The 60,948-nt window shown below is 35.6% G+C and overlaps 3 protein-coding genes and 1 long non-coding RNA gene across 9 annotated transcripts; 1 reads left to right on the forward strand and 3 right to left on the reverse strand.

Moving 5' to 3' along the window:
* Positions 1-3,468: 3,468 nt before the first annotated feature.
* LOC105046445 (uncharacterized) lies at positions 3,469-6,838 on the reverse strand. Its single transcript, XM_010925034.4, has 2 exons — positions 6,293-6,838; positions 3,469-3,710 (listed from the first exon to the last, which is right to left on the reverse strand). The coding sequence occupies exons 1-2, from the start codon at positions 6,806-6,808 to the stop codon at positions 3,666-3,668; spliced, it is 561 nt and encodes a 186-aa protein (XP_010923336.1). The 5' UTR covers positions 6,809-6,838; the 3' UTR covers positions 3,469-3,665.
* A 16,627-nt stretch (positions 6,839-23,465) lies between these two features.
* On the forward strand, positions 23,466-26,842 carry LOC109506029 (uncharacterized). Its single transcript, XR_002164982.3, has 2 exons — positions 23,466-26,456; positions 26,569-26,842. It is a non-coding gene; the product is annotated as an uncharacterized lncRNA (long non-coding RNA).
* Positions 26,843-28,040: 1,198 nt separating this feature from the next.
* On the reverse strand, positions 28,041-43,482 carry LOC105046442 (exocyst complex component EXO84B). 3 transcript variants are annotated; one of them, XM_010925029.2, is made up of 7 exons: positions 43,350-43,482; positions 37,734-37,831; positions 35,489-36,530; positions 32,187-32,702; positions 30,736-30,924; positions 30,524-30,657; positions 28,041-28,443 (listed from the first exon to the last, which is right to left on the reverse strand). In XM_010925029.2, exons 2-7 carry the CDS (start codon positions 37,772-37,774, stop codon positions 28,281-28,283), a joined length of 2,085 nt encoding a protein of 694 aa, XP_010923331.1. In that variant the 5' UTR covers positions 37,775-37,831; positions 43,350-43,482; the 3' UTR covers positions 28,041-28,280. The 3 variants fall into 3 exon arrangements, with proteins under 3 accessions (XP_010923331.1, XP_010923330.1, XP_029120793.1); XM_010925028.4 differs by lacking the exon at positions 43,350-43,482 and adding an exon at positions 39,211-40,105; XM_029264960.2 differs by lacking the exons at positions 28,041-28,443; positions 30,524-30,657; positions 30,736-30,924; positions 43,350-43,482 and adding exons at positions 30,931-31,965; positions 39,211-40,122.
* Positions 43,151-56,905, reverse strand: LOC105046443 (carbon catabolite repressor protein 4 homolog 1). Of its 4 annotated transcripts, none has more exons than XM_073259899.1 (12): positions 56,226-56,905; positions 49,731-50,487; positions 49,130-49,216; positions 48,955-49,038; positions 48,795-48,881; positions 48,611-48,697; positions 46,681-46,734; positions 46,492-46,583; positions 46,283-46,397; positions 46,060-46,210; positions 45,804-45,957; positions 43,151-43,349 (listed from the first exon to the last, which is right to left on the reverse strand). In XM_073259899.1, the coding sequence occupies exons 1-11, from the start codon at positions 56,372-56,374 to the stop codon at positions 45,812-45,814; spliced, it is 1,809 nt and encodes a 602-aa protein (XP_073116000.1). In that variant the 5' UTR covers positions 56,375-56,905; the 3' UTR covers positions 43,151-43,349; positions 45,804-45,811. The 4 variants fall into 4 exon arrangements, with proteins under 4 accessions (XP_073116000.1, XP_010923332.1, XP_010923334.1 ...); XM_010925030.4 differs by having other exon boundaries at positions 56,217-56,904; XM_010925032.4 differs by lacking the exon at positions 43,151-43,349 and adding an exon at positions 43,358-43,494 and having other exon boundaries at positions 56,217-56,904.
* Between the last annotated feature and the right edge of the window lie 4,043 nt (positions 56,906-60,948).

Below are 60,948 nucleotides of genomic sequence, written 5' to 3' on the forward strand. Positions count from 1 at the left end.
GGTGGACTCGCCAGCTATCTCTGGAGGCTCTGGGATCTTCTTTTCTTGGTTGGGACCTCAGGGAAAGGAGAAACAACCACTATTCAGATGGATACATTGGTGGTGACATTGGTGCCCCAGCGGCGGTGAGGCATTCTAAGCGGGGGCTGATCCTGTGATGGAGGGTGACCTGGTGCATATGGACCCCTCGACGGAAGGCTTGGTCATAGATCATGGTGAGGCAGTGGTCTGGCTGAGGCAGGCTATCCAAGGGGAGGAGAGGAGTCTGTCAGCGATGGATTCGATGGCAGCAGAGGAGTCAAGTTATTTGCAAGCTACTCAAGCTTGACTCGAGTTCAAGCTCAACTCAACTCGATTATTATCAACCTCGAGTAGCTAGATACTCAGTTTGAAAGCTCGTAAGCCTATTTGAGTTTATATATATTTTTAATAATATATATATATATATATATATATATATATATATATATATATATATATATAGGCTAAAGTTGGATTTCGAGTTTGAACTCAAGCTCAAGTATGTCTCGGTTGATATTCGAGTCGATTCGATATCAAATTGTCTATTTTTCATCAAATCGAGCTCGAGCTTGGAATATTAATGCACAATCGATCTTGAGCCAAATTTTTATTTTGAGTATTTTGAATCGAGTCGAGTTTAAGCTTCCAAGTTACTTGACTCGATTCGACTTGATTGCATCCCAAATATTACCATCAAAATTGATCTTGAGGGAACAAAAGGATGATAGCTCCTAAAAAATATATAAAAGGAGTCACAGATAACCCTGTTGTCAAAGATCCCTTTGTGTTGGCCAGCTAAAAGAATTCGTGAGTCTGGATAGAAGCTTATAGAAAGATTAATCTAGCATTCTATGTTAAACCTCAAAAAAATGCTATTATTCCATACCAACCAGATATTATAGACTATATAACAACTTAGAATAACTTCTGCCTTTTAATATTTAGTAAAAAAAATTCTCTTTAACAATTTGTAGAAATTTATTAAGCATATGAGACGGCGGAATAGATAGATGTTGCAATAAAACTTATCTCCATACCTGAGATGCAACTCGACGGTGAAGTATAATATAAGATAAAGATTTTTCCACCTCTGGGCAAATGTCACAATAATTTGATATATGAAAACTATGTTAGGATAATATAGTGCTACATGGCAAACAATGCCATGCTAAATTTCACATAAGTAATACAACTCTAGTATAAATCTCTAATCTCCAGATCCAAGCAAAATTCGAGACTTGTTGGGGTTTAGATAAAAAATACAGTAAAAATAAGAATTTTTCACCATCAGTCCAACCCAACATATCTCTAATCTCACCAGGGGGTATAGGCATAGACAAAACTCTATCTACTAACTCAAAAAAAGCTTGTTCAAGAACATGTTACTTCTACTTTCTTATATATAATAAAATCTTTAACCATAATATGTTTAACTGATGAAACATCAACCAAAGTCGATCATTGAGCTATAGGCAAAGAAAACAATCATGAATCTTAAAGCATATTTTAGATGCATCATTCCTTATACATCATTTAATGTTAGAATAAATAACTGGAGTATAGGAAAATAACTTTTTATAGAAAGTGAATTCCAGCAAAAATAACGTGTATGTGACTTGTACGAGTGACCTAGCATAGCCCTTCAAAGCTTTATACATAAATTAATTAATAAAATCCTGATAGATTTAATAGCGTTGATCATTTTTTATAGTTAAGCCGATAACCAATTAATTTTTGGGCGTAAATCGAAAGCTATCGAGTATTCGCTCGCTATGGACCTTATCCTCCACCCGAATCCTAGGGGTGACTCGCTTACAGGCAAGATGAAAAAATATTTTTTCACATATATATCTCTTTTTCATAGAGCCCCACATTCATGGTAGGCCTGCCATGACAAGACGTTGGATCCTCTCTAGCTCGTGATTCTTCCATTTTTAAGAGATTCAAAGATAGTTTCCTCACCAATATTTGTGTCCTTCGTGGTCGTGTATGCGAATTGCACATCCTTGAGATTGTATTTGGCCGGCCAACAAAGTGACTTAAATTTTTGCTAGAATTTATTTGGATGGTTGGATCCAAATTTCATAAGATTCATGGATTAGATCAATACAAGTTGGAGTGAGACGGCTCAAATTTCATAATATATATATATATATATATATATATATATATATATATATATATATATATATATATATATAAAGATATATATTGAATCAATGCTAAATACATATCAAAGAAATTTAAGGGATGTTGGGTTTGTAATCGAAATCGAAATGGTTTGAAATCGGAATGAAAATGATCAAATTCTTCGAAGTGTTTGGTTCGTGACTGAAATCGAAATTGGAATGAAAATTTGAATCCATAGAGGAGAGTAGGGATTAAATTTTATATAGATTGAACCATTTTCATTCCACTCTTAAATCGAAATGAAACTCCTCTCAATTAAACGGTTGAAATGAAAATCATCCATTCTGATTCCAAATCTTCATTTTTTCAAACCAAACACCCCCTCATAGCATATATATCATCTGAATATATAGTGTATATTAGTGAATATGATATTTTAAAAATTATATATTATTTTATTTTAAAATATATATTAAATTATTATATTACTAATTTACTTAACACGTATCACTCGATTATGTATTATATATTTATAAATTTTATATTTTAAAAATTATATATTAATTTATATAAAAATATGTATTGATTTGTTCGATGATTAATTCGTTTGATGTGTTTCATTTAACTATAAATATATATAGATCAAAATCATGTTCTAAAACCGAGAATGAAAGAGAATAATACTATGCATATTTTTTTTTATCGGAACTCTTTAACCTTTGGACCTCTAGTTCGAGAGGGATATGACAAGCTGATGTTCACCAATGTGACCGGTCGTAAAGGTGCCCGGTTTTGCTAGTTCTGAGTTCAGCATATACCAACTGCTTGGCATAAGAATGAAAGTGATATCTGAACAATTATTCCTCTTTCACGGTCATCTTACCTACGTAGACCATTGAACACAAGAAAGCAGTACAAACCTTCCCTTCACCCAAGGACAAATACATCCATTGCCATCAGATTTCATGCAAAAAAGGGCCTGACACAATCCTAATATACATGACCAGAACATGTCAGAAATTAAAGAGATCCAATCACGAAAAGCTTTACCAACGCTTCAAAGCAGTAGATACATAGGTTCATCCAGGGAAAGTTAAATAGTCCAGTTCTCAGTCATCTTAAGTTCTTAACCATTGGATATGGAAATTTGGCAATCCACAGAACGGCCTACCGTGATCACAGCATATAACTGATTAACACAGGCCAAAGGAAAACAAAAAAAAAAAAAAGAGAATGAAATCAGGTTACTCCAAAATAGTTGGATTTAAGTCACATGAATGGTAAGCTTTGAGGTTGAAGGAAGAGCAAACCAGCAAATGCAACTATCCAAACGAGATTGGCTTATAATTGAAGTTTCTTACTATGTATATCTGATCCACAATAAGGTTTCCATGACTGTAAATCTTGACATATAGCAGTACAGTACAAGTTCCTTCAGCGAACCCAATACTTGAGAAGGCTATCCATACGATGCCCCAGACCACCAACTACCAATGACTGATCTCAAGATTTATCTATTCTGTGACCAGCATACTTGTATCTCTCGTAGGATCTGGGAGCTGCATAATTAAATTTCACAAACAGAGTCAGACATGAGCATGTTGCATGATAACTAGGAGAGATAAAAAGTTAACACTTATTATAAATTTACAACCATTCACTTAATTTAACAGTCAGCAAACAAATTCCGGTAACTGCTTATATAGCATCTGCCAGTATCATACACTATCCCTTGATGAAAAAAGTTTTAAGTAATGGTCTGAGTATATCTTCATGGTTTGAGATCATGATGTATGGGTCTGAGGAAACTGCTAGAAGTCTTCTCAATCATCTTTAGTTTGTAAAACTGGATAAAACTTTTCAGAGAAATAAAACAGGCAAAACAGAGGGTGTATCATTGGACAAGGACTTTGACATTCAAATATACAGGAAAGGCCACTACAATCTTCATATTCATCTGCGCATTCTAAAATCTCATCTGCGCCCTAATTATTTTTATGCTATTTAAAAGAACAAATACTATGAACTCTCTGGTCTTAATGCACAGTTACAACTCCAAATCATCTATCACATTATTCAGGAAGCATATTCAGACAGTGTCCATACAAATGGTTTTGCAACATATTGTTTTAAATTTCAATTATTATGCTACGATATAGAGCAATACAAGGTCGAAATATATTGGTGCATAACATTTGAATATAAGCGGGTCTCTTTTTTTTTTTTTGTATGAACAGGGTCGCAATTCGATCTCAAATTCAATATAATATGTTTACTCTTCATATATGAAAGAAAGATGTCAAGACCACGTTTTTGCCACATCGTATACTCTAACATATTCTGGTAACTCCATCTCATGTAAGTTCTCTCTTTAACCTTATCTTAACTCCTAGATTCACCATTTCTAAACCAATTTCATTTTTTGAATTTGCCAAATATATGCAGTTTATGTTAAACAGATCAAAAATTTTTCTCTCTGCTAACAGTTTTCATATTGTGCAATGTGCTCAATCCTTATGTTTACATTTTTGAAACTAAGCAACGAACCCTCACAATACAAGTACGATGTCACAAACTACGTTCTCAATGCTTCACAAGTTTTACTTCATCACAATGTTTTCAAGGTTTCTTAGCCACAGGATCTTTAGGGGAAATGTCCATCATGCTTCCATATATGTAGCATATTGAAGTCTCCCCCAACAATATGTTCTGGCTGCAGTAATTGAGATGCCAGAAATAATGATAAACACGACAAGAGTACAGTGCTCATAGCTAGACTAGTCCCAATAAGACTGTATTAATTATTCCTTCATGCATCATCAATTTGCAATGTTTTCTATGAAACCAAGATGTGCAAATTTTGGAAAAAGGAAAGATGTGAACATGCAGTTCTTTTTGGCGGAAATAAGGAGGCAAGCCCCCTCTACCGAAGTTCAAGTATCAAGTTAACCAAAACGAGTAAGCCATGTGGGAAATACTAATTCAAACTTGCCGGTGATCAATGTACTGCAGTGTTAGTCAAAAACAAGTAATTTAGTACATAATTTAATCTTTGGGTGAGGATTTTTTTTTTTTTTTTACTTGGTTTGTGAGGAAAAAGGCAGCTGATAATTACTTCTGCAAGTCCTGATTAATTTAAGAAGAATTAGATACGCTCACATTTTGTGCTCATGATCATCCAGGTGACAACCTTCAATCTAAGAAGTACTAAAAAAGACTGACACAAGTGAAAACGAGATCATCAAAATAATTTCAGAGACATTTTTTACCTTAAGCCTTTCACAGATTTTCCCTTCCCCATTACAGTCTCAAGCCAGTAACAACCGACCTCCAAAACTTTCCTTGTCGTTGCATCCAAACCCTAAAACTAACACCACACCTCACCCTTACAACATTAATGACCCTTGCGTAACAGTTTCCTTATCCCAATACTACATTCAGTTCAATACCAGATCTGTTATAGACATCAGCAGAAAAGAAAAGTACCTCCAACCACCTTCTTTCACCAGTAAAACTCTATTTTCTTCATCCTCCATTGGTCCTAGAAATTAAAACCCACGAATATCCTTTCCCATGCCCTTATTTAGTCTTCTTTGTTCAGATCTATCCTATAAGAATTTCTTGACAGCAATTACCACTCCTTTTAAACCTTTATTTTTTCTTGGACCGTTCCGCAACACCCCCCCGGCAAAACAAAAATTAACCAATTCCTTCAACAGCATATGCTAAGCACATGCCTATCACGGTAAGGAACTAATCAAAACGTAGAAATGCACCGCCATGAAAATAAAAATAAGCATAATTCCTTCGAACAATTACACTGAAAGTTTTAATTTCCTAAAAAAGAATAAAAAATAAAGAATACCTACAAGTTTTCCTCCCTTGTCGAGGGTTTGTCTTACACTCCTTAATCTATCTAGAAAACCAAATCTAGACAGCCAGTGCACACATTAAACAAAATCCATCATTCCTTATCAGAATGAAAGCAAGAAAGCATCAATACTATATACAGAATCCCATTTTTGGGTTCCAAAACCTAAAAATCATCAGCAAGAACCAGCATTATCAAGTAACATCACCTACCAGCAAATTTTCTTTTCCGTTCTACAACACGAGCCACATGGAGGAGAAAAATTTATACCTGAAGTAAACTATCGGCGGCCCTCCTGGCGCGGTCGGCCAGCACGTTAGCCTCGCAAGAATGGACCGTCTCAAACTGGCCGACGGTGAGCTTCTTGGTGATCCAACCGACATCGAAATAGATGTAGTCGGAGGGTGGGAGGTCGACCTTGATGGATTCGACATCGAACCAAATGAAGAAGCGGCGCACCTGGATTCCCTGGAGATCCTCGATGCTGCCATATTTGACGACGCCGGTGATCCGGGGATCGTAGTAAACCAGGTATTCGAATTCCACGTAGCAGGACCCCTCCAGCTCCACCACGAAGCTGCCGTCGTCGGCCAGCTGGAAGGATTTCACCGTGTCCGGAAGGAGCCCCGCTGGGAGGCCGTACTGCGGCAGCAGTTCGTACACCGTCGTCCCGTTCGACGGCGACGCCGGCGCAGCCTCCAGGGCGGCGGCGCAGCCGCAGGAGATGAGGAGGAGGAGGAGGGAGAAGAGGAGGAGACTAGGATTAGGGTTAGAGAAGGACGCCATGGAAGAAGGGGAGGATCGGAGGGGTCAACACTTTGGACCGCGGATATATAGAGGAAACGTTGTATCGTTTCCAATGTTCCTCCGGATCACATTTGTATAAAGATATGATACCCTTGGCTGGACATGATTGGATGAACGATGTGACTACATTCCGTCTTATTCGAGGCCGCGGTTGATGCTGATAGCATGCCGAGGGTACATCGTAGATGTAGAATTTGAGAGGAAATGGGAGGAACAGATATTTCCTCTTTCCTGAATTTTCTATGATTGGATCTGGTATGACGTTATAACAGAAAACAGTATCGTGGGTGGACAGGTGTCAGGTTTGGTGTGCACAAAGTTAGAGCAGGTAATTACGGGATTTTAACGCGAAGGCCGATGGGGCAGAAAGTGTGATTAGCTAATTTTTGTTCTGTTCACCGGATGGTTATTTTAGACTTTTGGTAGTTATGGAAGAGGTTAAAAAAAATGGTAATTTAGGTGGTGGGTAGGGAAAGAGTTCGGATCCGGTGAGGTCACCAGGTATATTGACCCGTCATCGTATCGGGAGATTAACTCTTTAAAATAATTAGGTCCGGCCTAATGAAAGCTGCAGCAAATAATAATAATAATTTTTTAACCCTTCAGTATCGGTTGAAATAAATGGCAAGTGTAGCTTATATCATGCATGTGTGAGACAAGATGGATAATTGTATAAAATGCATATCTGCACAAGAAAGTCAATAGCTATTGGCATTATCGGGTTGTAGTCATTTGGTTTTTGACAGAGAGAAAAGAATAATTATACCTATCAAGAAATTATATATTTGAATAGCAGAATTTAGAAAGAATAAAATATCTTTTGCTGAATGCCATTTTCAATGAACACAGGTCACCAATTGAAGCTTTTTGCTCAATGTAGTATAATAGCATGATCTGACATTAATTAACATCAAACGCAAGTAGGAGAAAAATTAATATTATGGACATGTTTCCGTACATACTTTGGTTCTTCCCTCGTGTAATTTCCACCATTACATGTGTTTCTCTCTTTTTTTATGTAGACCGTAAACAGCAGCACAATTAGCCTATAACCAGAACATACTTTGATCTTGCGTCAATAGATGACAGAATACTGTATGAGGCATGAGAAATGAGTAAACAAGTGTCAATATTCTAAATAATTTAAACAAACAGGGTCTCCCAATCATGTCAAATAAATATAAAAAGGAGATATATTTATGTACAAAATCAAATTGATTCTCTATTGAAAAAACAATGATGTGTGTAGCTAATTGTATAGCTTCTTATGTGGCTAAGCATATGGATGGTATGATTTGCATTTTGCAATTGAGATTATACGTCATCTCCATGACTTGATTTTATCTAATGCTTGATTATATATATTCAATAGCTTCTTAACATAATCAACTTAAATATATATATATATATATATATATATATATATATATATATATATATATATATATATATATAATTTTTTTTTGATTTTATCAATATGAAAATTAAGCAGTGAAACTATAGCACATGCTATAGCAAGGCTAAATACAAAAGACAAATGAAAGAGTCGAACCATTTGGGCATATACTCTCCATCGTTGCAAGATCGATCGGAATTATACCAGAAAATGAGCATCAATAAAAACACCATCGGGAGTGATAAGAATTAGACCGTTATCCATATTTTGCATAGAGTATACAATTGCAGTTGCCAAAAGCTAAAAGTAAAGAAGGAGAAGAAAAAAAAAAAAAAGGCCATAAGATAGATAGGTACCTAAAACTTCCATGGGATGTAACAAATAAGTGAGATAATAATTAGATAGATATAGTTTGCTTTGATCATTATTGGTTCTTATTATTATAAATTGTTGAATACACTAATAATTCCCGTTGGCATTTTTTGCAATGCATTATGATTCCTTGGGTCAAACACTATCATAATTTTTTGGTTTCATCACTTTTTGGTTTCATCATGGCTTAAATTCAAATTCTACCGCACGTGGGAGGCCTATCTCGTGAGAAAATTGTGTATTCCATCACCTTTAGGCCCTTTTTGTCAAAAAAAAGAGAAAAAGAAAAAAATCCTGTCATGTCAAAGATGCATGCAACCACAAGTCTATAATCCAATTCATGTCTTGATAAAGAAAGTCAAGCATAAGAAATAACTGCGGTGGATAAAATATGAGAGCACAATGCACTACACAAACACAAGCCAATCAGGTTATCATCAGGACATTTGTATGATGTTCTACAAATGCAGTTCAATTTCTAGAAGCATGGTAAGAAAATTTATGTATCTGCAAGAAATTTTTTTCCAATATGAGTCCATGGATAAAAATATAAGTAGAACTATTGAACTAGCAAGATGATCTTTAGTCGCAGATATTCTTTTTCCAGTGGGGCTCTAACACTCGATGATTGCTTTTCATTTGATATAAGGTTTTCGTTTTAGTCAAGACCTTATTTTGTATCGGCATCAAGAATCTTAATATTATATCTATATAAATCTTGATCTTATTATCATCATCATTACAAATCGATAAAATCCAAGATATCGAACCACAATATATCACATCAACCAATATTTTTTGATCTTTTTATAACTTTCTGAATTATAATATTTTAACTAATAAATCTTGAAAACAATGCTCAAATATTGTTTGTGATCTCATAGTTACAATATTCGGATTTAGCATACTAGGCAAACTCACTTGGAAATTTTGGCTCAGATCTCGAAATATCTTAATTGTCTCGGAACTCCGAAATCTTGGTTTTTTTCCCGCTTGGCCACTCACTAAGATTAGTGCTATATCGGAGTCTAAATCCTTAGTTTGGTAATTTGTTCTCACCCAGTTGGCAAATTAATTCGTTGTGGGTCCGTAGATCTCATGTCGGGATCTGGCTCCTGTGGGGCTTTAAAAATTTCATGATGTTTTGGACCAGAGTTTAAGCAAGCAAAATTCACGATTAAATGGATGACTCCACTTATATATCTCCATCCATGGGATCGTAAATTAGATCATATATCAGTATATGTATATCCATATTGATTTTATCCGATGAATAAAAATATTATTTAAATATAAAAATTTATATTTATATTTATTTTAAAAATATATGGATACAATTCGGATATTGGAAGTACGGAGACAATTACAGATATAAATTAGATAATTAAATTTTATGACTATAGAATCAAAAATATTATTATATAGATCATAAATCAAATTAATAATATATTTATATGACTATATTTTTTAAAAAAAAATTAATAGGTGTTATATAAAATAATATAGAGTTATAGGTAGATTTTCATATTTAGATATGGATTGAATGATTATCTATCCATATTCATATCCATTTTTCTTTGACGAATATAAATATGGATACAAATATTAGTTGGATCTTCAAATTTGTATCCATATCTGAATTAATTCAGATATAAATATAGATCTGGATGGATATTATCTGTATCATTTTTACCCTAGATCGTAGCTCCGTGTTCTCTCTCGTGTGCATGGCAAGTCCCGTTTTGTATAACCACAATTTATGGACTGGATTTGTAGTGGAAATTTCATCAGCCGTAACCCCGTAGGTGGCCCAACCCAGCTCATAATTTGGATATATGGGCTTGGGTAATCCCCTGATTGGGCTGCACTCATCATAAATGGTTGGCTTGCTCAAGGTTGGGCCGAGATTGGTTGGCAACGTGAGAAACTGATATCCCTGCTCGATCCAAGATGCACATAAGATATGCCCACTACTTGCTTCATAAATCATAACTGCTTCATGGAATTGTTTTCCGCAAAACAATGAATCTACCTAAAAATATTTGTATATCAAAATCCAACAATGAGCCACTTAAATTGGAAATTTACACCGTCCCATCTTGTTCTTCAATATTTTAAATATTTAGATGATATTTTTAATACTCAAGTAAAGATTACACTACTCTTTATAAAACACAGACGTTTTAGCAAAATATTGTATACATTGTTTGCGCTGATATTGTATACATGGGAGATCTTGGCATGCCAGATCCAAACAATGAGGACAATGGTTCCAGCGACTGGCCCAGACCAATGGTTTAGTCTTGCTATATAGACAAATTACTTTCAAATCTTTAAGACACGTCCGAGTCTGAATGAGAATGGATTAGGGGATCAGAATGACCATATTTTGATGAGTTTAGTTCATGAATGAAATCAAATTCGAAATTTGAATGGAATTTGAATACTAATAGAGGATAAGGATTAAAATGAAAATGAGACTCATCCTGGAATAGGAGTCCCGTGTTGTGACTCATATTTCGGAGTTTAACTTCTTTCAATCAAACATGCTCTCAATTTTTTCTCCTCCTGTCCTGTCTCTTTCGCCTCCCCCTTCTGACAAATGCAAGTAGGTGTTTCTTGCGCCCACGCTACAACTTTTCTACATTTAGACTTGGTTTGGAGCAGAACAGAAGAAAAGTCTATTCGCCTCATGCTTGAATAAACAAAGGACACCACCTACTTGTCCTTCCAAGTGATCTCAGCCTCTTTATGCATTGACCACAAGCTAGAGTTTCCCTTCTGATCCTCATTTTTCCCTCTGAAATATATTGGTTGGAAGGCAATCTTCACCAACCTTAGAATATATTGGTTAAAACCTATTTTAGGGATGCAGAAATTAGAAATTTGATTTGGGCCTATTTTTAATGAGCAATACTATATATGTGATAACCCGGCCCAATTGGGCCCAAAACCAGCTCAAAGCCCACCCGAAAGAAAAAAAAAAAAAAAAAAGAAAAAACAGAGCAGGAAGACTCCCGATCGGAGTCTTCCTCTTCTCCGATCAAAAATCGGAGTCCTAGGGCCATTAAAAGACCCTAGGACGAACCCTATAAGAAACCCCTCTCTCTCCTCTTTGGGTAGACCCTTCAGTCATCGACGATCGTCAGAGTTTTTCTCCGATTTTCTCGTTTGAAGCCGCGGCCCCTCGACCTGTGCTCGCCGCGATTTCTCGCCGGAAACCTCACCGAAGTCGAAGGTAAGCCCCGGCCCTCCTTCCTCTCTTCCTTCCCCTCCTTCCCATGGCTTCGTGCACCCTCGCCGACCGTCGGGTTCGTCGGAAAATCCACAAAGAGCCAAGATCATGTTTTGCTCTGTTCGGCCGAGCCATCTCCCTCCCTTTTCCGGCCACCAGCACCGCCGTCCATGGCGTCGCACCCCTAGGTTTGGACCCCCACCCCTCTACCTATCTTCCCCGAAGGTCATGGCCGCCGGTGATCGGCCAATGACCGGAGAAAATTCAAGGAAAGGGGCGGTCCCCTGTTTTTCCTTTTTTTTTTCTAACTTCCCACTGGCCGAACCTCGCCGCCGGCCATCTCCGGCTCCATCGCTGTCGGTCGCCGCTGCCGGACCACCGATCGTGCCACCACAGCCCGCCGGACCACGGGCAACGTCCCTCTAGTCCTCCCCTGTTCCGGCCAAAGAAGGCCATGGGGGGAAAAAGAAAAAGAAAAGAAAAGGAAAAAAAAAAAGAAAAAGAAAAGAAAAGGAAAAGAAAAAGAAAAAGGAAAAAGAAAAAGAAAAGAAAAGAAAATACAAAATTAAAAAAAATTAAAAAAAATAATAAGAAAAGAGAAAAATTTTCTCTCTCCCCTCTTTCTCCCTCTTTCTCTCTCTTCTCTCTCTATTTTCTCTCTCTAAAAAGAAAAGAAAAAGAAAAAGAAAAAGAAATATATATATAATAATAATAATAATAATAATAATAAATACATGTGAGAGAAAGTTTTTCTCATCTCTCTCTTAAATCTTTCTCTCTCTAAAATTTGACTTTCTCTCTCTACCTTCCCTCTTCATTTTCTCTCTCTAGATTTTCTTCTTATTTTCTCTCTCTAGATCTTTCTCTCTCATTATGGATTTCGTCTCCCTAGGGTCATTCTCTCTCTCTGATTACATCACAGACCCTAAGATAAACTTGAGATGAAAATATGATGATCTGGGACTGCTTCGAAATTCGTGCAGTAGATCGGATCCCGATCCGATTCTTTTTCGAAATTGATAATATCGATAAATCCATATTAAGTCACCTGATATAACCTCTGACGATCTCAATCATGATTGCCACTTTTAAAGGATACGAAGATTCTCTCTCCACTTTCTCTCTCTACTTTCTCTCTCATGACCGACTTTTTCTCTCTAAAAAAGGTCTATGAATCCTGTATCGAGTCATGCCTTTATCTTTTAGAAGCTCATATTGACTCTAACAAGATGATCTGAAGTTGCTTTGATATCCGTGCTGTATGTCAATCTCATCTGATCGTATCAAAGATCTTTCAAATTTATTATTAAAGAACCCTATTGATTGATCTTGACTTTAATTCGATCTGTGTTTCGCGATTTCTTGATCAAGTCACTTGAATCTGACCCTCAGATCAAAGATCCTAAATTGTCCTGGTATCTGGATAGTCCGACACATTCGGTCAACGGTCCTCTTTACTTATAATTTAATCTTATTATATTTATGGAATAGAATTTGATAATGATTTGATATTTTAAATAAGATTAGCTGATTCTTCTAACGAAGTCCAAAGATCTAAGATGAACGAGGTAAGTAGATCCTATGCTCCTTATTTATTTTTAAATGATCATGTTTTTATGCAAAGAATTGCTATTGATGAAATCATAATTTTTCATAAAATAAGGATCGGCATATGTGATATGAAAAAGCATGTTTTATTATGAGCATTGATTTCATGAATATGTCTTATGAAAATAGCATGATTATGAAACATGAATTTCATTGTTTTTCCATCTATGTATATGTATGCTTTAAGAAAAAGATATAATGATTTCAAAGGCTCTCAGATGGCTATGAATGAATCCCTACGGGAAGGTCGACATCCGGAGCTAGCATCCACATGAAACATGGCCCTGCCAGCAGGTATAAAGTTGGCACAAGAATTAAGAACTCTGTCGATTAAGAAACATGGCCCTGTCACGGATATAATAGTGACCTTAGCACGAATATCTGTGAGCAATGTTTTGAAACATGACATGAATACATGATGAAAATGATTTACGATTCATAATTATGAAATATACATGATTTATGCATGCATGATGAGCTTATAATTTGTTTTATTATATGCTCTATGAAATATTTATTTTTGCAATAATTGTTATTTGCTAAATGATGCATTATCATAGAAAACTTATGCTTGATCCGGTAAGGAAGCGAAAGTCTACTTACTGAGCTAGCGTAGCTCATATTCTTTTTGTTTTCTTTTTGTTTGAACAGAGAAATAAGATTAGGTTCGGCAAAAGGAATCCAAGCTTGAAGATCGGCATAGCAAGCTGAAAAAAATTTGACAGCAGAAGTTTAATTTATTTTATAATCATGGATCTGTAGTTATTTAAGAATGTTGAGATTCGGGTTAGTACTTGCTTTTGGATGTAGATGCTCTGAACCATTATTGGTTCGATTATTTGATGAATAATAGAATTGAATCTTTTTATTTGACAGATATTAGGTGATTATGATAGGATTGGCTTCGTGTTATCGTGGGCTCCATCCCTCGGTAGCATGGCCGTGTTATGTCCCGGATTTGGGGCGTGACATTTTATGGTATCAGAGCTTAGGTTATAATCTTTGAGGATTATGATATAAATAATATAAATGATTAGGATATGATAGATTAATATCAGAGCTTAGGTTTAAGATCATTGAGATTATAAAGTGATATCAAAACTTTATGTATGATCAATAGGATGTGATCGAGTGGAGTATAATGGATAACATCAGAGCTTAAGATTATGATCATTAAGCACGTGATAGAATGATATAAAGTTTAGGTTATGATCACTAGAGAATATGACTTAAGTGGTATTTGAGCTTAATGTTATCATTATTCGGGATTGTGACTTTAGTGATATTTGAATTTGAGGCTAAGATCATGAGGAACCTGATAGATATAAAAGAAAGGATTCAATAATTTGATTTCGAATCAAAAGGTATTATGATGAAATTTATGCATAAGTGGCATATGATGTCTATAATAGAATTGATGAGTTATATCTTAGATTTCAATTAGCAAGGTTGATCTGAGTACGAGAAGTGTTGACCCTAGAATGAAGTGGGAGGTATTGATATATTATGTTAGGTATATTTGATGACATTAGAATGCTAAACCTATATGGATAAAGGACATGATAACTTTGCTGATTTTGATGTTAATTTTTTTTGCAAAGAAAAGTTGGTTTGGAAGTTATCTAAATGATTGTAAGGTAACTCGAAGGTTAACTCAAATTAATTCTAGACATATTGGATTCTTGAGGAGTGATGAAGCTTATGTAATAAGTTCAAACATAGAAGGTGGATGAAGATTTAATTTTGATGTGCTATGTCTAAGAGATAGTAATGACAAGGAAATCTTAAATTTTACCCTAAATTGTATATGAAATCTGAAAGTTGAATCTATCTTTGGTTGATCTAATATACAAAGATATTTTTATTTTAGATAAACTTAGATAATTTGGTAAGTTGAGATCAGAATGCGCAGCAAAAGCGTGATGGTCTGAATTGATTAGAAATATTAATCCTTTAAATCAAAAGATATTATGAAATACGTTAGTTGGAAATAAGGAAGGATTTTACTGATAATAAATGGATGCTAGAAAAAAAAAATTTTTTTTTCTCTCCGAATTATTGATCGAAAAGAGCAAGTTCTATGACGGCATATCTTTCTGTATGTAAAGATTCATTGGAGTAATCATGAAGAGAGAGAGGCTACGTGGGAGCTTGAAGATGATATGAAGATGAGATATCCACACTTATTTGAAAATGAAGGTATGTTAAATTTCGAGGACGAAATTTTTTTTAAGGGGGGTAGAATGTGATAACCCGGCCCAATTGGGCCCAAAACCAGCTCAAAGCCCACCCGAAAGAAAAAAAAAGAAAAAACAGAGCAGGAAGACTCCCGATCGGAGTCTTCCTCTTCTCCGATCAAAAATCGGAGTCCTAGGGCCATTAAAAGACCCTAGGACGAACCCTATAAGAAACCCCTCTCTCTCCTCTTTGGGTAGACCCTTCAGTCACCGACGATCGTCAGAGTTTTTCTCCGATTTTCTCGTTTGAAGCCGCGGCCCCTCGACCTGTGCTCGCCGCGATTTCTCGCCGGAAACCTCACCGAAGTCGAAGGTAAGCCCCGGCCCTCCTTCCTCTCTTCCTTCCCCTCCTTCCCATGGCTTCGTGCACCCTCGCCGACCGTCGGGTTCGTCGGAAAATCCATAAAGAGCCAAGATCATGTTTTGCTCTATTCGGCCGAGCCATCTCCCTCCCTTTTCCGGCCACCAGCGCCGCCGTCCATGGCGCCGCACCCCTAGGTTTGGACCCCCACCCCTCTACCTATGTTCCCCGAAGGTCATGGCCGCCGGTGATCGGCCAATGACCGGAGAAAATTCAAGGAAAGGGGCGGTCCCCTGTTTTTTCATTTTTTTTCTAACTTCCCACTGGCCGAACCTCGCCGCCGGCCATCTCCGGCTCCATCGCTGTCGGTCGCCGCTGCCGGACCACCGGTCGTGCCACCACAGCCCGCCGGACCACGGGCAACGTCCCTCTAGTCCTCCCCTGTTCCGGCCAAAGAAGGCCATGGGGGGAAAAAGAAAAAGAAAAGAAAAGGAAAAAAAAAAGAAAAAGAAAAGAAAAGGAAAAGAAAAAGAAAAAGGAAAAAGAAAAAGAAAAGAAAAGAAAATACAAAATATAAAAAAATATAAAAAAAATAATAAGAAAAGAGAAAAATTTTCTCTCTCCCCTCTTTCTCCCTCTTTCTCTCTCTTCTCTCTCTATTTTCTCTCTCTAAAAAGAAAAGAAAAAGAAAAAGAAAAAGAAATATATATATTAATAATAATAATAATAATAATAAATACATGTGAGAGAAAGTTTTTCTCATCTCTCTCTTAAATCTTTCTCTCTCTAAAATTTGACTTTCTCTCTCTACCTTCCCTCTTCATTTTCTCTCTCTAGATTTTCTTCTTATTTTCTCTCTCTAGATCTTTCTCTCTCATTATGGATTTCGTCTCCTTAGGGTCATTCTCTCTCTCTGATTACATCACAGATCCTAGGATAAACTTGAGATGAAAATATGATGATCTGGGACTGCTTCGAAATTCGTGCAGTAGATCGGATCCCGATCCAATTCTTTTTCGAAATTGATAATATCGATAAATCCATATTAAGTCACCTGATATAACCTCTGACGATCTCAATCATGATTGCCACTTTTAAAGGATACGAAGATTCTCTCTCCACTTTCTCTCTCTACTTTCTCTCTCATGACCGACTTTCTCTCTCTAAAAAAGGTCTATGAATCCTGTATCGAGTCATGCCTTTATCTTTTAGAAGCTCATATTGACTCTAACAAGATGATCTGAAGTTGCTTTGATATCCGTGCTGTATGTCAATCTCATCTGATCGTATCAAAGATCTTTCAAATTTATTATTAAGGAACCCTATTGATTGATCTTGACTTTAATTCGATCTGTGTTTCGCAATTTCTTGATCAAGTCACTTGAATCTGACCCTCAGATCAAAGATCCTAAATTGTCCTGGTATCTGGATAGTCCGACACATTCGGTCAACGGTCCTCTTTACTTATAATTTAATCTTATTATATTTATGGAATAGAATTTGATAATGATTTGATATTTTAAATAGGATTAGCTGATTCTTCTAACGAAGTCCAAAGATCTAAGATGAACGAGGTAAGTAGATCCTATGCTCCTTATTTATTTTTAAATGATCATGTTTTTATGCAAAGAATTGCTATTGATGAAATCATAATTTTTCATAAAATAAGGATCGGCATATGTGATATGAAAAAGCATGTTTTATTATGAGCATTGATTTCATGAATATGTCTTATGAAAATAGCATGATTATGAAACATGAATTTCATTGTTTTTCCATCTATGTATATGTATGCTTTAAGAAAAAGATATAATGATTTCAAAGGCTCTCAGATGGCTATGAATGAATCCCTACGGGAAGGTCGACATCCGGAGCTAGCATCCACATGAAACATGGCCTTGCCAGCGGGTACAAAGTTGGCACAAGAATTAAGAACTCTGTCGATTAAGAAACATGGCCCTGTCACGGGTATAATAGTGACCTTAGCACGAATATCTGTGAGCAATGTTTTGAAACATGACATGAATACATGATGAAAATGATTTACGATTCATAATTATGAAATATACATGATTTATGCATGCATGATGAGCTTATAACTTGTTTTATTATATGCTCTATGAAATATTTATTTTTGCAATAATTGTTATTTGCTAAATGATGCATTATCATAGAAAACTTATGCTTGATCCGGTAAGAAAGCGGAAGTCTACTTACTGAGCTAGCGTAGCTCATATTCTTTTTGTTTTCTTTTTGTTTGAACAGAGAAATAAGATTAGGTTCGGCAAAAGGAATCCAAGCTTGAAGATCGGCATAGCAAGCTGAAAAAAATTTGACAGCAGAAGTTTAATTTATTTTATAATCATGGATCTGTAGTTATTTAAGAATGTTGAGATTCGGGTTAGTACTTGCTTTTGGATGTAGATGCTCTGAACCATTATTGGTTCGATTATTTGATGAATAATAGAATTGAATCTTTTTATTTGACAGATATTAGGTGATTATGATAGGATTGGCTTCGTGTTATCGTGGGCTCCATCCCTCGATAGCATGGTCGTGTTATGTCCCGGATTTGGGGCGTGACAATATATGATATCAAGTTGGTGAAAGAAGTGCACCAAAATTTCTTTTTCTATACGTCAAATTCGACGCCTGATTGCATGTATGCTGGTTTGCACCTTCATCTGACTGCCATTTAATGATCTGCGAAATAACGATCAAGAGTTATGATGTTATTCGTGTTTGTGATGATTTTTTTTTTTTTTTTTTTCCCCTGACCTTCCTCTCCTATGTACATAAAAATATGCATAAAACAAGACAACAGGGTATAATTAAGACACATGTATACAGAAAAAAAGACAAGCAGGTGAGTGATGATTAAAATGGATGTCAAACCTCAGGCCAGAAATCAATTTGACCGTTCTTCTTCCAATGGAGGAGATTTTTTTTTTTTTTTTTTTTTAAAGACTTGTTTTTCAGAGGTTTATCACCCTAATATCATGTTGCTCTCTCTTTTATTTTTAAACTACAAATAGATGGAATTCAAGAATAAAACAAAAAGGCCAAAGTAATTGAGATGTTATATATGGTTAAGGCATTACCAGCCAAGCCATACAGGTGTTACATGGCAGACTGCTCTGACCATTTCTAGCTGGTATATAGAATCCTCAGAAAATTATGGATGATAAATGTATTGTAACATGTAAATAAACTGCAGTTTTCCTTCACAAAGTCTTCTTTGTGTTCCTAAAGTCGCGGATTTTAGAAATTATTGAACTCATCAATCATTTGATAGCAGAAAAGGCAAAAAAAAAAATCCTTACACCAACATCTTTGTCTTGCTATCAGTAGCATAACTCTACCATGGACCCCTTCAGTAATTTTGTGAAATAAAGAAATAATTGTTGCAATAGATATCACTTGATTATACTGGATCATAATTAACAATAGCTTTTAGTACTTACATGAAAAAAACCAGTAAATGGTATCATTTGAGTCACGAAGAATTAAATAAAAAATTGTTTTTAATTGGTTAAAAGGTAAAAAAAAGAAAAAACATTTTAAAATTATAAGGAAATCATGAATCATAGAAAAGGAAACACAAATTATTCAAGACTGGTCTATGAAATTAACATGATTATGAATTAAGTAATAAACTCTAATATATAATGTTGGTACCATGGATTTTGTTGCCTATCCAATGCTTAACTTAACATAGACCACTACATTAGATATATCAAAAATTTGACAAATTTGCTTCTTAAGAAAAGCTTTCGAGATCTTTCTATGTAAATGAACGTTATCTGGGATAAGCTTTTGATCAATTGACTATGGTATGCTTTCACTTGGCTTTAGTGATTTGAGGTCATGAAGACCCATTGACCGTAGCTTTCACTTGGCTTCATGATTGGGGAAAGCTGAAAATTCTATAAGTCGACTTATTCAATGATTCTTTGTCCCCTCCACAGGGATTATTTATTTATTTATTTATTTTTATAAGCCAAAGTTGTCATTTTTCATCACAACATACAGCTGCATCCTAAGCTTATGTTGGACAATGCCAACAATGCCAACTCATTCTGATTAAGAAAAGATGGGACATTTTATTGACCATTTCTTCTAGAGTTCCAAAGAACTCCAGAAGAATACTACTGGTGGATTTGTCAATGGTGGTTCAAGTGGGAAAATTGTAAAGATGAGGCCCACAATAACAGCTTGGATATTTTCTGATCACAAAGTTAGGCTTATCCTATGGAAAGGTGTCTTCTTTGATTTTTTTCGAACCTAATCTTGTCGGCATACCAAGTAATGCTTCAATGGCTGTAATATATTTGTCAAAGACCACAATGTGTGGTGATTATTAAGTTAGCATCGTATTGCACCATAAGAAAATTGTTTTGAGCCTAAAATTTGAAATGTTGAATGCATTTTTTGAGTGCACAAAACAAGCTTAAAAATGATGATGAGAAAGTGTTCCTTGACTTGTTTTAGATGGTGCATCTTTTTTTCTTTTCTTTTTTATATTACTCGGTGCTATTAATAACTAATGATAAGCAAGTAATCAATCATGTATTTGATCGAACTAATAAGATATGAAATTTCGATTGTATATCTTAGTATTGACTAATTTAATAATTTGAATATGTGATTGTATATTTGATCGAACTAATGATAAGCTCTTATATCAAATATGTGAATTATCGAATGTACAGAATACTAGCATCTACACCCAAAATATGGATCATTGTGATTCACATAAAAACAAGTTGTCTGAGAGGAAAAAAATGATGGATGTGCATAATGCGACAAAACATAAGCAAAGTGAATCAATGAACTGTTGGATGTGAGACTAATCAACGACAAGATCATGTAAAGCGAGGAGAGCATATGCACTCGCTGCTGCATCACTAAACAAAGATGTCAAGTTAGAATTAAAAGCAATGTCAAGCCTAACAATTATATGGATTGTTTTCATCAAAAACAACTATGTGGATTGTTCACCAACTCAAGATTCGGAGCACAAGTGGCTTAGGAAATTAGGCAGCTCTCATGAAGATGGTTTGTGGTGGATAGGTAAGCCTGGCGTCTTTGACGAGCCAACAAAACATATATATGATTGGTCCACTTGGATTCAAGCCTTTGGTTACTCCCTTTCCCTCTAATTGACCATCTTCTCCAAGAGAATAATTCTACGTCCGGAAAGGAGTTAAAAGGCAATTCAGAGCTAGACTTGGGTGAGTGGATCCAACCATGGAGATGAAGAACAATTTGACCTGACCATTTTGAAAGCAAAAGGGGAGGAAGTTTGAATTAGTCTCCCCACATTACAAATGCAAAAGAGATTAACGGCATGTTAAGGGCAAGTTTGATTGAAGAGAGTTGGACTCTGAAATGGAAATGAGAACAAATAACTCCCATTCTATTTGTTCGATTAGAGAGAGTTTCATTCATATTCTGATACAGAAAATAATGGGAATATCCCAATCTTCCAAAATCTAATTCCTATTCTCCTCTCTAGTATTCAAATTCATTTGATTTCATTTTTGATTTCAGTCACGAATTAAATGCATCGATGGATAAGGCTATTCCGATGTACATTCCAATCCATTTCAATTATAGTCGTGAACCAAATACATCGTAACATAATAGAATGTTGGTAATCCACAACCGAGCATTAGAACTCAATTTGGCCTAGGCAGAGCCTGCTTATGTTTGGCTCGTCCAAAGGGAGCTGAAGTAAGTTCTTGCAATGGATCAATGATCCAAGATCGTAGACAGGTTTTGTACCATAGACAGTTGTGAGGAGATGAATGACTATTAACAGCAACACACCATGCATAGCACATAAAATCTCCTTATTTGATAGCCGTCCATGCATGCCCGTGAGGGAAATCATGACTGACCATCGGAAAAGGTAGCACCTGCCATGGCTGACCATCGGCAAGCATAACCTTTCTAAGAAAAAAAAACGCATTCTGTATCTCTTTTCTAGTCTACTTGAGTCCAAATTCTTTTTCTTTTCTTTTTTTTCTTCTTGGGAAAGATACAAATATATTATCCGAGCACAGAATTTTAAAATGCTGAACAAATTCTAGACATCATGATGTCTCGAAGTTCATTATTGCAGGTTCCGCTATCTCTACTCTTTTTCCCGTCAAAAGAATCTTTTTAAGCTTTTTTTTTTTTGGATGGGTTAAGGAGACCTGCAAAGACCACCTAGCTTTTATTGATCAAGTATGAATCTTTTTAAGCTTTTGTCTTTCACTAACACTTTTATCTACTTCTTTTTGAAGTAAATAATAATAATAATAATGAGCAGGTGGGATCCAACCATATCAGCTAAGCTTCAAGTTATACTTTTCCATTTGAGCAAGCTGAGTGCTAGAAAATCCTCCATGAAAGTGAAATTCTTTAATATATATATATATATAGTTTCCCTTCTTTTACTGCAGCATTTGAAGCTTCAATTAATTTTGGTTATTTTTAAAGTGAAATTCAGTTTTTTTAGGAATGGTGTTACGTTTAAGATCCCATGCACTGCACAATGCGTTGCAGAGATCTAATGGTAGCTGGAAAAAGTCTATGGACAGATATTATCCACTGAAAACACAGTCCTGTTCTTGCTGTCAATTAACTCTGACTGAGTATACACTGAAGGAAGAGTGGGCGGAATTTAGAGGGTGCCCATTAAGAAAAAAACTCCACGTCTTTTTCACTCTTAACCATTGAAGGGTTTGACTGATTATAAAGACATCATCTAAAGCAAGCTCCATGAGCTAAGCTGGCTGCTGTCACTCAAGCTTAGGTGTGACATGAACCTAACCTAGATGCTGATGACCCATGATTAATTCTAAAGCCCTAAAAGCGGACCCTTTTGTTTGGACATTAAGAATCTAAGAACAGCTCAATCTCTTACAACTTAAATAGAATTCCATCTTAGTAATAAACAGCAACACCGTTACCATTCTATGAACCATTATTTTCAAAACCTATATCCTTATGAAGCCAATTGAATGTATTCCATTAATTGTAGTATATATATATACCAGTACCCTCGTTTTATTTTTGAACCTTTTTAAACTCCCAACCACAAACCTTGGAATTGTCTTCTAGTTCCTATACACAAAGCATCTTACAAAATACAACAGAGTGGAACACTGGCAATCACAGGTTTAAGCATATATGGTGTCAATTATAATATTAAAACGGTGACATATACTATGATGGCGTACATTCTGGTTTCCTATATTAAAAACTCCAAAACCTAGGATTGGTCTGTGGACTTTAAACAACAGTGGAACATGTTTGACCGGCTTCTAGATTAGAATTCCGTGCTTGTAAGCACGAGGTTAGACCATTCAAACCTAGATCGAGATGGTCCATTTATGATGAGCTGGCCAATATGAACAGTATGGTGGAGAAGGAAGAAAGATGAGCTCCATCCATCTATAAGTATAGGCTAAGAAAACCAAATGAAACGCAGTCCCAAAGCAAGGAAGAACGCAGGGGTGGGGGACCTCTATCAGGAGAGATGACACCGACTTCGATCGGTCTTATAACTCGAAGCGAGTGTCATCTCTCCGGACAAGGGTCCTCCAACTCCATTCATCTCTCCCACCAGCTCCAATGTATGGGAGAGAGACATCAGATGAGAGCATCCTTTCGGACCATAGACATGGCTTCACGTTTCCAACCAGCCAGCCATGGAGTTGTGAAGGAGTTGGGGCTTCCTTTGTCGCAGGAAAGGTGACACCTGCGGTGGCTAACCATAGACATGGCAACTGTCACCTTTCTGTGACAAAGGAATCTACTATCTCTTTTCTTGGCCTTTACACCATCAAACTCGGTTCCACTTGTGTAAGTTCTACTGTTGGATCTCCATGCTTGTTTTGCCTTCTAAATGGCTATCTCTCTTCTCTCTTTTCCTCTACTAGGATGGTTTCAGGTTCCAATATTTGTTACTCAGAATGGAGCAACATCAACCAAATCTTTGAGCCATCTCAGAATGGCATCATATTTAAGACTTGAATGCATTAATTCCATTGTGCAGCATGGCAGGAGAATTCTTAAGTTTGAAGTACAATTACCACCATTCTCCATAAACAAAGCTCGCTTGTTTCTTCTGTACCAACTGCATCATATATTCTCCGACTCATTATGCACTAAATGGTGGAATTTAGAGCTGGCTTCTTGGGACCATCAATGAAGGTCATTTTCAACCTGACCTTGGAGGGTTTGACTAAAGAGAGACATAATATGTTCTGATTAAACTTCAATGCATTAACGTGATCGCTGTCCATCAAGCTGAGATGTGACCCAGACCTAACCTTGGTTGATTGGAGGAGGCCTTCAAAAGAGAAAGTTAGTAGGTTCTGACATCAAGGATCCGTATATGATTAATCTTCTATTTATATTAAAGGCAGGCATATTCTGATTGGGGAGAGTCGGACTCTAAAAATGAGAAATTTTCATTTCAATCATTTGGTGCAGAAAAATCTTATTCTCAATCTTTCAAAATCTAATTTTTTCCAATTTCTGCTCCAATCCATTCCTACTCCAATCTCGAACCAAACCTATCCTAAATCTTTCACCTTGGTAACAAAAAAAGGGACCGAGAATAGTACTCTGTTCCAGAACAGAGTGCTATAAAAGACAGTGATGCCGATTCTTTTTCCCTTTTTTTTTCTTTTTTTTTTTTTCTTTTTTGTCTTGCTGTGGCGGCCGGGCAAGTGACGCCAATCAAACAGCATTCAGAGAATATGTTCCCTACGAAATGCATGACAGTGCGAAAGGAGGAAAGCCGGAAGGCTCAAATCATCTACAATCCAAAAGACACCCTGGAACGCTCTTTCGACAATTAAACAAAATGGATCATAGAAGCTAAAGAGATTGGGTGTGATGGTGACAGTTGTAGCGCTAGAAAAGTGGAGGATATTTTAGCAAGCATGCATAACACGTTCTTGTCTTTAAACTGGTCCAAAAGGCTGACCGTTTACAGAATTCAGTACTGCTGGCGCCTCTTTGACATCCACCAATAGAATCCATGGCCCAGAGCAGAGTCCCACGTGAAAGAAAAAGTATTGTGTTGAACTGGATCCACCACATCATTTTTTTTTTGGTCGGATCCATCAAAGCTAGGCACATCACGGGCTTGATAGAGAGGAAAAAAACCTTCAATTTTTATAGAGAAATTATTGATTAGAATGATTCTACTATCTATATTTTATACCATCCAATAACAAACCAGTATATCATCTATTATTAAGAAAATATACACTATTATCCAAGTTTGATTGAAAATTTTAAATAAAAAAAAATATTGTTAGCTATGATTGATCAACTGATAACTTTTACTATTTTAAATAGAAAGAGATTCACTTTCTTGAATGATGTATTTGCTTTATTATTGGATGGTGCAAGATACACATAGTAGAACTATTCTAACCGATAATTTTTCATTTTCATAGGAGAGATTATTGGTTAGAACTATGAAATTTTTTTCACTTAAAATTTTCAACCAAGCTTGAGAAATAATGTATTTTTTTCTAACAATATATGATTGTATTGGTTTGTTATTGAATGGTCAAAAGCATATACAGTAAAATCATTATGACTAATAATTTCTCATTTCTATCGAATGAATCATAATTTTTGATTGAAGGTGCAAAAGCCAAGAGTGGGATGAATGTGGAGGTTCTCCCCCTAAGTTTGCTATGGATCTCCCTCACTCTTGCTCTCCTCCACTTCCTCGCAACAGCTGCAAAGAAGAACTCGTCATCCTCCAACGTCAAGCTACCACCCGGCCCAGTCGAGCTTCCCATTCTGGACAGCCTCTGAAGGTGGGTGATCAACCCTATCGCTCACTTGCCTGCTTGGCCAAGACCTATGGACCTATCAAGCTCGGCCTCACTGCCACCGTCATCGTCTCCTCCAGCATCGGCACCCAAATCTCTTTTCCTCCATCACAATGTACCGAGTCTTAGTTGAATTAGTTCAAAAATGACATGATCGATATGGTTCAACCAATAAGAATGCACGATATTAGACCGTATGGACCAAGGGATGGTGCGCATGTGATGAGCTGACAACTATGCTAGCAAGAACATGGGGAGGGGGAAAATGAAAGGGCATCATCCATTATAGGTAGGCATGAGGCTAGGCTAACCTAAGCAAACAGGGGAAACAAAGGCTGAAACCATGCGACTCTGATCTTGGATAGAGTTTATATTTCAAACTATATAATACAAGACCATCTAAACATGACCATAAGAAAGGGAAGGTGGATGATTATACCTTTTTATATTGCTATATACAAAACAGAAAAGATAGAAAAGCTGGTGCTTTGCTTCACAGATTGCAGAACAGAAGAAGAGGTGTGCTCAAAAACAATCATGAACCTGTAGTGGTAAAAACAAACAGCATTTAAAGAAGAAGGAGAAGATGCTTTTACAAAATCTGTGGAACATCAGCAACTTAAGGTAAATTTCTCGCATTGCTAAGCCAGCATGTAGCTTATCAAAGCTAATGTTTCTCTCCTTAGAATGCAGATTGATTTGTAGTACATCACATTTATCCTTCATCACATTACAGCAACTCTATGCAATGTTTGAGAGTCTCCAATTCCTGAAGAGCTAGAGATTTCTGAGGGAAGACGTGTCTTCTTCTTGCTCCTGCAAGGTCTTTGGCGCTACAATTCCATGTTTAATAATACGTAATGAGATTGGATTTGAGGGTAAAGGGAAGATCTTTGAGCAGGTGGAAGAGGGGTGGAGATGTGGGGGTCGCTGGAGAGGAGGTCATCGGATTATTTGTCTTTCATTGTTTATAATTTTAAAAAAAATATGATATATTTAATTATATATGATACATGACGAGCGAAGAGAACATTTGGTTTACAATCCCACCATCCCATCCCATTGAATATCCTGATTATTCATCTCAATAAACATTCTCCATCTTTTTTTTTTTTCTTCCTTTTCTTTTCTTCTACCTTACTTTCCTTTCTAATCTTTTTTTTTTTCTTTCTTTTTTTTTTTTCCTTTTCCTTCTTTTCTTTTTCTTCTACCTTACTTTCCTTTCTAACTTTTTTCTTTCTTTCTTTCTTTTTTTTTCTTTTTTTTTTTTCCTTTTCTTTTTCCCTCTTTCTTCTCTCCATATGTGGATTGGTTTCCAAATCCCAAAAAACAGGACAGGACAGCAAGAATGTAGGCATCCCACATGGACATAAAACTTTGTTTGAAGGTTTAAATCACTCTCATTCTCCTCTAAAATTGGAATAGGAACTATCATCACTCATGTGGAAGAATCTATCGACCAACATCTGGTATTGGCTCAGACAAGAGTCAAACCTCCTAAAAGTCGAGGAATTTTACTTGAAAACAAGATCTTCACTTGATGAAGTTTGGTGGAGCTTTGCTCCATTTTTCACAACCAAAAAAAAAAAAAAAGGAAAAAATCAAGATTTGTTATAGAATAAAACCAATCAAGTACCCAGCAACCTACTGATGAATGAAAACAAAATTTTCTTTTTAGATTTTGCATGCAACATAAACATTTCTTTTCAAAATCCATATTGTAAATTTGCACCACTAGCTTCAAGACTGTTGGTAGGGTTAATCAGTCAATCTGAGTTTGCCATATAAGAACCAAAATTCATATAGCTGGCAAAGTGGAGGATGATATTATTATTGCATTTGACCATAACAATCAAATTATCAAAATATTGCCATCTTTGCAGCCCATGTGTCCAAAAACGAGAATCTCCACAACAATCAGCATTTCTCCAAACCAATATTTCCACACCACAAAATTGAATTGAACATATATGTTTGGACACTGATAGGTCAGTCTACGCAAAGTAAAACAATTCAAAATAGAAAAAAAAAAAAAGGGGGGGGGGGGTGTGGGGGCGAGAAAACCAGGCAAAGTAACACAATTCAAAATGTGTGTGTGTGTGTGTGTGTCTCTCTCTCTCTCTCTCTCTCTCTCTATATATATATATATATATATATATATATAAAGGGGAGGAGGAGAGAACCCTCATCCTCCATTAGTGAGGTATATGCCAAATGAAAAATTGATTCCTACGGTCAAAGTGGAGAAAGAATGGTACAATGTGGAGTTTGGGCTGTATGTTGGCAAGCAACATTTACAGACTCAAACTCCAAGAATAATGATTGAAAGATTTCCCAAAGAAGACTGATCATAACCTACTCTAGTGCAAAATGTAACACGAAAGAGAAAAACAAACAAATAAATCATCGCTTATTATACAAGGACCTGTTTACAAGAATACCTCCGCACTAATTACTCCCATGAGATCTAACTGACGACATAGACTGTGCTGACACAGAGGCGGTTGGGCTGCTGAGTTCTCGATCTCCATTGGCCAATCTAGCTTTGCCACTTATCCTACTTATAGTTTCTTGAGCAATGTCAATGAACCAATCATCACTAGGTAGCACACTGCATAAAGTAGGATTTAGTTTGCAGAAGAGAGCTTGCAGGGTAATTAATCCAACCAAAATGAAAAAGAACTGGCCAAAAGAAGAATTGCTGAAGCAAATTAAAGTAATAGAAAAAAAAATCTAATTTAGGATGTATTATAACAGCACAACAAAACTAGCAGAGGATTCTGCCAAACAGCATTTTCAATGAACATGGTTAGGTGACCAATAACAAACTTAGAGAAAGAGGAATGGTTACCGAGTGAAGACAGACAAAATATGGGTCAAACTTGTCACTAATATGTTATGCAAAAAGAGAGACTAACATGATTCAGTTGCCCGTTATGAGGCAATATTAGGACAACATAACCTTGACTGTTGGTTTTGAATGTGATACATAATCATCAATATTTTAGCCTTAGTTAATGATTTGATCATTATGGGCCTAATCAATATGAAATGGTATGATTTGTATGATACATTAAAAGAAGTTAAGGAAACTTTATTCCACTTGAAATAAAAGGACAACTGCAATTACATTTTCAGGAAAAAGTCACATAAGAAAGGAACTAAAACAATGTTAAAAGTACAAGCATTCATGCAAATTGCCATATGATTGATATTAAGCATCCCAAAAAGGTTCTAATTCTGATTTAGTAAATATTGCGCATCGATAAATCTATCAGATTTTCAACTTAACAACTAACTTATTTAGTCTTGTCCAATTTCAATAAAATAATCTGGATGATTATCATATAAGATCTGTCCAGGAAACTTATGTTTACATCAAGGCATCACAAAATTACATGTACACCCATGCACACATATCATTGTGTCTATGCATCATTATGTGCATCTATGGGGAGTATGTGTGTGCCAGCACATGCGTGTGTATGTGTGTGTGTGTGTGTGTGTGTGTGTGTGTGTGTGAGAGAGAGAGAGAGAGAGAGAGAGAGTTGCATTGCACATTTCATTAAATCTTCAAGTAAACAAATTTTTGGCTAAGAAAATTACTGCATTCCAATGATTTTATAAAACAAACCATCACCTAGAGGGTTACCATTTTGAAGGCACTAACATCAATGCACATCTCTGTTAAAAAGATGTAGACTCCACTACAAAAGATTTAATGAGAATCAGGTATTCCAGTTCATATATACATACACACAGACACACACATACACACATACGTATGCATATGCATTGTAACAGAAGGCATATGCAACTGCTAAGATTAATATATGTAGCAGAAGGCATAAGAAACTATCAACATTAATGTATGTAGCATAAGACATATGAAAATGTTAACATTAATATATGTGGCAGAAGGCATATGAAAATGTTAACATTAAATCAAGAAGGAATGCATTAAACAAGTACCAAGTTAAGTGATACTTCATGTCACTCACCATAACGGTCATGCTCAAAATATTACCTAACTCGGTGCCATGCTATGCATGCAGATCATTTTCAAATGGAATAAACAAGTAGTCTTCCCAACTGAGAAGATTAGTTTCCCAATATCTCTTTGTTTTGAAGGATTTAGTATCTAAATAATAATAATAATAATATCTATTGTCTAACATTAAAAACTTTTTATTTCCAACCGGTAAGCTACGAACTGTAGTCAATATTTCTCAATTATGCTAGAAAATAGATGATATTTTTGCACAAAACAACAAGAATGCATGGATAATAAGTTCATGTATGAGATCAACAAGGTAAAAAGGTGCCCAAGGTGTAAGTCTGGTAGTAAGTATTCAGAAAATAGTAAAACTGTCTTGGAGTTCAGGTTCAAAGATGGAAGGATGGGAAGGGACCTTAGGTAGTTGCCAAATACTTGTAAGCTCAAATTAACATATATTAAAATTCAACTATGTCAAATTTTATAAAACAAACAAGCTACAAATATAAGATTATGTCAACAAATTATTGAAATAGCAAAGCAAGGAACAAAAACTGATAAAGAAGTTTTGTTCATTATTACATACAAATGGAACAAGCTTCAACTATAAGAACATATGACTAAACTACAGAAGTACCAATGCAAGAAACAAACAATGGGAGCTAAAGTTCTGATCATTTACTACATAGCTTACCTGTCTGGATTCATTCCAGTTGCAGAGAATGCAGCCATAGCTCTTTCAATTATGTCGATAATAACTTGATGCACATGCCGGGATAAGAACCGGCCTTGTCCAAAAAGAATTACAAACTGCATATCCAAATAAAACTACAGAAAAACACAAATAAGCAAATCTTGATTGTCTTTCCAAATATACAAGAATAATAAAAGGTTCAAATCCTCTACCTGCTGAAGACCAAGTGGACCCAAAGGTCTTGGTCCCTCTTCAATATCCTCCCAGAAGCTCTGATCTTCTGAGAGCCACAATATGACCGTCTCAGTAAGTCTCATCATTAGCAAGGTAGCAAATCTTTCCCTGCCAACAAACATATCTGCAGCTACGCTTGCCATCTGATTCAGTTTTGCATATAGTTCCTGTATACAATTGCCAAACAACTAATCAGAACTTAGCAGTTTGAGGCTCCATAATATGCATGACAGTGGGATCCAGAAGTTCAAATACAAAGTTCAAAACTTTGACCATCAAAACTACCAATTTACAAATCCGTGTGATGGTTTTCGGCTTCAAATTTCTGCACATTCTCAACTTATCACATTCTCTGACCACCCCTCAATAAGTTGGTGTCAAATTACTAAGCCAACTGTAAATAAGAGAGCAGACCTTCAATGGGAGGTTACTTTATTAGCCAAAGAGGTCAGGCATATACAACCATGAAAAACCATCCCCTATTCCCAAAAAATTGAGAACGGACTCCAAAAGAAAAGAACTTAAGAAATAACCTTAAAAAATCTAACAAAAAGAAGGCAAAAATGAAAAAGCTTACAAGAAAAGGCCGCCTTCATCTAATTTACCATGATGCTTCCTTCCCCTATTAAAGATACTGCTCCCAATTTGCATCACCATTTTCATGACATCCCCATTATTCAACACTACCATAACACCATCAGTCAAACGCATCTCATATGACAATAGTATCTAGCTAGGCTTTCCTCAATTTTTCTGATCAGTAAACATCTATTTCATTTTGTCTAGGTAAGCCAAATGTGATTACTAAACTACATTAATGAATCAATATTACGAGAATATGCTTCGAGTACTCAACTTACAAATAAGAGATTACTTGAATTGCGAAAGGCTGATTATATCAGCATAGAGTAGACCAATTAGAATGGCTCTTTAATGACAGATAATATTTTATGACGACTACAATATGCTTACATGTCAAGACAAATTATGGTCTTAGATAACCACTAACATGAAGAGAAAATGACACAAGGAAAAGTTGAAATTTTAAACACAACAAAAAAGAGGAAAAAGATTCTAGTGCTGTGAGTTCGGCATCATTTCAGCCAATAATGAACGTCTCTGGTTCTTCTCTTCCTTCTGCAGGATGTACCAGTACATAATATCTGGCTCATGCAGTGCATAAGGCACAGGTCAGAATGGTACAAGACCTGGAGCATACCAGTAAAATAATATTATAAACAAGATTACAACTTTAACCATGGGTGCTGAATGTAAGTTAGATAAATCAGTAATATAAAGATATGTTCAGAAGCAGAAATTAACTAAAGAAAGAAAAGTTTTTAAGCCAAGTTGGTATATAAAGATGGTTTAAATTATGCAAGATAACCTCCTTGGGTTTCATAAGTGGTGAAAAAGTGCATCAAAATACCTGAAATATAGGAGAGGGAGCCCACTCTGGCTCCTCAACATTCCCATCCATGCTTATGTACATTTCAGCACTCAGATGCGTGTCACCATCTTCTGTGAAGATGAGATCAAGAGCATGCTGCCTACAGAAACTATCTCTCAATCTATCAACAGAACGGTGAAGCTTTCTTTTCCATTCTCTTTGTTCTGGAATACGGTTATGTCTATCTGGAGTTTTTCTACGAGAATCATCAATCCCACCAGCCAGGTACATAGAGGAAAGCTTCATGGCTGCTCGAGGTAGCAACTCTTCTGCTAATAAAGATGCATTTGCTAATAGAGCTAGTTGTTGAGCTTCAGTCTCTGCAATTCTAACAATTTTATTCCCAGAACCCTCCAGATTTGCCTCATCTTCCATGGAACCTGGTAATGCATTTATGAGCAAATTAATATAAGAATTGAAGACTTTTAAAAGGCCATCCATGGTGGAACCGCCCAACTGCATAGCTAGGAGGGGGCCAACATCCTCAAAGAAGTCCTGCAAAAGGGCACAGAGATTGTAAGTGGAATGCGTGCAAATGAAAAGCTCAAGAACCGAAGATGAAAAACCAATATCTAATCATGCATCATAATTTAAACTTTAAGAACCATTTTAGAATGACTTAAGCTGCAAAATGTTAACTAGGTGAGGATGCAAACTGCTTACTAGAGGCCATTTAGTTATACTAGTTTAATTCCAATACTATCAGAAAGTTATGTGAAACATCCATTTAGAAACAAAAATTTTTAGAAGACTTAAGGATTAGCTGTTCTATGAGAAAATGGAAATTCTTAAGATGATTAAACAAGGAACGAATACTGTAGACTAATGCATCCAAGGAACCAGCAAGATGTGATGTAAGGACTTAATTGCTGCAAAGGTAAAATTTGATATTTAAGAAATTTCCTCTGCAAACATCATGCTTAAAACACAAAAGCACACTTGGCTGGTAGCAACAGCGCTTCCTTGTGGTATCCTCTTCAGCATATATATGAATTACGAGTCCGAGAAGACTATAGAATGGCTAAAAAAAAAAAAGAAAATCATAAGTTTGTATTCGTATGCACATTATGGATTTATGCATTGCAAGCTCTGTTCGTGTCACCACAGTATGCAAATCAAACCTAATTTTGCAAATATTTGGCAGAGACAGGCAAGCTCTGATGTCCAGCCATGTGCAAGGGCATATATATATCATGCACAAAACACCCATAAATCATCAAATATGTACCCATTAATCATCATTTTAACATCTGCATTTTTAATTTTTAAAGTAACTTGATAGACAAATTAGCCTTATACGGTAATTGGTACACATATTTCTAATATTGCACAGTTGCATGCACCAGTAGTCATGTTAGTATCTTAAAACTCTAAAAGATTTACAGAAGTAAACAGCTGCAAGTTGACTCTTAAGATAGGAGTCTTAAAATGGTCATCAAACACAAAGTATCCGACCCTTGTTGTGACATCCAACAAGAGTTTATACACTCTGAAAGAAGATGCCCTCCACAAGAGAAGTCCATACTCTCCTCGCTCTCCTCACTTTGCTGCAACACCTTCCTCTCCTCTCCCAAAGTGCTGCCATTATTCTTCATCAAAATCCCCAAATCCCCCAACAAGTACCTCAAGAGGAACAGCAACGCACATGTAATTCCCAACACCTACAGAAATGGTTATGGAGATGCGTCACACCTCCACAATGCTCCGCAACTGGAACTTAAACTTGTTCCAGAACAAACACCTTGGACCAACCAAGATGAAAGGCATAGTTAAATCATGGTTTCCTATAAAGATTTGTCATGAGATATAATATATATGAGTTGCCATAATTTTAAATGAAGAGCAAAAAACGGTGACAATGTAATATTTACTATTATACTTAATATCTCTGACCAGTAAATGCGGCAATGACAGAAAGATTTCAACTTCAAAGACAACAATTTGAAAAAAGTGTACTTGTTCATTTGACAAAAGATATTTATGAAAAGATAAATTTTATTAAAGGCCATAAAAAAAATACTAAAAAATATATAATGCCCCCCAAAAAAGATTGGTTTAAGGAATTAGTAGATAGTGAAAAAACAATAAAGACTAAATACCAATATTTTAACCAATTTACAAAGGCTTAATCTGTGACTGTCTTAAACGTATGCTGCTCTTTTTTTTTTTAAAAAAAAAAAAGAAGATTGCTTCTATTTGATCATAAGTATGTGAATTTGCTGAAAAATCCACTGCTCATGATTGTTTAACAATTTAAGTGACATAAAGCATGAAAAAATAATTTGATTCATCTTTTTCTGAGCAGTAAAAAGAAGAATTTCACCCTGCCCTTCCTACCTGTTGCTTGATCCTTATTTTGATGGTCCTTTATCTTCAGTTTCAGACAACTCAAGCGATGTTTAGCAGCAACAGGTGTTTGGAGTTCAATCTGGAGGGCATAGGGTTGTCTCAGACCATCCAGACATAAGATAGTTTCATTAGGTTAGTTCAAATATAGTAATATGCATGGTATCACATTGTATAAACTATTTCCAGATGCTTAAGAACATCAGCCTGCTACAATTTCATATAGTCCAATGTAGCTTGAGATAGTCTAATATCGTACCCTATGTTTCACCAACCATATTGTCACAACAACATCCAAATTCCAAGTACATATCATAAATACAAGAAAAAAAATACAGTGACACATCCTAGTCATGGAAATAATCCTCCTGATTTATCCATGAACGAAGTAGATAGGCATTACGAGTTACAATGCTCTAATACAATGAAGAAACACATGATAAACATTTTTTTGATGAGAACAAGAGACAGGAGAATAAGACAGCAATAAGAGAATACAAGCATGATAGCAATGACCGAAAAGACCATAATTACTTAAGATCTACTTATGGACAACTAACATAAAATAAAAACAATTAAGTATTACCAGTCAAATAGCATATATTTACAGTGAGATAAAACCTGTGCAACTCAAGAATATTTAGCCGGTAAATTGGACACAAGACCAAGCTTCCATCAGTTAGACTATAGATTAAGAAAATATTAGAGATAAGAGTTCTTTTTTTTTCCAGTTATAATGGCAAAAACATAATTTTTACCATCACCCAAATGCTACGCTGCTTGGAAGTCATCTTTTCAGTAAACTTAACATGCAAAAAATATAATACATCTGTGTATCATAGTGCAAATGCATATTTCTAAAATTTTTTTGCAAAAAATTGTGAAATAAAAGCACATATTTTTGCCCATGTCCTAAACAGAAATATTTTAGTCACCTGAACCATCGAATTGAAATGATGTGCACTGCTTGAGAGTTTAGGCTGGACGCCCACAGTTGTAGCAGATGTTCTACCAGATATTCGTGCACCAGATGGAGGAAACATAAGTACCCAGTCATCTGCAGCTGCTAATGCAGCCGTACTTTCTTCGATTCGCTTTAAATTAGCATCTAGTGCTTGCTCAACACTGGGTCTGAAGTGCTTTAGAAGAACAGAAGAAAGGGATAGCCCATGGGCCTCCAACAAGGAACAATGGCCAATAGCTATCTGAACACATTCTGCAGCAGCTCTTAAGCCTCCAGCAGCTGCAGATGAGGCCAATGCATGCCTTTTAACAAGATGTGCAAAAGCCTCTGCTTGCTTTCTAGACCATCTTACCAGTTCTGACGCATATGCTGACTCATTGCCAAAGACTTCTAAAGAATCATTCACAGCTTGAGCAATGGCGGAGAAAACTTGCTGTGATAGAGCAACAGTATATGCTCCTCCATATGAAGTGCTGATTGGATGAATAATTTGCATGTTATATTGAAGCCTTTGATTATGAGCATTTAGCAGTAAAGTATGAGCACGGGGACCATCACCAAGCCTTTTGAGAGCCGAAGCAGCTGCACGAAGTTCAAAACCACGAGTAGATGATTGGCAGGCAGCTTCAGCAAGCTGATCAGCTAATTTTTGCCGATGATCTGAAATAGCAGTCTGCAGTGACAAGAGCTGAGCAGCACTTAGACTTTGATTTTGTTTTGCTTCTGCAGCTATACATTCAGATTCATCCAGCGCATCCAAAGCTTCATCCACTCTCCTCTCAGCAAGCAAAACATCAAGCATATCAGGAAACTCTGCTGACCATTTCTCTATCTCTGTAGGCTCTCGGTCTTCAACATTTGACACATCATCCTCTGCAGAAGATTCAGAGCCAGGAGACAAGGAATCAATGTGAACTCCTTCAGCTAACCCATGAATTAAAGCTGCCTGAGCGGACAGAAGATTTCTGATGGACAGGAGCTCACGTTCTAGATCTGATATTTCCTTGGACGTTCTGTAAGAAAAGGGTCACAATAACCAGCCAAAGAAAACAACATAACAAGAAGCCAAAAATAACCTAAAAATGAACCTGAAACCTTAACCTTAATGAACAAACCTGTCCTATCTACACAGGGTTGCATTTATTGATCAAAACAGATGCTACAAATTCTAAGAACTTCAATATATGGATCTCAACCTAATACTAATCCTCTATGAGTTGTGTTGAATTCCTATAGGTCATTAGGGTTTAGAGAAGGGATTGTCGTGATACCTAAAAGACTGATTGGAAGGAACAGAAAGCTGTCAAATAGGCCACAATAAAAGAAATCAAATGAAAAGATTATGTGAAAAATGCTTATATATGGCAATCTCATATGTCTTCAAATAACAATAATAATTAAAAACATGTGTTCTAACAATTACGTAGTTTTTTTCATGGAAATGATTTAAGTAGTTGAGCCAGCACTTGCAATGTCATGATCCAAAAAAGCCTGTTAACATGGTGTATACTAGATAAGTTATGGTGAGGATGGGAACTTCAATCCTTGGCATTAAAAAAGGATGTAAATGATAGATAACAAATTGCATGCCTATTTAGAAAATTCAATATAATCTTCTCAAAAGCTCCTTTGAATTGAGTGAGTCCACAATCTTGTAGTGCTACTAGATTTGGCTTCTCCATAAGTCCTCCCACCTCAAACGTCACTCTGCCTGAAATTTTGATACAGCATACAGCATGAAAATTATCACTGATCACCAAGTTATGCCTTTTTATCTACACTGTTTCATTCAAGCCTTTTCATCTATCACTGTTTCATTCAAGCAAGATTCTGATATATTTCACTGAAATTGTGTATTACATGAGTGTTGATCAACACGTGTGCTATTATTCTTTCTGGTTACCAACCCTTATCTTTTGAAAATAACACTAAAAGAGGCAACGAGTTGTATACCAACAATAAGATGAAGATGATCAAGTACTATTTTAACATCCAGCATTCCAGCCAAATAAACAGTAGGAGCTTTACTATGGTATTATGCTAATAAATTAGTCATGCGGTTAAAGGAGTGAGAAGCTTCTAATTTAACTGTTTAGCATGGATGAAATGGTGAAGATAATACCAAAGAACAGATTTTATGCATAATATAAGAGATGCTCAATGTAAAGTGTTTCTATATCAAAATGATCCAGAGGCTGAATAACTTGTTTACATACCTAATGAATGCCGCATAGTTAGCATAAACACTTTTACGCATTTCTTCTGCAGAAGCCTTCTTTAAATCTTGCAGATAAGAGCACAGATGCCTTATCTCCTATATGTAATGAATGAAAGCATAAGGTTGTTTACAGCTCTAGCAGTTTGCATTTAAATAAGTATCAACTGCATATCATACTCATAGATATTCTAGCATAAAAAAAATGCTCAAGCATATTTCTGAATGGAAACAAAATTTTAGCTCAAAAAATTTTACAGAGGTTATCAGGCACAAAGTCTTTTGTGATAAAGAGTTAGTCGCAATTGCATGGATAAACACCACCCTCAGAAAAACCAGAAAAAATATATATACACACATGCCCACAAACATATGTACCTAGTATGTCTTCATATATGCATGTGTTTATATACAAATGCACGAATTATGACATGTTAGAAAACATATGCAATATAATTGACAATGAAATATGATTTTCCCTTCAATGGAGGTAGTTACATGGCCCTACTTGGATGTAACACTTAAATGTTCATGGTACTACAATAGACAGGCTATAATATGCTAGGATCAACAGATTCATCAGAAATAAAACCTACAGTATGTTCGGAGTACCTTTTCTGCTTTCATATCCGGGTACTATTAATTGCTTTTAGCGGGAAGTAGACATTATGGTACAAGGTGATGACATCATTTCTCTTTCTGAAGTATCCAGCTTTTTAAAGCTTACTTAAATGCAAGATGATTTTGCTGAGCTGAAGATTTTACACATCCGAATTATACATTCTTCTCTTAAGGCAAAGAACAAAAATTTTTACCAACTTGTTTATAGGCTTGTTTTCCAAAGGTGTCTCTTTACGCTAAGTCCACCAGAAAAGCAAAAAAAAAGCGCATGCATACAATTATCTCAATTTTTAAAAATCTTTTACTGATCATTCTCCCTATGAAAATCCTCAGACTGCTTATCAACAAGCAAGCACGTTCTCATTCTTTGGCTCTTTGAGGTAATATATAGTTCTAATTATTTGTTGTTATCTGTCAGTTTGATAAGGGTAAAAATTCAATTGCCACTCCCATCACTGTCCCTACACGTTAATCTAATACTTCCTGCCAGACCATTACAAGTTCCATTTCCTTTAAAAACAATAATAATTTTTTCGCCTAAGAAAATTCATTGATTTATCTAGCGTTCCATTAAAAAAGAAATCCTGAAGATTCATGTAAATCCTAAAAATTCATATACAGGTGGTAAAAGAAATTATTCGCACGCAAATCATTGATCATTGATCAAAAGCAATGTAGCATACGAACCAACATTCGGATTCACACTGGCATCACACCAAAAAGGAAAATAGCAATGTCCACCATCAAAAGTTCAAAACCAAATTATTTTGGAGAGAAAAACCAAAAAGAACCCATCTTTGACGCAAATTCAGTCCAGAGAGCCATGAATCCAAACAATCGAAAAGAAAAGCACGGACCTTCTCGTTCATTGTCTGGCATTTGGACTGCACGTAAGCATCAGGATCGAAATTATCGGTCTTGAAGATCTTCAGCTTATCCGCAAGCTGCACGCCGCTCTCTTGTCCGGCGGCCACATTCGCCGCCTGGTAGAGCCCGGCAGCGGCGGCCGGCCCGGAGGGCACCGACGCCCTAGATCGAGACGACTTCGCCGAAGCCATCCAACGCTCGATCCAAACAACAAGCAAAACCTAGTCTACAAAACTCCAATCCCAGGAGATTCTCCTCTCCGACAGCAGCCTCCCGGATTCGACCTCGAAGAGAAAAGAAGAGAAGCGAGGGCGATGGTATCAATCCCACTATTTGGAGCTCCCGCGAGAGGATCGATCCGGGGTAGGAGGCATCGCCGGAGGCGGTGACGGGATCGCACGTGACCGGATCTCGGTGGCGTTCGGCTGGGTGCCGGGTTGGACGCGAAGCCGTCACAGGGGTAGGGGGATATCAGTTTATCATCCCTCCCCTTTTTTTCAAGAACCAAAAAAACGAAGAATTGAATGGAAAATTCGGAACAGCGAACTTGGCAAATCTCGCTTTCTCAGCGTAGCTGCTGGCGAAGTGGGAGGGAGGGGAAGATGGAAGTGGATTTGCCACCCAAACAGCTGGGGAAACGGCTAAACGAGGTAGGAAACGGGGCTCAGGTTGTTCAAAATAACAGCATATATTGGAAAAGAATCAATTCTTTTCCTTTCTTTTTTTTATAAAAAGATCATCAAAAGATTGTTTTCTTTTTCAAAAAAAAAAAATCTTTATTGGTTTTCCGAGGTCATCGTATTATACTTCCAAGGGGAAAATGATACCCAGTTCGCTATGAGGACGGTTATAGCATTGATTTCAGAACGAGTGCGGTCGGATTCCAAGTTTCTATTTTTTTTCCTGAAGTGTGCTACAAATACTGGATTCTCAATCTGACATTTATGGCAGGTTTCCACCTGCCATTAAGAAGCTCAATCTGACATTTATGGCGGCTTTCGTGGACTATTAATTTGACATGCATGGCAGGTGGAAACTTTCAAAAAAAAAAAAAAGAAACTTAGTTTCCGCCTTCCAAAAGAAATAAAATATTTTCCTCTAAAACATGGCTGTCATAGGACCACGTTCTACCTACATAATGTGTACCTAAGCTAAGCTTATGCATCCAAAATTCGTAAATATTTAGAAAGAGATTAAATAATAGGGAAGATAGCAAGATTGGGCATAGAAAATCGAACTTATCTTTGAATCGTGAATCACAAGTCAAATAAGCGATTCAAAGTACACTTCATTGCATGGCCAATGCACGGCTTGTCTAAGAATATAGAATTGTCCGGAACCACACGAATATTTCTATTAAAAGTAAAACTTTAATCTGACATGCCATGAAGCTGGTCGATGGGCCTACTGAGTGGTCATAGGCTTACGGGCCATTTAAGTATTCCAAGATCAGGATGAAGTAAACATCGTGTATGTACGAAATAATACTTGTGAACCTTGCGTTAGATTTTGGACTCAAACCTACATTAAATTCTAAGTCTCACAAAACCACTAGCCAGAATGACTGGGCCTTCTTACTCTCAATTATGATTATATGTTTCAAACATACCACAAATCTACAAAAATTTAAACTCGATGGAGAAAATCTAACATGCTACATTTTTTTTTTTTTTCAAAGCGAATTTTTGCTCCTTTATCCATGTTCCGATAGCCATTTACCAGCAAACTACCGAGCACATTCTTTGATATTTTTGGCATCAAATTGTGATATGGTATGTCATTACACATTATTACTGCACTATTTTATCGATCTATCAAGATGTTTGATGTTGAATGGAGACGATAATAGATCAGATATAAGTCAAATCCACCAATATTCATGCCCACCCTATAATTAAAAAATCTTATACCTGCTCCATACTCATTTCAGATCGAATCAGATCCAATCAAGTTGAATCAAATGGTTAGATAAAAAATATCGGATCAGATTCGATAAAAAAATTCATTATATAAATATTATAAAATAATTATAATTTTAAAAAAAAATAAATTAAAATTTTACCAAATTGAATTTGAAGCAGACATATCATTATCCATATCTAATCTGAACTCATTCAATATTGACAGTCCAAATGATACGAGTAGATGATGCCCTTCTTTTTTGAATTGATTTGCTGGTTTAGACTACAAGCAATCCAACATTGACATCTAACTTTATTGCCAAATCATGAAATCATGTTTTGACCATGGCTGCCTTTTTTAGCCGTCATGGTTGGATCTTTGCATCCTGGCAAATTTGGTTAGGTGGCAGGGAAGATATGGATAAGCATGAAAATTTATTGGTCGATGACCGCACTAATATTATGATAATCAGTACTTTAAGTAATGTAGTGGTTATAGGATGCACAAAGTAGATAGCAACATCTCTTATCATCTGAAGCAGCTACAGCTACCTAAGCCACATTGTAACAAAGTTATTAAAATTATAAATGAAGAAAAGGCCAAGTAGAATTCCAAGGGCCTCGCATTTTCATTACCATGAACCCTAAATTGGTTGTTGAACTAAAGTGAAAAGAAATCCAAGTCTGATGGCAGTTTTGTGAGGGCAAGAGGTATATCTTTCACACAAAAAAAAAGGATTCACCTTCCTTCATGCAACCCCACCATTGGATCATCCACCAGATGCTTTGAGAGCTGTGTAGGCGCATGAGTAATGGAGTTTGAAATACTTTGAAATCTGTGCAGTAGGTGATCCACTGGTAGATTTGTGAGAAGGAAGATAGATCCTTCGTTCACATGAAAGATGCAACCATTTTGTGAGCCTTCCTATTTGGGTAGCATCTGCTTCCAGGTTGTCCTGCAGATACGTCATCAACTCCAAGTAACCCAAACGTACTCATACTTGACCATATCCGTCCGATAAAAACTCATTCTAAGCCAGTCCGTACATATAATATGAAAGCAGAGGATTTGGTACAGAGATTACCAAAATAAAAAGGATTTCGTACACAGAGAAAGAAAGAGATTCCTTACAATAGCCAACAACAGGAACAAGATGGATGATTGGAGGGGCAAAGTACTTCGTTCAATGGTCGGAAGTAAACAGAGACAAGAAGAATCTCTGTGACCAAACCCAAACAGTCCTTTTAAGTAGTGTGGACGCGGACACGCCACCAACCTTTCCCACCACTGCTGGCGTTTGCTGCAACAACCTCAACAGCTTTTCTGCTTATCTTGAAAGAAAGTGCATGCCGGCTAAAACGGTTGTCATGCATCATAAATTTTTATCGTTGCAGACAAGACTTAAACTGCACCCTAACACCGAACAATGTGGTTTACTTAACTCTGAAGCATTAACCTCAATTTCCCAACATCTGCCACCCAAACGCATGGTCCTTCGCGCTAGTTCAGTTTCTTGCTTACGAGAGTTGTCCTTAAATTCAGGATTTTCAACAGTAGTTTAACAGTTAGGAAGGTGATAAACCATCTGCAGAAGCAATTTGCAACGCGAGATAAAATCCACATCACAAGATTCTAATCTATGTGATGTTTCATTGATCGCTTTGTCGATGTCAGCAAAGAGAGAAAATTGGTGCCGTGCAATCTGAAGATAGGATTTCCAAAAAAATTAATAATATTTCAAGTTGATTCCCCAAATATGCCCCAATAACTTAGAAGCCTTGAGAAATCCTACACACACACACACACACACACACACACACACACACACAAAAAAAGGGGGGGGGGAGGGCGGGGGGCCCAACTCTCAACATTCCTGCATATCGTGGCTGATTAACGTGCAACATTCCACATTGCAGACAAGAATTAAACTCTAATATACTCAGAACTTGTGGAGGGAAGCCTCACAAAAAAAATTATAAAAATATATATATATACTAGACGATAGCTAGAAAAAGAACGGCCCTGAAGTTTTCTGAAAAGAACATATATTAAACAGTTTTCTATAAGACATCGACAATGGTACAAGTAGAATAATAAGCCCACAAGGGAAACATCGCGAGAGAGCACAATGAACATTATCTACCTCGTTAAAGAGGATTACCAGATGGACTTCTTTATCATCCAACTTCTCCATACAAACAGGACAGACAAAGTTGGAGAAAAATACCTGCAGAGCAGATTCGATGTCAAAGAAACAATCAGGAGGGGGAGTGCAAAGTCGGTGAATTCTTCAAATTTACAGGTGTCAATCAAATTCCACCAGCAAGATGAAGAGAAAAACATTGGGTATAGAATCATCACATAAACCATTTCTGCACGACAGACTTTTATTTCAGAGAAAAAAAAAGGGATAAGACAACTTTATTCAACCGGCAATCATACCAATCAATATCCTCTAGTTTGTAGCAAAAAACAAATCAATATTCTTGAGTTGACTATTCCTTTATGACAAGGTTAACTGTAATTCATAAAATATTGGGGCACGAACATGTGGCAGTCTAATCATAGGCAAAAGAAAGAATTAAACAGTCTAAAGCAAGCAAAATGAAACGCCCCCTTTTGGCAGGCTTTACAGCAACACAAGTCCATGAGGAATTTTCACACCAAAGATGCCAAAAGCTAGAGTTCCAGTGTTGTAAAAGATATGCACTCCAAGTAGAAAGCTGACAAAAGCGGAAAGAGTCAAAAATGACAGTCCTTCATTCCTAATCCAAATCTGCATGCATTGCAAATACTTTCGACGCACCCTTTTTATGCCCCACAAAATACTAAATTCCCTTCATTTTAAGTTCCAAAATTCCATTTATAGTATGTTTCCAAAACATTTCAATGTAGTTATCTGTTAAACCAACCAAGGTTGTTCTTTTCATTATCGCAACCTTGTTTCATATTACAGCAAGAAACAACACCATCTTCAGTATATGTATGAATGGTTGGGTGTGCCATCATAACGATACCTAACAAACTACAGTGACCTTAAAATCGTTAGCTACCCTAACAACTCCGTTTCAAAATTGTTGGGCATTCTCAAAGCAAGAAAAAAAAAATGCAGATGATCTTTTCAGATGTAATTTCTAGTTAATTCTGAATCCGATCTATAGCAGTCACATGCAGGACCAAGTAACATTTTATCTTTGGTTTAGCTTGCAAGGCCAAGGAATCAATTAATCAAAAATATAAGTCCATTATACTCAACACGGTCCTAGGAAAGCTTAAGATTGGTTAAAGCTCAGATTGATGTTACTCTATTAGAAATGGAATGAACAAGGGCAACATATATGAGGATCGATTATTTACCAAGAGAGCGATTTTTTGTGTCAAGTAATTAGTGTCGCCCTTCTGAGATTCTAAATTACCTCGTGTCAGCATCATCCTCGCATAATTCACATTGATCATAATGGAGCCTCCTATGTGACTTCCACAGAATCCTTGGTGCAAATTTGATCAGAAAATGGAATTAAAATGTTGTGACTCTTAATCTGAACGTCACGCCCCCAACTTAGTTGCTTTAATTATCTCCATCACATGCTTTACTCAATTTAGAACTAAATGAAAAACTCGTGAAGTTGCACTCTTAAACTTTCTACCTTTTCTTCCATCCTAGAGCAAACTCAAACCAAACATTTTGTTATTTAAAAAAAAAAAAAATATCAAGCCAATCATTCTAATGAGGAATTGGAGGTCTATGAAAAGGAAGACAATGAACAAATTGTTTTCATTCGACCAATCCTGTGCGCATACCCACAAACATCCCACAATAATAGGAGCATAGTTGCATTCCAGATCGCATTGTTGTCGTGATGATGAATAAATGATCAATTATCCTCATAAACACAAGATATGCAACCAATGGAGCAACTGCTGCAACAGTGGGTGGCACGTTACATCATGTGGTAGAAACATATGGTCAGCATATCTACCCCATTTCATCGGAGTAAGAAACTTTTCCCCATCCCAACTTAGGAGCTTAAGAATCTCACCAATTGGATTGAGAGTCTACGTTTGGCCACTCTAATAGTTGTCTTAAAAACTTCACGAGTTCAAGGCCAGGCTTCATCACAAAGAAGTGTTTGATAATAAGAAAATAAAGAGGAACGGGAAGAATCTCAGCTTAACCACTTGAATAGAAGAAAAAATATGGTTTGTTGCTGCATCAGAATCTAATTCCAGCTAGCAAGGGGGAAAAGGCCAGTTATAGTTCCAGCATTCCAGGGTCCTAGGAGGGGAAAACTGGGGACAGACCTGACCTTTGGCATTTTTTGTACAAAGTGGCTGCCCCGGGATACTACCAGCTAGGAATCACATAAGGCAATCGTTGAGACTCTCTTTTTTTAATTTACATCCTATAAGTTAGCTTCAAAGTGGGAGTTTAAATTGTTGTTTTATTGGTTATAGCAAGCAAAGGCTGTATGGCCACAATTATTATACGGAGTTTATCTCTCTTCCAAAATCATCTCTGACATCCTTTTAATTTATCCTATAAATACATATTTTTTAAAACCATAGGATATGCATGAGATATCAAGGCAAGATCAAAAATAAGTTGTACAAATTCATGTCCTGTACAGATCAAGAAAGAAAATGAAATGAGGAGAAAAAGAAAAGTTGACTTTTTGTGCACCTCTAATTTCAACGTCTGACTCTAGGCTTGCACCGGAATTCTGCCAAAAGTGCTAGATGATCTGATGACCACTCAGCAGAAGGAAGAGCTGTGTCTTTGCGCAAGCTTTCCTCATCCAAGAGTTCCAATAGCGATTCCACTGTCAAAGAGTCCGCTGAAACCACAGGATGCAACACCACTTAGAGCAAAGCAGGAAACCAAAAACAAAAGAATGCAAACTCACTAAATTACAATAACAACTACAACAGTTGCCCACCTGTGTAAAATATGTAATCAACAGTGCCAATAAAATCCCTAGTACAATTCGTGAACAAAGGTTCATTTGTTGTGGGATCCATTCTCTTCCTTTGTTGTTCTAAACTGTGACCAACCACCATCATTCTCGCAAAGGAAGAGTATGCACTAACCTGTAATGCATGCTACAAGTTAGTTCCAAGCGCTCGGAGATCCGGGTCATGTAATGCAGGGATAAATATTACCAGTGGAAGCTGGTGAGTTAACTTGCTAGGAGGGCGCAGAATCCCAAGGGGGTCTATAGCCAAGTCCGGATGCAGTTGATCTACCTTGCCCATTGCAAGAAGCGCGTGAGGAGCACTACATTCACAACATTCTCCTCAGATATTTTTTGACTACCTATACAAGAAAACATGAAAAAGCTCGGAAAGAAACGAAGAATAAGGCTGCACACCTTCCTGGAACTGAATTGAAATCTCCACACACCAACATAGGAATGTCTGCACTGACAGCAATTTTCTCCAATCCTTTTAAAAGAGTATGCACCTGAGAAGATTCCATTCATGACAACATTCAAGAAAATTGGAAAGAAATACAAACAAAAGATAAACACATGACTATTAGACTGTGATAGGATCAGAACCTGCCAGAGCTTAACATCTTTGTGATCCTGATGGACGTTTACATGTGTATTTGCCTGCAAAGGTAGACCAGAGCAGAAATAAGTGGTTAGAAGAGTCCCTGATAAATGCATAATAAAACATGAAAGAAAACCTACAGTTTTACACATAATGCACATTCCTATTATAAAGATGCATTCAGAACTAGACATGCAGACAAGTAATCATAAAACATATCTGCACAAGGCACAGCAACCAGTGTCCTTTTTTTTCTTGTAAATTAAACAAAAGAAAGGAAAGAATAAATTTCATTTTAGCTTTCTGATATAGAATAAAACCTACTCTTTAAGACTTGCGATTATGCCTATGTAGCCAATGGCTCATTTACTAATGATAAACAGACAACCAATAAGTTGGATGGACTTGGCCTCATTCCCAGCAAATGTTAAACAGTGCAGTCTCACTCGATGAACCCATTGGTGCAATACAAGGTGCAGCCAACAGGTACTATGACCAGGTGGACCATGCCCAGCTTCGCAGGAGTCAACTGAACAGAGTTCCAAATCTTATTCATAACAAACAATTGCAATTGTCCTAATATATGACACATTGATATAAGACAAATACAATTAAGGCCCTACTTGAGATTGTTGTTGGCGGTGGAACTTTATTGCTAGTATAGCTTTTAACAAAAAATTATTTGTTAACTACCTTTCTAAAGCATTGTGAAACTTTAACATCTGTTCGGTAACCAAACTGTGAAAGTGCTTTTGATATGAAAAAATGACAATAAAGGATATTACACAATTCTTTCAATTTGTTAACTTTTTGTACTATAAAGAACTGTTGTTATACAATATTCTTAATTCACAAATTATTTATTTTGAATAGTATAATGTTATAGGAATATAATAATGTTATACTATTAAAATATAATTTGCATGATATAATAATGATAGTAACATATTATTTTTCATAATATCAGTATAATATAACATAATATACTACATTACAATATATATTATATTGTATCTATCATTAGTTAATACATCATTACACAGTATAATACTATTATAATTTACAAAGCATAATACTGTCATAATATATGAATTTAATATCATTATTTTAGCACAATATTATAATAGTATTATATTATAATATTAATTTCATATTGATATAATATAGTGTAAAGTCCGGAGATATTTTCGTTGCACAAACAGCTTCCCAACAAGCTTCAGAGAGTGCTTTTGGGGGCAGCTTCAAAAAGTGCTTTTGGGGAGAAGCTCCAAATTGGAGCTTTTACCAATAAAAGATTTTTCAGCTTCTGGAAGGAGCAGAAATCTATTTCAGGTTTTTTTACCAAACACCCATATATTGCCCAAAAGTACTTTTTGGAGAGGACCAGAAATCTATTTCAGGTTTTTTACCAAACACCCATATATTGCCCAAAAGTGCTTTTTGGGCTCCAAAAAGCACTTTTTGTCCCTCCAAAAGCAATCCCAGATGAGGTCTAAGTATTCACTTGAGTAGATATGAATCAATTTTCCAAGCCTCTAGAGAGAAGGTGAATACAAGCACCAGCTTTTAAAGGTTTGCTCAGCTATATGACACTCAAGCCATTTTCTGTGTGTTAAGACTTAAGACTAAAAAGGTCATTGTGGTTTATCCAACAAAACTATGTTATCCCAGTTAGTTTATGTATGAATCAGGAAGATGTGATATTGGTTGGTCTTTGAATGAGTACAACGAAATACAATGCATGGAAGTATTATTGGTCGGAAATACAATGCATGGAAGTACCATTGGTCGAGACTTTAAAAGTTACACTTTTATGTCATCTAAAGCAAACATCTTGAATGCATAATCAAGCATATCCACCTTTCCAAACAAGAAAAACTAGCACCCAGAAGAAGTTAGCATAAGACAGAAAAAGAAAAGAGCCAGTTGACCTACCACACAGAGAAGCTGTCTTTTTCCAGGATTATCAGCACCATGGTTACTAAATTTTGCTTCAAGTACCACAATAAGAGCAATATTATCCTGCACAAAGGAAGATAGTTAATACAGGGTATTTAACAGAACAAAGCTTGGAAAACAAAAAGCTCAAGATATATTAAAAGACGTGCAAGCCAGCAACCTTGATCAATCGACTCAAAGCCACTTTCTTCTGACCAGGTTGAATAACAGCATCTGTCAAAGACTGTGCAGCTTTATTGAATTCAACCTGCACAATGAAATGAATTCATTGGCTAAATGGCATAAAAATAGTCAATGACTAATCCCAGAAGTGCATCTACCTCATATTTTTTGACATGTGAAAACTTGTCCCGGCGAAAAAAAGTTGCGCAGCCATCAATTGCATTCGGATTTCCACTATATACCTGAACCAACCACCAGTTGTTAACCATATTTACAACTGAGAGCAATGGAAGGTTAAAAGTTTCAGAAGCAACTGAGCATATGAAAGTTAACCTCTGATGTTTTTTTCTTGTAAAGTGCTTGATATCCATGCTTATCTAGTTCAGGTGCAAAAAACTCCTCAAAATGGTCACTTTGAACCTGCAAAATTATAGCATTGCCATCTGTAGTTTGCACAATTCTATCCAAAAACTGAACATGGTAATAGTTTCTTTGGAATGTCAGACCAGTCATTTGAAGATTCATGACCACAATGCAACACACGCATCTCAGTATTATTCATGCTGTGGAAAGATAAGAATTAGGAGCCCAAAACCTCTGAGACACACAAGTGCCAAGAAAAAAAAATTTTCATAGCCAGAGAATTTTGAATTCTATGATTGCAAATGAAATTGATCTAAGATTTAATGGCATTCTTCTAAATTACAAATCATAAACAAAATGTGAGGGATTCCAATTTATATTCTCCCATGAGGTCTGAAGTGCTATCAACTCGTATGTCATATCTGGGGTTTCTTCTACTAAACAGAAATTTAGTTATCAAGGCCCATTAAAGTTGGGATGGAACCAGAAAAATAACTAATAAATGATCTAGAAATTGAATACTTTATATGATTCTCTCCATGATAAAAATGCGATAATCAGAATTATGTACCTCTTGAAGACAAAGGATGTCAGCATGGTAACCAACGATTTCCCGTAACAAGTTCTGCCTACGGTATGGCCATGAAAGAGCCCAAGAGGGGCAATAGCTATATGATTCGCTGGTTGCATATGCATCGGAGAGAATGTTGTATGAGAGCACTGAGAAGGTTCCAGAAGATGCAATTCGGCTATCGGGATCCATATGGCCCAAGACATCATTCACTTGAATCATGCGTCGTGGAGTTGGAGTTGGAGCTGGTATCACACGTGACGTCATTATGGTAATTGCATTTCCTACAGGTATTCTTGTCTCTGCATCTATTGCTACACATTCAAACTTCAGAGCATAACCAATATCATCAGATGTGGGTGTATACGTTCTAGACCGTCCAACTTCAAACAAGCTATCACCACTCCTCTCTGTGACAGCAGTGGGATATATAGGTGTGGAAGCATTGCTCAGGCTCGGGCTCTGTCCAATATTAGATGTCGAACAAGAAATCCCTGCATTTGTAACTCCAGATCCAGTACTACTAAAGCGTCCAAACATTTCTTCCTCCTCAGTTCCATTTTCATTTGAAATGTTACTTGCTCGCTCATGTAAAGCCCGATGGTGCTGCCAAGCATCTGAAAAACACTTAGGCGTGCAATGGAAACTCTTGGCAGTAGGTACTTTTGCCTTGACACAAACCAGGCATTGCAATGTTGCTTGTTCGGTTGGATGTACACTGCATACAGCAACTTTTCTATCACTTTGTACACGATACCTGCACAACAAATAAGAAGACATCTTGGAACACTAAGTTATACCAACAGAAACAGCAAAAGATTTAGTTTTCCAAAAGATTTAGTTTTCAAAAGTTATATCAAATAAGTATCAACTTGCAATAGCTATCATATCTCCAGCTATATATGTCAAAAGATTTAGTTTTCCCATTATTATTTGTTCTAGCAAGAATTTTGTCAATGAAACAGAAATTTATTCAATTTTTTTACTTGCATTAATGTTATCATGAAATAATTTCTGAAAGATCAGACTTAATTACTTGCAAATAAAGTGAATAATTAAAATAAAGGTGACACTTTTATTAAAGCACAGTATTTCAAAGGCACAATAGAAGGCAATGGCTCATATTATGTTGATTCTATGAAATCGTTATCCTTGATGGCATTGCACAATGCTTTCTCTAGTAATTTTGAATAATAAAAGAGACAACATAATCCATCAGCAAACCTACAATGCCCAGCTTCCTCTACCTGCCTCAAGTGTCGCATTTTAAACTGGCACCTAGACACCATTACCAATATAAGATGGGGCACACATAATTTTATAGAATCTTGGTAACTAAATTGCACTTTTTTAGGGCTCATTGTTTCAACATAGCTTATGATGATGAACCCCACAAAGCCATCTTTTTCCTTTCAAAAAAACATATGAAGCATTTCTAAATTTATGACATTTCAATTTCCCCATATTTGTTTAAAGATAATTAACCATAAGATTTACAAAATGACAGAATATCTGAACTTCTGGATACATTCTTAGATAATTAATATTTAGCTTGCATAATAACTTTCAGCACCAGCATTTTAAAATGGATACTGGCTCTACATCCTGAACTTAGACACCACCATCGTGCAACCCCATACAATTTTCAAATTATTTCTCAAGTATAAGGATACAACATCATTAGTACTCAAATGATGACGCACTTAATTCCTGCTTTCTTTACTAAGTAACCAAACAGAGATGTCATCAAACTGAATGCTATCAGAAGAGAAAAATCAAAAAGACAACTACTCAAAAATCTAAACTCTTCTGAGGTACAAGACATCAATTGCACTACATAAGCGCACAATATTTTCTGCCCACAATCATTCACAGCCTCAAATTTGGTAGGGTATCCTCATCATCCAAATTTTTATTTTCTCACTTACTCCTTACAGATAAAAATTTCTTCCATCATATCCTAATTAGTTTATGAGTCTTTCAACCTCATTCAAGACCAAAGAAAAGCTCTTGTCTTTATAAGTATGCTATTCATTTCACATTAATAAGAAACCTGATAGGAACAGCCTACATACCAGTCTCTCGATATTTTCTCAAAATTGTCAGTTTCCCACTTGACAATTTGTCATTCTTGCACTACATCCTTTGGTTGTCAACACTTCAAAAAGACAACATAATAAATCATGTACATTACATCTATCCAAAGTTTTGAAAGGAAAATAGACGTAGCTTTACATCTCCACTTTCAACAAGAAATCCACCTCAGTTTTACTTCTTCTCTTTCTTAATTACATTTGCTCCCCCTCAAGTAGCAGTAAACTAAATTTCTTTTCTTCCCTTTGTAGATCAAGGAAAAGCACCAAGTTATTGAACATTTACCATACATTCTCTTTTTGGTTATTCTATTGATTATTCATATTTTTAACAGGCATTATCTTTAGAACAGATGAAGCATTTAGCTATCACATGATGAATAATTATTGTCAAAAACGATGATGGATTTAAGATTGGTGATTATTTTCATGTTGGTGCTATTGGTTATTTTTATTAATTGAGTTGTAGTTTTTATTAAGTTGTAACTACAATTTTATAAATAATTTAACCATTAATTATTTTATCGCATGTTTCCTTTTTCATACTTCAATATTATTTACTATTTTTATTTCAAATCCACCTAGATCAACAAAAATCCAAGTGAAGTTTTCAACAAAGATCCACCATTCAATTGCCTAGAGGAGTTGATCTGATTCCAAATGAATTCTAAAACCAGTAGGTCACACAACCAAATCCCAACAACCCCACTGCACACCACTTCAATGCCTATGGCTTTACCTCCTCCCAACACCACCAAGCCCCATAATACCCAAAACCAACACCAATGATCTACCAGTCCTTCAAATGAGCCATCAATCTATCTTCACCGTCTCTTTTATTTTGTTTATCTGCCTCCTTTTACCAGATATTACCGATGATGTATGTTCATCTTCAGATACCAAACTGGCATTTTGAGAAAATAAAAATAAACCAATTATCCTAGAAATGTGGGATAATTAATAAGGTAGTCCATAACCAATCAATGTTCTTTATATGAATTACCATGTTATAAATTCAAAAGTAGATCATTGATATTATTATTATCCTACAGTAATGTTGATGCATGCAGACAATTTTGTCACCCCTACTAAAATCAAGTAAAGGTCAACCCTATTAAAACCAAGTGGTGGTGCTAGATGGCGAAGCTAACCCTACAAAAACCAACCCATCCAAAGTAATTCTGCAAAATCTAATCAATTCAGAACCTCATTTCCCTGGCTTGTGGATAAGGTCTGTTGAACCTAATAGGTTCATCACCTCTTCAACTTTTTAAATTTTTTTAGAACAATTTTAAACTTATTTCATTATTTCCTATTTTGCTTAACTACATGACCGCTAGATATTAATCATGCATTCAAGTAAGAGAAGTCCTATCTTATGCGATGTAACAATCATGTGACAAGTTCTTTTTATTTCCGAAGCTGTACTTTCAAAATGGAACACCAAAAAATATAAATATTTAATAGATTTTCATAATTAGGTATATTCAATTGTAAGTTCCAAATGTGTTTTTACTTCTGGATGTTCATTTGCATGTATGTTTTAAAAACGATACATGTGTGTGTGTGTGTATAAATGCTAACCCCGGGCCTGCTTTTTGAGGTGCTACTGTGATGACATTTGAGGACACTTAGACACTCAGCATGCCAAATGTCAATGTAAAATTGCTTAAAACCTTCCAGTCCGAGACGTGAAGCCAGCCTGTAAGGCCTTTTGCGTGAGGCCTTACTTTAATAGTAACCCTTGCGAATATGGGCACCAAGCACACATCCCCATAGATGCTACCCATATTTCCTCTCAAGTGCATAGCATGTAACAGATATTGGTGTATGATACATGGCAAAGTACCAAAATCTATGTACCAAACTATGGGATATAACAGAAAAAGTTAAAGAGTCAATTAGTCAACAAAAAAGGAAAAGAGATACAACAGGAAAGGCCAAGCAGTGATTATTACATAATACACGACAATAATGGTTTCTGTGAAACTGCATGGTTTTTTTAAATATGATAACACCATTGTTTCATTGGGTTAAATTGCTTATTCCTGTAACAGTACTATCATTATGTCCACCTGAGGTTAAATCAAGAAGATAGTAATTTGACTTTTTTTTTAAAAATTAATGTAGTATGGACCTAACAGAAATATATCAGAGCACAATGGCTGATCTGAAATTCAGTGAGAAAAAATGTTTCTGCACATGGTCAATTTGAATTTAAGTGAATTTTCATTATGTGATGAAGTCTTGTGAAACTGAGCCCTTAGGTGGAGCACTCTCAAAAACAAATTATTTTTTTCAGTATAATCCAAATCAATTATCTAGTTCCTTAATTATAAATATAAGATATATAAAGACATGAAGGGGGTGTAACTGAAAAAAAATACATGCAGAAAAACAAGTTGATGTTAAAACAGCAGGCAAATGAATTACATACAATTGTCACCAGTTCAGGTGAATGAAGAACTCACTCTAGGTTTAATAAACTCAACTGATGCATCCAAACATCTCTCTATACACTAAACAGACAAAAAAATTAAAGAGCAAAGATGGTTGGATAGGTGGGTACTAGGAGAACAGAAGATCCACACAGCTTTCCAGTTGCCCTCATAGAGTAGTGGCCTAGAAACTATAAATTTTGAACTAAAATACAAGAGACACATTAAAATGTCAAATTCACTAAGGAAATTGTGCCTGGTAATTACATTCCTTTCATTCAGAATCAATTCAAATAGTTCTTGCAGCGATCAAGACTATAAAAAAATAAAAAAAATAATTTAAAACAAAAAGAATATATGCATCATCACTATAGATCTTATATGTCATCTCAGCAAGTAAACTGCTTAAAAACACCAAAATATTTTGTCTGTTGTTCTTGCAAAATGTAAGAAAGTGTTTGGAGAGTTAATGATAGCTAATAGATGTTGCCACTAGTGCATGAAAACTAGTAAAGAAGCTTGCAAATGTTCTGTTAACAAAAACATAACAATGAAGAATGATCTGTATACATAACATTTTTGGCACCATCAACTAAACATGCTCATTATGTGGAAGCAAAACTCAGAGCCCACCTACCTTGATTGATTTTAATTTACTTAAAAAATGGATAAAATCCAAAGGACCGAATATTATTTGATTTGAAAGAGCGCTTTTGCATATATTTCTCCAGGTCCTTGGACATAAGCCTCACACTATACATGTAACTAAATTCTGTTTTTAGCAATAGCACATAGCAACAAGGAACCAGCAGGTTATTCACATAGATGGCTCACTATCTATATTACCCGCATGATTTCTAAACAACTAGACCTAATACACAAGAAAAGGAAAAGCTAATCTAGCCTCTAGCTTCACAAGCTTTAAAACACAGAATATAAAGTTCATCTATCAAATAGTGCAATAAATCATACCACACTTTTTTGTAATAAATTTCATTCAAACAATTATTAAACTCATACAAGTGTCCAAAGGAGTAAACACATAAGAAAGTACAGCATCAAGATGAAATTCCACCATCAAGCCCCAGCACCAGTCCACAATTTTTTTTTTTTTGAAGGACAAGTTCGAGAAACTATTAGTTCCCAACAATAATATCATCGAACCAAGAAATATGCCGCTAGTGACAGAAGATAAGCAGTACTATCACAATATTAAAATTTAAGCCGCATCCCAGCAGCTCCCAGGCTAGGTGTGAAAGGAGAACTGAAGTAAGTTCAATTTGAATTTTTTTTCTTCTCTCTCAGAAAAATCGACATTATTATCATAAAATGACTTTCAATATATACATATATATAAATCAATTTTTGTGTTGTTCTACTGTAAAAAAAATCTTAAATATTTAACTGTATGGAAGATAAATATTTGGCCTTTGATTCAGTAATATTGCTTTCTCACATATCTTTTACCAGATAGGTCAAATTTATAGGTGTTAGACTTCTCCGGCATATTGCCTATGTGAATTAGTGACCAGGAGGCTGCAATCAAATTAGCAGTACATGATGATATTGGATAGAGATAATAGGATGTTGCTGATGTGGCTGCCATTCTTGTACAAATGTTTGCCGATATGAATTAGTGACCAGGAGACTGCAATCAAGCTTGCAGTATATGATCATATTGGATCGAGATAATAGAATGTTGCTGATGTGGCTGTCATTCTTGTACAAATGTTGAAGAGGCTTCCAGCGTTAGGTTAGTTTTCTCCGACTCAACAAGCAAGAATTTAATTACCCTACTAACTCCCATTAGTGCCTCTCTACACATCAAAAAAAATAATAAAAAAAGGAGAGCAATATCTCAAGCAAAAAAATAAGTCTTGGCAGCGAAGAACTACTTACACATATGAAACCAAGATCAAGAAAGGCATCTGGAGTGTGAGAGAGGTAGAACTCACCACTTATACCTCATGCAGTAGCCATTGATGGGGGCGGACTCGGGGACATCCTCGTTGGAGATGGAGTTGTCCGGGCGCCTCAAGAGCACGTACGGCGTGATCTCGCAGCCAACGACGGGGATCTCCGAAGGCAGATGGACTCGCAGCACGCTCAGCATGCTTCCCTATCCTCAAATCCCTCGCTCCTAAGCCCAAACCCTAACCCTAGCCCAAAAACCTCCTCCGACGCCGACTCCACGAATCCAAGATTATCACCGGACCGGGGGCGGAAGCGGCGCGGATCCGCCATCACCCGACCCTAGAATCCGCCAGGGTTGACCTTCCCAATCTAAACCCTAGAATCAAACGGCTCGAATGCGAAGAAAACCAATAGAAGATAAAACTCCCTCTTTGGACAAACCGTGGCGCAGAAGACCTCTATCTCGTATCCCCCGGGCGATCGATCGCTCGATCGAAACCACCTTTGGAGAAGCGATAGACAGAGGCCGAGCGAAGGGATTCGAGGATTGGGAGGAGGGCGGGGGAAGGAGAAGGAGAGAGAGGGGGCAGGAGAAGAGAGGAGAAAGGTTAGGATTTTGAATAGGAGGGGGTTGCGGTGCGATTCGAAGGTGGGAGAAGCCGAGTAGGGGCGCCGCTGGAAGAGCTTCCTCTTGGGGGTTTGGGACTAGCGAGAGTTGCTCGCTCTGGGGCATCGTATCCCCTCTATTTAAATATGACTGTTGAGTTGTTACATGTTTTTCCGTTTTTTCTTACCTTATTTTTCTAATTCTGAGGGATGTCGAGGAAGGTATGGGCTAACGGGTTCATCTAAGAAGAATGATGGATGCGCCAGTCCAGATTCATATTTGGGGATTAATACGATTCACACCATGAAGGATTGGGTAGCCATCACATCCCTTATGTTTGGAATTGGTTCATGCTTACTGCCAGGGTCGTAAAAGATTTTTTTAAAAATCTATATTTCTTAAATAAATATTTTTTAAACTAAATTTAAATTAAAAATAATTTATTTATATTTTTTAATATACTGATAAAAAACTTGAAAATCTATTATTCATATTATTTTACATTACTAATTTTTTAGATAAATTGCTAAGATTTATCTATATTTTTCACAATACCATTTATTTTATAAATATTATTATATATAATAGTATAATATAATATATTATCTTATAATATATTATATTATAATATTATAATAATATAATATATACTTGTATGATATTATATTATATTGTTATATTATTATATTACACTATATTATAATACATTAATATATAATAATATATTATATTATATATTATTATATTATTATATATTTTAGTATATTATAATATATTATGTTAATATCTTATATTAATATAATATATTATTATATATAATTATATATTATATTATTATAATGTTATATTATTATAATATATTATTATAATATAGTATATTATATTATATTATAATGATATATTATAATTTATTATATAAATATTATTATATATAAGAATATAATATAATATATTATTTTATTATATTATATTATTATTATCAGGTTGAGGGTATATTAGGTATTAATTAAAAAGATTATTTTTTGGATACTTGAAAAAATGATTTAGCCACCTCCTAGGTGAGTAAGATTTTTTTTCATTTGATAGATAAATACTATCTATAAAAAAATAATTTATTTATTTTAAAAAGTATAAAAATATGGATAAGTTGATCAATAAAAAAATTGATCAATTTTTCTGTAATATTTATGCACAAAAGAACCAGCCCTTAGAGATAAATAGTTACTAGTGCATATCGGAGAGCATTGTCAAGGCATAGATAAGGTTAGTCATTTTAACAATTTTTGCAGGTAAAAAAAAAAATCTTGAGTAAGAATTGAAATTTAAAATAGAATTAACAAAAAAATAATAGTTTTTCCTGATGAAACTCAAAATAAAATTTGACAAAAAAATATTTTACAAGCACATGCAGTGCATGTTAAATCTAAAACATAAAAAAATAAATTTTATTAAAATATAAAACTAATTATTTGCATAGTAATAAAAGGACTTATGTATACAAGAAGAAATTACATATGAATAAACTAAGAGTTGACAATAAGATATTTAAGTTATTTATTTGACCTAAACTATATAAGATAAGTGATCCTACTAAAGTTGGTATATATAGAGTTAATCTTGTGTAAATCTAGTTTGCTTTTTTTTCATTAGAAAGAATTTTTATTCAATACAAAATTCTGTATTTTTACTAATGTACATATAGTATAAAGTTGAATAAATGTTCTAGTTTTTCTTTCTAACAATGGCAAAGTCAATATGCTCGGAAACTTCAACTCTCAATTTCATTATTTAAGATCAATTATACAAAATAATGATGAGATAGATAAGCACCATTATACGAGAGTTAATTGGATGACGTGAAAAAGATGTCTCTAGAGTATTATGTGATCCAGCACATATCTTGAAGATTTAAAAAAAATAAAAATCTATAGAACATTAATAAGATCTGCTATATTATATGGCTCAAAATATTAGGCAATGAAGAGAGCTTATAAAAATAAGTTGAGCATGGGAAAAAAATAATATTAAGATAGATACATGGTAACTAGAAAAGATAAATTGATTGAAGTTTAATATATTGAATGAGTTGTAGAAGTTGAACAAATTAAGCACAAAATGATAAAAAAATTGGTTAAGATGATATGTATGTACTACAAAGATCTAAAGGTCTCCAATAAAGGGAAGTACTTTAATTCACATTAGAAGTCATAGAAAAAAGAATGGAAGATCTAAGATAACATGAATAGAATTTGTAAGGAAAAATATAGAAAAGTTTAAAAAAACATTAAAAGTGGCTATAGATAGGAATATTGACGAATGAGAATCCACAAAGATAACCATAAATAGTATTACAGCTAAAAGCTTATGGCTTGGCATATGAGATATTGTCTGCTCTGTTTCATAGGTCTCACGGTTTTATCCTTTAAAAGGTGCATCACATGAGAAGAATGGTTCATTTCTATATGAGTTAGTCTCCCTTGACCCATAACCAATATGCGACTAATTATGTTCTCCCTTCTACATCATAATATGGGCTCACAATCAAAGGAAAGCCTGTGTGCAGATAGAAAGTATCCTCTTTATTTTTACCATAGCCTCCAATAAAGAAAGAATCTGTGTACGAACAGAAGGTGTTCTCCGTCTTATTTTTATCATGAGCTGGTGTACAGACAAGAAGAGTGTAACAGACAGACTATTATTATGATCAAAAGCTCATGGCTTAACACATAAGGAATTATCCGCTCTGGTCTATAGGTCTCATGATTTTGTCCTTCAAAAAGTGCCTCGCATAAGAAGAATAGTCCAATTCTATATAAGCTAAAATCTTCCTTGACTTATAACCAATGTAGGACTAATGATGCCCTCCTCTCTATACCATAACATAGCTCCCTAATCAAAGGAGAGTCTATGTACAAATAGGAGATATCCTCCTCTTTATTTTTACCATAATCCTCCAGTAAAGAAAGAGTTTGTGTACAACAGGAAGTGCCATCCTCCTTATTTTTACCATAGACTAGTGTATGGATGGAAAGAGCCCCATAGTTGCAAGGGTAGTCTCCTATTTGGTACTCCACTGTTGCAGTCAAAAACTCATGGCTTGGCACGTGAGGTATTGTCCGCTCTAGTTCATGAGCTTCACGATTTTGCCCTTCAAAAAGTATCTCATATGGAAAGAATAGTTTCTTTATATATAACTCAGTCCTCCTTAACTTACAATTAATATGGGACTGATGATGTCCTTCCTTCTACACCATAACAAATAGCGCCGGATGATTGTGGTTATATTTATTAGATGTATACAATAATTTTTCTTAACATACAATGAATACTATATTATTGTTAAGGATAACAAATAGTATAGTTTATAAGCCGCCAATCTTAATTCTCAACATAGTATATTATTCTTTCTTAAAACCATATTTACAAACAATTGAAAGGTAAAACCCTATCTGGGCATATGGTGTAGAGTGTAGACTAGAGATGATGAGTATGGAAACTTATTAATTTTGTAAGGATATGAGCATTATTTGTTAAAATTTTGAATTATGCGAATTACTTATAAGTATACTGTAACAATAATAGCAGCATGTAGTACATGCAGTAATTTTTCAGTAGCAAAAGAAATTTTATCCAACAATATTGGAGCAATAACATATTTTTAGAAAAAAAACAAACTTTACCCAATGAAGAGATGCATAAAAGAAAATAGAAATAAAATTTGATTTTTACTTCAACTAAGCATCAAATCTCCCTAACTATATATGTTGGAACAAAAAGATAAGATCCAAAAAATAAAAAGCAACGAAAAGAACAACCCGTGGTTTATTAATAGATGGATAAAGAAAATTATAATCATGTTCATTTGTTTTTTGCCTTAGCTAGATATTTATTTTATGTGTGTAGAAAGTAGAAACAATATGAACAAAGTAGAAACAATATGAACCTAACATTCAGTAGAAACAATATGAACCTAACATTCAGTATGTCAACATTCATTCATGTATGGTGAGATAAAAGAGAGATTTTATAATATTTTTCAAAAGATGAAATATCTCTACAAAAATATAGAATCTATTCATGGCTTGATTTTGCAATTGACAAGAATTTGATGAAATCTATGAGTGATTGTGATGTTGAATTCCTACATTAAATATCCCATTTCATCT

The sequence above is a fragment of the Elaeis guineensis genome, chromosome 6 (assembly GCF_000442705.2).
Source record: "Elaeis guineensis isolate ETL-2024a chromosome 6, EG11, whole genome shotgun sequence".
NCBI lineage: Eukaryota > Viridiplantae > Streptophyta > Magnoliopsida > Arecales > Arecaceae > Elaeis > Elaeis guineensis.

Excerpts from the sequence above, each read along its gene's own strand:
- LOC105046442 (XM_010925028.4), bottom strand. The coding sequence starts at position 39,411 with ATGGCTTCGGCGAAGTCGTCTCGATCTAGGGCGTCGGTGCCCTCCGGG. Across the intron at positions 37,832-39,210 it reads GCCAGACAATGAACGAGAAG|GAGATAAGGCATCTGTGCTC; the intron begins GTCCGTGCTTTT and ends CATTACATATAG. Across the intron at positions 32,703-35,488 it reads ATTTCAATTCGATGGTTCAG|GACTTCTTTGAGGATGTTGG; the intron begins GTGACTAAAATA and ends GCCCTTTTGCAG.
- LOC105046445 (XM_010925034.4), bottom strand. The coding sequence starts at position 6,808 with ATGGCGTCCTTCTCTAACCCTAATCCTAGTCTCCTCCTCTTCTCCCTC. Across the intron at positions 3,711-6,292 it reads CCGCCGATAGTTTACTTCAG|CTCCCAGATCCTACGAGAGA; the intron begins GTATAAATTTTT and ends TTAATTATGCAG.
- LOC105046443 (XM_010925030.4), bottom strand. The coding sequence starts at position 56,374 with ATGCTGAGCGTGCTGCGAGTCCATCTGCCTTCGGAGATCCCCGTCGTT. Across the intron at positions 49,039-49,129 it reads ACAAGAAAAAAACATCAGAG|GTATATAGTGGAAATCCGAA; the intron begins GTTAACTTTCAT and ends TGGTTGGTTCAG. Across the intron at positions 46,398-46,491 it reads TTCAATTCAGTTCCAGGAAG|TGCTCCTCACGCGCTTCTTG; the intron begins GTGTGCAGCCTT and ends TTGTGAATGTAG.